This window comes from Alosa sapidissima, chromosome 1, assembly GCF_018492685.1.
Source record: "Alosa sapidissima isolate fAloSap1 chromosome 1, fAloSap1.pri, whole genome shotgun sequence".
Classification (NCBI taxonomy): domain Eukaryota; kingdom Metazoa; phylum Chordata; class Actinopteri; order Clupeiformes; family Clupeidae; genus Alosa; species Alosa sapidissima.
Window position 1 is genome coordinate 7,993,604 of NC_055957.1, and position 64,864 is coordinate 8,058,467.

At 43.1% G+C, this 64,864-nt stretch overlaps 2 protein-coding genes across 8 annotated transcripts in view; both read left to right on the plus strand.

The window, feature by feature from the left end:
- Positions 1-3,732: 3,732 nt before the first annotated feature.
- On the plus strand, positions 3,733-40,335 carry si:dkey-27h10.2. 6 transcript variants are annotated; one of them, XM_042082667.1, is made up of 14 exons: positions 5,492-5,538; positions 5,644-5,675; positions 12,081-12,164; positions 12,690-12,991; positions 27,795-27,909; positions 28,853-29,128; positions 30,135-30,170; positions 30,313-30,354; positions 30,625-30,704; positions 30,918-31,014; positions 31,316-31,411; positions 32,965-33,171; positions 33,633-33,714; positions 39,941-40,335. In XM_042082667.1, exons 5-13 carry the CDS (start codon positions 27,858-27,860, stop codon positions 33,683-33,685), a joined length of 939 nt encoding a protein of 312 aa, XP_041938601.1. In that variant the 5' UTR covers positions 5,492-5,538; positions 5,644-5,675; positions 12,081-12,164; positions 12,690-12,991; positions 27,795-27,857; the 3' UTR covers positions 33,686-33,714; positions 39,941-40,335. The 6 variants fall into 6 exon arrangements, with proteins under 6 accessions (XP_041938376.1, XP_041938513.1, XP_041938289.1 ...); XM_042082755.1 differs by having other exon boundaries at positions 27,858-27,909; XM_042082442.1 differs by lacking the exons at positions 12,081-12,164; positions 12,690-12,991 and adding an exon at positions 3,733-3,938 and having other exon boundaries at positions 5,425-5,538.
- Positions 40,336-46,354: 6,019 nt separating this feature from the next.
- The window catches only part of frem3 (Fras1 related extracellular matrix 3), a 33,680-nt gene continuing 15,170 nt past the window's right edge, over positions 46,355-64,864 (plus strand). The window contains exons 1-4 of one of the 2 annotated variants that reach the window (XM_042079971.1): positions 47,067-47,204; positions 47,572-51,598; positions 51,812-51,901; positions 64,606-64,752. In XM_042079971.1, the coding sequence (XP_041935905.1) occupies positions 47,163-47,204; positions 47,572-51,598; positions 51,812-51,901; positions 64,606-64,752 (4,306 nt within the window). In that variant the 5' untranslated portion in view covers positions 47,067-47,162. Of the gene's footprint in view, positions 51,599-51,811; positions 51,902-64,605; positions 64,753-64,864 lie in introns of both variants that reach the window. The other variant, XM_042079880.1, reaches the window with a different exon arrangement.

Genomic DNA, 64,864 nt, shown 5'->3' on the forward strand with positions numbered 1-64,864 from the left:
ACCTTTTTTTTTTATCATAGTTTCCCTGAGGTAAGCTAACGTTAACTTGCAAATATGGAAGGCTCTACGTTTACACCAAAACATAATAATGCTTGGCTACACAGATGATTTATCTGACAACTCAAAGGAGAAATGAACAGCAGTCTTCAAGTGCGCAAATTAGCGACATAACCACCACCACGTCGATTTTCATCCGTCAGAACTTCGTCAACACAATCACTCTATGACGCAGGAGACCGGGGTTCAATTCCTGCTCGCTGCAGCAACTTTAAAGATGCATTCCTCACAGCTAAATCAAGCTAGATAGATAGATAAAGTAGATATATAGAGATAGAAGATCGGGCTTGTGGAGCTATAGGCTACATGGTCCTCACTTTAGATTGGGGGGCTGCAAAATGTACTACAAATAGGTAAGAAAGGTCTTATAAGTGTATTCGTTATCGGAGTGTCTATTTACACCCCTGGTACGAATAGCCTTGGCCACACAGCTGAGCTATTCACACCCTGTGACATAACAACAAAAAGACGTTGCTCACGTACACAAAAAACATGGCGGACATTCGTTTTTCGGAGTGTCTATTTACACCCCTGGTACGAATAGCCTTGGCCACACAGCTGAGCTATTCACACCCTGTGACATAACAACAAAAACACGTTGCTCACGTACACAAAAAACATGATGGACATTCGTTTTTTCGTCAGCAGAAAGTGAAGAATTCTGAAAGGTTTCGGCACTAATATCTGTTCAGATTAAGTTTTAGATTGAAAAATTGTGTTTTATTTTCATAATCTTGCTTCAGTGAACACATACAACTGTCAGTTTGTTAGTTAACAGAAATTTTGTGAATATGACGTTCAGGCCTATAAACTATAAGTTTACTTGCAAACGCCATGTACTTGTGTAAGAAGATAGTGCAGTGGTCACAGGCATGGGTTAACATGTGGGAGACTGGGGTTTGATTCCTGTGTGATGCATTTTGGCAGAGTGAGTGTGCATGTGTACCAACGTCTCTGGTGAGAAGGCGCGCAATTTGAACAAGAAATCGGTTCTCAAACGGAAGTTTTGATTGCAACAATTAGCTAGTTCATGCACCAGGGTGTAAATAGCATACAGTACTATATACACCAGGGTACGAATAGCATCCACTTCTAACTATACATTGATGCAAACAGCATACCTTATTCAGAGTGTCTATTACACTGCTGAGCTATTCACACCCTGTTACGTAACAACAAAAAAACATGTTGCTTGTTTTTTTATTATTATTATTATATTGTGTGATCAATAAGCCAGAATAAATGCACAGGGGTGCAAATAGCATACACTGATATTTGTACCAGACGGGGTATTAATAGAACACATTGCTGTGTCCACCAGGGTACGAATAGAAGTCACTTCTAATTGCACCAGGGTACGAATAGCATACACTGCTAATTGTACCGGGGCATACGTGGAGTTAGTGGGGGGGGCAGGGGGAGCACTGCCCCCCCCCTCTGGTGGAAATGGGTAATTGCATTGTTTCAAAAATGTGTGAAATACGTCTGGCATGACCAGATATTTTAAAAATAATAAGTAACACAAAACAACAATATAAGGAACGGGCTGCGGTTGATGATGGGAGCAGCCAGGTTTTCTTCTTTTGTGATCCTTCACACCGAAAGCGACATTACGGCCAACCTGACGAGGCATGCAGGTCGCAAAAAAATGAAAATTACTGTTGCACTAGTATGGACATCTTGCCGTGCCAACATTGCAATAAAGGTTGCCTAAATGCCATGTATATAAATGTCCTGTCAGCTTTACTAATTGATTTTGCGTTGTGTGTAGATTTGGACTTTTTATTCCACTTTGTTTAAACAGCAAAGTGGCGAAGCCTTGTTCACCTGTTTGGAACTGGCTGGTGAATGTGACGCGCGTAGGCCTGGCTAGATACACCATGACCCTTTTTGTGCATCTAGGCCTCCTGATCGCTGTGGATTACTTTTTTTCGTGTCATTGGATTACAGCAAAATATGAATATTTTTTTCTGAACATGTCTTAACGTAATGGCGTGATTGCGCTTCGTTTCTGTGTTTGGAGAGGCATCAGACTGTAGGTGAACACTTCCTTTGATTCTTGGAGTTATGATTTAGGTCTGCCCTGCACTCATTAGCCTACAGTTTGGAGTTTACTTACTTTGCCTTTGTAGAATCGAATTTGAGTTTTCATTGACTCGTTCTCCTTAAGCTAAGCATACATGAACCAATGCATCTTGTTATTTAAAACTCCACTCTGCTAGGTGGCTCGCATGCCAGCAGCACTCTTGAGGCGTCAGAGGTTTACCAACTTTCCACAAGCACAGCTAAGCTAGCTGGCATCCAGACATTCTTTAATTGACAAAATATAATTGTACAAAATATTCAATCAATGTGGCACAAATGAGGCTAGAGGCGGTGGATTAATTTATCAAAAGTGAGCAGCAACCAGACTCTATGGGCTAAGCCCCGAATGTTTTCAACTGCTAGGCGACACCCCTGTCTACTGTATTTCAAGACAACCGTGCTGCATTGGATTTCATAAGGACGAATTGTTAAATTGTTACAATGTAATTATATATATATATATCTTTATTTAGAATGTTTGTTTTCTCCATATGTGCTCATGCTGTGTTCCCCAAGTGGTAGGCCAGGTCTCATTTTGCGTTGTGTGTAGATTTGGACTTGTTGGACTTTTGATAAATGTATCAAAAGGTATTTTACATAAAATGGTACTTTGCCTAGTGCTGATTAATAAAGTGCTGTTGTGCTAATAAATAAATTGCTGTGGCATGCTATCGGTGGAGTGGGTGCTCACGGCTACGGTAAGAACCTTGTGACCTGTACAATTATTATTATTTTTTTGTCTGCCCCCCCTGGCTCAAATGTCAAACTCCGTCTATGTACCAGGGGTAAAAATACCCTTACCCAATAATATTACTACTACTACTACTACTACTACTACTACTTCTACTGATGCACGCTATGGCTAGTCCTGGACCTACGCCCTTTGAGAGTTCCCCTTCAAATCCTCATTTTAAAAGTACACATATCACCAGAACGTCAGTGTCAGTTCAGCAGCAGTTTAGTCATAGCTATTTGGACGGTGAGATGCACTTTCAACCAGTCTGTACCTCTGATACACTGCTGTTTGTCTCTTGTCAATGCCATTTCTGGTTGGCCAGTGGTAAACCAGTTTCCTGTTAGGTGTTCTCACAGCTTATTAAAGTCTCCACCCCGGTTCAGTAAGATAAATATGTCTCTGTACTTTACATGGCTTCTGTTATATGTCCTTCAAACAGGTAACTTTTCATATCATATGTTTAGAACTGTTATATTTAGATTTATTTAGATATATTGGCTTAATGCACATATCGAATCACCCCAAAGCAAATTTAGTGCATTGCACATTAATGTTATGCTTACTTTTATAAGCAGCCACGGCCTACTGGTTAGTGCTTCGTACTTGTAACCGGAGAGTTGCAGGTTCGAACCCCGACCAGTAGGCACGGCTGAAGTGCCCTTGAGCAAGGCACCTAACCCCTCACTGCTCCTGGGTGAGTGTGACTGATGCTGTGTTAAATTTTTTAAAAATACATTTGATCACTCTCCAGCTCTATCTATGAGGTGCAATATGTGTGTGTGTGTGTGTGTTTCAGATCCAGTGGAGGTTACTGTCCTGTCTGTTGTCTCTAACTGGCCCAGCAGTGACTCCTGTAATGTGAAGGTGATCTGTAGAGGTTGTGACCTCTCTCTGACCTCCACCTGTAGCAGCAGCACCTGCTCTCCAGAGGAAGAAGTGTCCAATGACTCCACCTTCACCCTCTCTGTCAGAGGAGGTGTTATCATCTGTAACTATAGCAACCCAGTCAGCTGGGAACATGCTATCTTGGAAATGGAATCTATGTGTTCAAGAGATGCAGGTAAGAAAGAGATGGAGAGGTTCAGACACAGGGTTCATCTGTGTAACCATGGCAATCACATCATCTGGGACAGTGAGCTGAAGATAGCGCAGAGTTGTTCAGTTTAAAATACATTTTAGTTTTTTCATAAAGTTGATTGTTCAAAACAATGTGAAAGTCTTGGGACAACAAAATGATTGGAAATAAGTGTTCTTCCCACTGCATATTTGTAAGAATGATTATGTGGTTATAACAAAGATCATAATGATGATGGGGAAGAAGAAAAGGATGTTGTGTATCAGGGCTGGAGATAACACACATGATAATAATTATAGTATAATAACTAAAATAAATGTAAAAATGAATTATTCTAATTAAATCACGATGAGAATATGTAAGGGATAATGTATAGAACGCCGGTCATTATTGGGAAAATAAGTCCCGACAGGGCGAACCGGACCCCGATGCGCAGCAGAGGTATCTTTTTCCGCCCTGAAGGGACTTATTTTCCCAATAATGACCGGCGTTCTAACATTATCCCGCTTATTACACGGCTACCTGCCAAAACTAAATAATAAACTCCCCACGATATGACTTTAGCCTACATATACTAGCCTATTTGTTACCGTTCATCGTGGCATTTGATGAAACAAATAGTTCGCAACAACACACACTGAACTTGACAAACATTCTTTAGAACACAGCTGATCAACCGTCTGCTTTCACTTTTGAATGAAGTTCCAGTCCTTGTGTAGTGATATGAAATACTAGCCTGACGAGCCAGACCCACATTAAAATGTAGGGTCTGGGCACTCACCGTTCGCAGTGCTCAGTCTGAGGGGCGGGATAATCAGTTGTCTTTCAAATTCCCTCTGCACGCAATAGGACAGCGGCAGCGCTATGAGTCCCATGCGTTTCCCACCAGGGGAGCTAGTTGGCTAGTTCAAACGTTTGCCAACTTAATAAAAACTTAACTCGTGTCACACTGTTTGCCAGCAGCAACATCCATCTTATTTCAAAGTCAAAGTCAGCTTTATTTGTTTTCAAGTAGCAGGGAATTCAAGCCAAACCGTTGCAACTCCGTTGCCATCAATCATTATGTTAAGCCCACCTAACGACTCTATACACGATTTCATTGGCCTGGTTTCGATTTCTGGAGCTCACAAGCCAACAAAGAGTCGCTAGACTAGCCCTGGCAGCAAATGTAATTTGCTGCCGCTAGGGGCGCGTCTAGATTCCTAGGCTGATGAAATACCTGAATTAGAAGCACAAACTCTGTTACCATTGACAGCGGTTATTTTTTTCGGAGGTCCTTTCCTCTGAAATAATGACCGCTAGAACTTTGGTAAATCCCATTCAAGTCAATGGAGCGTTCTACTTGCCTTGTGAAGAGCCGTGTAATAAAAATACGTAAAGTATTGTGTATATTTGTACAGTGTGCATACAGCCATGGTGCAGAATAATGAAGGCAATGACATTTCTATTCCCTTCCCTTCTACACCCTCAGTAACTCCCTCTATGAGATTGATTGTGATCACTGTGATCATAGTTATTGCAATATTCCTCGTTGCTGGTGTTGCTATATATGTGTATCGAGATGGTGCAACAGGAACAGCAACAGGTAAAGAGACATTTCTACATTTCTACAGGCATAGAGGCATTCGTAGCATCATATAACCTTCATTGGGGTTTTGAAAGAGAAGTGATATTCATCATGTACTTACAGGTCCAACTCAAGCAGAATACGCTGAGGTCACAGTAAGCAGAACTTTTCCTCCCTCATCTTCTCACGGCCACAAATGATATTTCTACGATAAAGACCTGCTCCCGGCACCTCTCACAAAAAAGCAACCTAGGGTGTTTCTGTGAATTTACTTGAGTCAAACTTTCATTCAAGGACATAATTAGGTCGGAAGCGCCACTTTTAAGCTTGACTGTATTTGAGTCAAATGGCCTTTTGAATTGGAGTCGTAGGGGCACTACTATTTTGAATAATGATCGCATCAAAATTAAACTTTGATTGAAGTATCACCAGTGTCTCTACACATGAACTTGAGCATTCAGAACATTGTTTGTGTACACGGAGTTTACTAAAAAGAGAGCTTTTGGACAACTCACTTCTTTACTGGCAAGATGGTAGTGAGCAGACCTAAAGACATGACCTAAAGTGTGTTGAAACATGATACTGAGTGTGAACTTTTGTCTCATAGCTCATCTCGGCTTTTCCCCTGCACTTCGAAATCTGGCGCTAGTTTGCCGATGCTACCAACAGGTTTTCGATGGGGGTGCCTCGGGCATTGGCCTAGCCCTGCAAATAAATGACTGTATTACACCATTTACGAGGCTCAAAGTAGCTCCACACTTCATTGGTAGACTTCTGAGGGCCCTGATATTTAAAACGAGACATTGAAAACTTTGACAAAGCACTGGTAGTTTATTTACAAGACGATTTATACAGACAGTACCTTCAGGAAGTTTACCGTTCGCCGCCATCCTGAATTTAGTCATGGTAAGTTGAGCAACGAGTACGAATGAACAGGTATGATAAGGGATCAGATTCCAAAAATAATTCTGTGGAAATGCATGAATTCCAGTTGCTGCTACTGGAAGCAACTGGAATCCATGCATTTCGACGGATTTTTTTTAAAATCTGATCCCTTATCATACCTGTTCATTCTTACTTCGTATTCGTACCGAGGCACCATTGAGAGCATCCTCTCCAGCTGTATCGCTGTGTGGGGCGGAAGCTGCACTGAATACAACAGGAAAGCCCTGCAGCGCATAGTGAACACAGCTGGAAGGATTATTGGTGCTTCACTCCCCTCCCTGAAGGACATTTACACCACCCACCTCACCCGCAAGGCGACCAAAATTGTGAGTGATGCAAGTCACCCCGCTCACAATCTGTTTGATCTACTGCCCTCTGGGAAGAGGTACAGAAGCCTGCGCTCCCGCACTACCAGACTCACCAACAGCTTCATACACCAAGCTGTAAGGATGCTGAACTCTCTCCCTCCTCTCCCCCCTCCACCCTCAGCTACATAACATCCTGGACATTGGACCCAAAATGGCCGCCTGCACTACTCCACTTGCAGACTTGCACACTTGTACACTTGTACACTTTACAACTTGGTGTTGTTGTCCTGAAAACACAACACTTCTGCTGCTCTTACATAACTTGCACCACTATGCCACTTTCTTTCTTACTTAGGTCAAACAGAACTACCCAAGCCTTTTATTGGCCTGACTTTGCACTAGTATTTTATTGAATGTCTATGCACAATTTCAACCAAATTTTGCTGCTCTTATTTTTTCATTATTATATGTGCCCTCTTATTTACTTATTTACTTACTTTTTTTGTTTACTTGAATGTTATGTTTGTCTGTGGACCTAAATTGGCAAAATATGTCTTGTCTTCACCGTGGGATAGTGAGAAACGTAATTTCGATCTCTTTGTATGTCTGGAACATGTGAAGAAATTGACAATAAAGCTGACTTTGTACTTGTCGCTCGACTTATCGTGACTAAACTCAAGGCATATTCAACATACAGTATGATGCCTTGAGTTATCAACATGATCCATTAAATTGGTGCAGACCGGGGCAGCCGTGGCCACACACACACACACACACACACACACACACACACACACACACACACACACACACACACACACACACACACACACACACACACACACACACACACACACACACACACACACACACACACACACACACACACACACACACACACACACACACACACACACACACACACACACACACACACACACACACACACACACACACACACACACACACACACACACACACACACACACACACACACACACACACACACACACACACACACACACACACACACACACACACACACACACACACACACACACACACACACACACACACACACACACACACACACACACACACACACACACACACACACACACACACACACACACACACACACACACACACACACACACACACACACACACAGCTGTGGGGCAGCCGTGGCCTACTGGTTAGCGCTTCGGACTTGTTACCAGAGGGTTGGCGGTTCGAACCCCGACCAGCAGACACGGCTGAAGTGCCCTTGAGCAAGGCACCTAACCCCTCACCGCTCCCCGAGCGTCGCTGTTGTTGCAGGCAGCTCACTGTGCCGGGATTAGTGTGTGCTTCACCTCACTGTGTGTTCACTCTGTGCTGAGTGTGTTTCACTAATTCACAGATTGGGATAAATGCAGAGACCAAATTTCCCTCACGGGATCAAAAAAGTATTTATACTTATACTATGTAGGGTGTCTTCTTAATCACTATATGGATAAGTGTCTGTGGGGGTTCACCTCATCATAAGGACTCATCAGCTGCAGCTAGCTGTGTATCCTGCACAGTGCTGTATGTGGAGGCTACTGGCTGTAGGACATCCTGCACAGTGCTGTATATGGTGGGCATCGTTACATGTAAATATATTCATGTAATGCATTTATATGTAATATATTCATGTAATGAATTTATATAAAATTCTTCAACAGAAGGCCTGCCTCGAATGCAGGCTTGCCCAAAAAAAAAGGCCTGTGGTTTGCGCAGCCTACAGTAAGTAGGTCTTAGTGAGTTAGGAGTCCTCTCAACTTCTTTTAAGCTGTCTCAGAGGTGGAAAGTTGCGTTTGTTGGGGGCAGGGCCGGATTAACAATTCATAGACCCTTGGGAACAAATGTCTGATGGCCCCCCCTGCCCCCCAGCCAACATGAATCGGGCGGTCAGTTAATAGGCCTATATCGTGAAGATTTGCCATTTAAGGCACGAGCGCATCTGTGAGGCCAAGCCTCACCAAGTAGCCCATTTGTTTACAACTAACATTACATTTAATTAAACTGCTTATAGGCTATGCCGAAATAGTTTCAACATTTTGAATATCAGTGTCGGGTGAATTAGGAAATGTTCTCAAAGTAGCCTTATGGCTGAAAGCTGCTTGGGATGCTGTCAAAATTGCTCAAAAATGACGTTCGAATATCCCCTCTAAAATAAACACATGTATTTGAATATTTTGGAATATATAGGCTATATTATTTGCGCATTATGTCAGTGACGCGCATCATGCCATCTGTTTTTAACTTGTTGTATGGTTATTGCTTGACAGGGGGCTCTAGTCCACTGTAGGCTACGCCAATCGTCTATTAATACCTTCCACCTAACCCCGGTGAGTGGGGGTTGCTATAATGCGTGTGAAATAGCACCATTGAGTAGCCTAGATGCGAAATAGCCTTAAAATCGTTCCGGTGTTGTGTGCCTTCTGGTTTCTCGACCTACTGGTTTCCTTGCGCGTGCATGCGCTGCAGCAGTTGTCAGACATTCACAAACAAGTTGTTTTAGGCGGTTTGAAGTGGCTTTTCATATGCCATGAGCGCTCGGCTACATTACAGCCACTCGGACAAAAGACATGTAAAAAAATATATGTTTTGAAAACTAGCATTAAACTGGATTCGATCCCGCAAAAGCAACACACGCATGACTCTCTCCAGCCTGATTCCCTACTCCTTGAGCCAACTAATATGTTACGCGATACAATTAACTATTGTAGGCTACCATCAATTAATAACGTAGGCAACACCCAGGGAACATGTTGTCCAGGCTATCTGAAACAAGTGGTTGCCCTTCATCTACAACAACTGGTTACCTTGGGCTGCTACAGTCGTCAGTGCACTGTGCACAGTAGGCCTATGCTACTCTTTGTGGTTGATCAACTAAAAATAAAAGATGTATTTGTTGATGACGTTATTGTAGGCCTAGTAGACCTAAATTCTGAGAAATTAAATGGTACGAGAAACGATCTACATAGCGCACCAGACCGCGATGTCTTCAAGGGTTGAATGAAGGTTGTTTGCAAAAATTAGCGTATTTTTCAAGTCAATAAACATTCTTAATTTTCGAATGTCTTTGTCAGGGAACATCTGACTTTTCAAAACCATAGGCCTGGTAGTTGCTCAGACAAGGAGTTATAAGATAAAGGCAATACCAAGCCAACAATCATAAAGCACCTGTGCACGCGCTCTCTCTCCCCTGCGCATGAAGCTGTCTGCGTGTTGTAGGCTAGATTTGCGTGAGTTCTTTCTATCTGCTTTACTTTTGTGAGTTGCGACCACCTAGGCTATGTTATAGACGTTCTATGAGATACCAGTGTTTAGCTGTGTCACAAAACAATACGCTTTGTCAGACTACTTTTAAAATGATATTCAGGGCTTTATACATTTTAAACATTCAGGGCTGAAGACCAGACAAAGCCTTGCGTTAATTCTTCAGGTGGGAGTGTCAGGAATCTTCATACGAGAGACGCTGTTATTGGTGGTTAGTATATGGAGTAGGGGATTGACAGCAACATAGCCAATCACATTATGAGAGATGCTGAATTTAACATTAACTGTGATGTTTGATTTTAATAAATGTAAATTTAGCCGAGACTGTAAGCTGGCACACTTGATGTTTTCTGTAAGCTGGGTGCTCTATGTTTTCCGTGGGTGCTCGAGCGACGGAGCACCCACGGTATCGGCGCCTATGACAAGCGTATCTCGCGGTTGCATCCATTACAAACAAGCATGCAATGTGAACGTCTGGGATTGGGGAGAGCACTAAATGCTCTACTGAATAAGCACAAAGTCAAGCCTTTAAACCTTTAAATGAAAAACACTCTTTAACAATCAAAAAAATAAACGCTAATGAAGTAAACTTGTGACCATCAAAAATCCTTTATCGCCTGTAACTCCGTGATAACAGGACGTAACAGGAAGGCATTTGGCTGAGCAACGAAGGTTAATATGCTCTATATTTTGTCCAAATGATGTCTGTCTATCATCGTTGCACTCGGAGAAAACCAGAATGTTTAATTTGTCCTGCGTTTATTCTACGGCTGCAAAAGTCTGTAGTAAAGTCTGTGTAGGGTTTTCCAGGCTCCATTTCTTTTTACGAGACACCCTGCTCACTTGAGACATCTGCCGGTTGTTTGGGTTGTTGCAGCGTCGTTGCAGCGTCACTGTAAAAATACAAATTAAAGTCGCGTGATACCGTGTGATCCCACGCGCGGACCGCGAGGGAAGCTGACCAAGTCGAAGCACTGCCCACTGTATGTGGAGGCTACTGGTTGTAGGACAAACTGCGCAGGATTTCAGTGTGCAGGGGACAAGCCAAGATGAGCTACGAGACAAAAGTTCACACTCTGTATCATGTTTCAGCACAGTCAATATAATAGTCACACCGAACTTCTCTTTTAAACGAAAGTTTGACTAAGGTACATTCACAAAAAGACCCTAGACTGCATTTTGTCGAGAGTTTAAGACTGATTTATCAATGAAACCCATTGTCCATTGTTGTAACTCTCTTTCTGTCAATAACAATACTCACAGTGCTGGTGTGTCTCTGTGTCTGTCTATAGCCGCTTTCATCTCCAGGATTCTCTGATCTATACAGCACTGTGCAGGAAGTACTACAGCCAGTAGCCTCCATATACAGCACTGTGCAGGATACACAGCCAGCAGCCTCCACATACAGCACTGTTCAGGATGTCCTACAGCCAGTAGCCTCCACATACAGCACTGTTCAGGATGTCCTACACCCAGTAGCCTCCACATACAGCACTGTGCAGGATGTCCTACAGCCAGTAGCCTCCACATACAGCACTGTGCAGGATGTCCTACAGCCAGTAGCCTCCACATACAGCACTGTTCAGGATGTCCTACAGCCAGTAGCCTCCACATACAGCACTGTTCAGGATGTCCTACAGCCAGTAGCCTCCACATACAGCACTGTTCAGGATGTCCTACACCCAGTAGCCTCCACATACAGCACTGTTCAGGATGTCCTACAGCCAGTAGCCTCAACATACAGCACTGTTCAGGATGTCCTACAGCCAGTAGCCTCCACATACAGCACTGTGCAGGATGTCCTACAGCCAGTAGCCTCCACATACAGCACTGTGCAGGATACACAGCTAGCTGCAGCTAGCCCCCTGATGCCCTATGATGAGGTGAACCCCCAGATATACTGACAGTATGTAGTAATCAGGAAGACACTCTTATTACTCCTTTAATGGGTATCTCTGCCTCCAAATAACCCAACACAACCCTGTCATCATGTGCCTGTAGATCTGTCTGCAAACCCTTGATGTAGACACATCCTCTCTGGATCCACTCAAAAACCCTAGCAGCAATGGAGGAGTCATTCCTCAGGTAAACATTTACAAATAAAAGTAAAGTGACTGGCATTTAGGTGACACTTTTATCCAAAGAAACAAAATTAGCAAAGGCAGGTTGGGGTTCAGCATGGTGTAATAGTAGTACCCAGCACAGGTTAGAGAATAGGTCTAATTTTCGTATTCTCATTTGGATGAGTCTCGTGAGGGAACTTGAACTGCAATGTTGATGAGGTGCTGTGGCCAGACCCAACTAGGGGACAGGATACACTCATTTACTAACAACTCACTTTTTACGAACAACTTGTTATCACATCATCTTTTATGCAGTATGTGCAGCATATTTTTCATGCCTATAAAACACCCATTCCCCTTACATTTGTGTTTAATGTAGTGCAGGTGTACTGAATGCATGGCCTATATGTTTATGATCGCTGCTGCAACACAGCACAGTCATATAGGATCCATGACACCCAAACTATTTTTGGGGTGGGGGGCAGGATTTGCTTGTAGCTTGCTTGATGGAATACCCTCCAGATGTATTCTGTATGTTTGTGTGCAGACAGCTTCAAATGTGTCCAGCCAAACTGGAGGATCTGTCACTCTGGAGTTCCAGCAACACCAGCAGATGGAGAGGGAGAGTATAGATTTCATCCAGTAGTACTTTAGCCAAGATAAAATAATAAAATATGTACCTCACAAAGACACTGTTACAGTATTCACCCATAAATGCAGAGTGGAGTTTAATAAGGAGACCTTCTCTCTGGAGCTGAAGAACCTACAGAAGAGTGACAGTGGACTCTACAGAGGAGAGATCAGTGCTGGAGGGAGAAGTTACGGTTGAGTTCAGACTCTCTGTTCACAGTGAGTGTGACTGATGCTGTAATATTGTTTAATATGAAACGTTTTCATTTGGTTATAATAATAAATATTTATTTGGTTACTCTTACAATCTTTATACTCCACCATTTGGGGAATTACACTCCTTTCACACCTCCCATTGTTAAACAATTGATTTTTACCTTTCTCAAGTTCATTCACCCATTCTCTGGGCCAGATGTACTAACGATTTTGTGCCCACTTCAGGCATATTTGATTCACAATGTGCGCGTAAAAACACTGCGAGGTATGTACAAACAGGCCGCACTGAGGAAAAAACGCAGACTGCCTGTCGCAGGAGCTGCGAATGGTTATGTGTGCTTTTCTGTGTCGTGCATATTCATTCATAGGAGGGTCAGGGGAAAGTGGTAGTATCGCATAAACACAGGGGTAGAAGTGCTAACAGCGAACAGGTATTCCGCCATATGTATGAAAACAGCGCACATATGTTTTGCGGTGAAAAACTTGCCCCTGTTAAAAGCAGGTGTAATCCAAATCGCGGTTAAATGTGTCAATTAAAGAAACTTTTAGAGAGAGCTAAATCAGTATTCAGAGCATTGGTTTTCTTCATTGTACTATGTTAAAAGCAACCTTAAAGGAGCCATATGTAAGAAATGTATTTCAATTAATCATAAAATGGCCCTGATGTCACTAGACATCAAGAAATCATGTTCATTTCAAATATTTATATCACTGACAACAGTAGTCAGGCCAGGATTTTGTCATTTAGTTGTCATTTAGTTGCAGCCCTCAACTGATGTTCATGTTGTGTTTTGTCATGTCATGTTGTGTTTTGGCCTGATGTGCCACCCTCCACCTATCTACTAATCACAAAGTCAGTAGTGTTTTGGCATGTGGGTGAGGGGGAGGGGATACACCGCTCTACAGTAATTTGAAAGAGATTGCAGTACCATTTTTGGCCACAATCTTACGTAAGGTTCCTTTTGTTTGCCTTTCTAATATCGTAGTTTCACTTTCACGACATACACTTCCAATCTGCTAGACTGTATTAAAGGTGCTCTAAGCGATGACACACATTTTTTAGGCTAAAACATTTTATGTCACTTACTGCAAACATCACCTAACCAACCGCAAGCTGTGTCCTGAATACACTGTAAAAAAAACATGATCTCTGTGGACAGCCCAGGTTCCAAAAACGGCAACAAAAACAACCTGGGCAAACCTAGCCCATAAAAACATAACAAACTGTTCCAGCAAATCACAGACAAGGCACGTTTAGGAGAGTTTCAATTGCACGGGGGCAGCACGGGAGGGAGGGGGAGGAAGTAGCGAGCTAGCTCTCACTTTTGTTTGAAAGTCAACAGAAGTGACGTTACCCAGCATCGCTTAGAGCAGGGGTCCCCAACCTTTTATGTACCATGGACCGGTTTGATTCCTATTTTTTTTTCACGGACCGGCGTGGGGGGGGGGGCTCCAGTTATGTATGAACAGTGAAGGTAACAATCTCTTGTGAAAAACGTGAACTTGAAGAAGTGAAAATTGAACAATATGAACTATGAATATTGAACAACTTGAAGCTACTGTACATCTATAAGTGTGAACAGTGCAGTGAGCGGGGAGCAGTGAGGGGTTAGGTGCCTTGCTCAAGGGCACTTCAGCCGTGCCTACTGGTCGGGGTTCGAACCGGCAACCCTCCGGTAACAAGTCCGAAGCGCTAACCAGTAGACCACGGCTGCACCTGTAATTAGCATCATCATTAGCATCTCGTCTGCTAGCATCACATTTAAAAGTGACTTATTTTTTCGGTAATTTTCCTATTTAAAACTTGTCTCTTCCCAAGTTAGAAAGTGTAATAAGACTAATGGAAAATGAAACGTGGTGATCTTCTAGGATTTGACATGGAACTATACTACTATTATTCAAGCGTAATAATCCCGTCACTAATCAGTTCCTCTGCTGCAGCTGGCCTATGGGGACTATTTTCAGGTGCTGCATGATATCATTGTGCTGCTGCCCAGATGGTCTTCCTTGATTATTACACTGGAATGAGAGTAATAAGAAGAGAGTTTGGGTACGCTCCATTGGGAAATGTTTCCAACCCTAGCATCATAATGGGTGTAGACTTTACATCAACTTTGAGATCATTGGATCAAAAGAAAACACAGTTCCTTATCAAAGTAAAAATAAATCATTGGTAAACCAATGATCCCCAGTTTTTTTAGTATGAACACATGTAAATCCAACAGTAAGCTGTAAAAGCTAAAAACAATACAAAACATTTTACGTCATTACAACTTTGTTTCCTTTTTTTACACTGAAATATTATCTTGACTCTTGAACTGTCTATAAGTCTAATGAACTTAGCGAGACACCCACTCTCCAAACCTGGCTGGGGGCCGTTGTTGACGGCTTGGCCTTTGAGAGTGGTGACCCTGTTGAGGTGGTTCTATTGCACCACCCCCACTTTCCTGAGAGTCCTCAGCGGAACGATGGGTGGAGGACATTGAGATCACAGTGGCCGGTGTGTCCCCTTCTTGATCCAGGATGCCACAAGAAGTCTCCTCCACGTTCGTTCTGGAGAACAGTCTGGCGAGGTCTGGGTCTGCAGTATCTGTGTCCAAAGCTGGGGGTGACACCTCCACAGGTGTCCACTTGGGAGAAGGCCGAAGGCGCAAGATAACAGTGCTGTGGCACCCACTTTCCGACGTCGCTCGACCTCTTTTTCGGCAGACCAGACAACGGCCAGCAAGAGTCGCCGTGGAGAATCCAACTAAGTATGATAAGACTGAATTACACATTTAAAGCTGTGTTTATAGTTCAGAAAAAAGGCCTTCGGTCCCATCCTTAGAGGGGTAGGCCTAAATGCAATTCCTACATAGTCAGTAAATGCCTGTGTAGAGTGGAGTGGCGTGGGGAATAGATGGGAAACGTGTCCAAAGCACTTTTCCACCGTCACACGCACACTATTTGTTTATCCAGCACCAGCTTTGCAAATAACGATGTCCACAGACAAGGTAGAATATGTTGCATGATTTTATGAGAGTATGATGTATTGCAACATCAGAAGCATGTGAAATTTGTAGTTTCTTATGTTTCATTCCATCGAACTACAAATCCGCTACCCGATCTGGCAAACTTACATAGTGCGGTTATAGCCGGTAGAGGGCCGTGAAGTGAATGCAGAAGTGCCATTCACCCTGTTACAAGTTGATGAACCACTGAAACGATTTTGGAAACATTATTTTAAGGTACAAAAAACTCTTTGGTGTTGCTTTAAGGGCAATGTGTAAAAAGTATGGTCATGAATGTGTGGATGAAAGACTTTTATGTAAATGAAATAGATGGACTGAGGGAAAGTTTCCGCTAACAGGCACGTTAAACATACAGACTAAGTAAATGTAGAGATATGATGGAATCGAAAGCTAAACCTTAAACCTAAATTGTTTGATAAATGGGAACAAGAAGCATTGAACCGACAATTTAAAGAGAGCGAGGGAAAGAAAAAGCAGAACTATGGACTGAGAGAGAAACCAGACATCCCAAATCTCCCGGAATCTACAGTGAGCGATCAAGAGCGTGCATGCGAGACCAAGTGTGCATCTGTGTGTAGCGCGCACATGACGGGAGAGAGAGAGGGTTGGTGCGTGTGTGTCTGAGCGCATCAAAGACAGAGAGCATCCTAATTGGCCTGTTTCGCTAAATCAACCAATCAGTTTTCAGTGTGGGCGGGCTTTTATCTCTTTTCTCCCGAACTTAATTAATCAGTTCAGTGTATAGGAACAGGAAAAAAATGAAAATGTTAGACCCATTTCAAAGTGTAGGCTACCCTTGTCTCATAAGAATGATAGCCCTAATCTTGCATGCTGCACTGTTTGCAACAGTGACTTTAGCATTGCCCATGCTGGTTAAATGATTGCAAAAGACATGTTGAGGTGAGTTTAACAAGTGTAAATTCATGTGCATATTATTCAGGCCTAAACCCTGCCTACTAGATTGCTAGTACATAAAAAGAACTACCAAAATCTGCATATTTTATTTTCACAATTTCTATATATAGGCCTTACTTATTTGGTGTACTGACTAGACATTATTGAACATATTAATCTGTATTGAAGTAGGCTAAAGTTTTTTTTTGGGGGGGGGGGGGGCTTCGTGATACCTCCCTGAAATGACTTTTTCCAGGTTGGGATGTCTGGAGAAGCAGAGTAGAGAGGGACATTTCCATGCAGATGAGAGAGAGTGAGTGGCTGCACCGAGGGCATCTGAGCATGAAGCCGAAATGTACGTGCAGCAACACAACCGACAGCTCCTCCCCTAATTATGATGATTCCTGGTTACCTCTCTATTCCCCTTCGCCTGCCGCCCAGCGGCCTGTGATCGCAAGCCAACCACAACCACCACCACCCACTCACCGTCAGCCCCTCTTCCCCACGCTCGCGTCCAGCAGCACTCACAAGAACTTTTATCAGAGCATTGCACAGAATAATGGGCGGAGAGGTGGTAGAATGGAGAACAGAAGACACAACAAAAGCAGAACTTGATTCAGGAGTCGCCGGGTCCTGAGAATGACACTTCAGATTTACTTTTTGAACTGTACCCTCAACTCACATCAAATCCAATGTCACAGCCCAAACTCTCTCTTTCTGTAAACTGTACATTTATTTTTTGGTTGATACTGCAGCAGACATTAGCACAATGGGAAAAAGGGATAGCAGCAAGTTTGCAATGTATGAAAGTGACAAAAGTGTGCATGTGGCAGGAGCATATCCGAGACTTTGTCGATAGATAGATAGATAGATACTTTATTGATCCCCATGCAGGAAATTCATGTCTAAGCCGCTAACGGTGAGATATGAACATACTGTAGTACATTACAACATTCATTTCTCCTCTCCAAAGTTTCCCCCGAAAATTTGTTGGGTCGGGACTTATTATGTATGTTAAATCTCACCATCACATTGACAGCGGGAGGGGTGGGATTAGAGGGCCCCATTATGTTATTTTGTCAGAAATTATGCCCCACATGGATAGGTTATGAGTGTAAATTCCCCAATAGCATATTTGAATCACCAGTGCCGACCCAAGGAGAAACAGAGACACCTGAGTATTTGCGTTGTATAATGGCAAACTTTACTGAAACTCCACCTCCGGAGTATTTAGAAAGTTGGTACCAAGTAGGAGAAAAAGTCGACTCTATTGTCATTGTTACCACCAGAATTGAAAGATTCGTTTGCCCATGCCGACTCTTATCCGCATGTGGCTTTGGCTATGACAAAGGGTGAATGGAGTGATATTGGCCTGTGGGTGAAAGAGTGTGTGAATGAGAATGATTGGGCACCGGTGCATCACATCCCACACTTATTTCACTCAGCTACATAAAACATATACTTCTTACAAAAGCATGGCTCCCTAACAGTGAAGCCAGCATACAGACCTATTTTTGTACAACCTGAGCCAATACAACAAAGGAAGACGGTAGCTCTGTCTCTTCAGGAAAGCGAAAGTATTTACTCAGCTGTTCCAGTAGGCATGGTCGGCTACTGCAGAGCCTGGATCCTAAATTACGCAGAGAGAGCCAAGCTGTTACAGGCTTGCGCAAATGCATGCAAAAATCTGACTAACTGTCATGACTTCCTGGCTCAAGGCCGCCACAACAAAAAAGGGGGAGACCACAACGGAGTATATTAAACGCAAAATAGGTTTATTAAAGAAACTATGTACAGAAGTCAGTAAATGTAAGCCAAAGTAAAACTGTAGTGTATGTCAGCTTAATGAAATGTAATGCAAAAAGGTATGTCAGTGGGGAGTGTGCTGTCCAGCGGGCAAGCAAGAGGTCTCTCGTGGACTGGGAGGTCCAGGTTTTATGCGGCTCCTAATTACGCCACCAATTAGCCAAGTCATCAGACTCCTAGAGCTCCCCCTGCAGGCCGAGAGACAAACACAAAACAGCAGCCAAAAACTAACTCATCAAGAGGGCTAGTGATGAACCCAGCATGGTAAAGCTGGAGCGTCACACTGACAAACTGACATTGACTGATGAATGCAAGATTGCTTTTGTGGATTTGAAAAACACATTGGCATCAGCCCCTGCGATGGGACTGCGGTGCTGGCATACGGTGTCTTATTTCACCCTCTGTCACACTCTCACAGTCCGCATGAAGTGCAGGCCATGCTGCTACAGGCCCAAACCTCACATCTCAGGCCTGTTTTCCGGGTCACGAATTGGTTTTTGGTAAAAATTAACTTCTGATTATAATTTCTGCAAGTTTCAAATGAAATAGTTATTCAGTTTTGTTCTTGGTTGTGTTTATCGTACATCAAATCCTGTGTAGCCTATGTACACAGACATAAAAGGCATGCTTTTTGTTGATTGGCAGCAAAAATAGAGTTTACATTATTACCTAGCAACTGCCGCACAACCACAGACCCAGACCCCACTTTGCACACGCGCCTGTCTAGCCTAGTTGCTCTGTAGGAGCAGAAAGGGACAGCAGCAGGGAAAGGAGTCCAAGGTGAGTGTGTGTGTGTCTGCGTCAATGAGTGCATCAGGGCAAATGTAGGTAAGAAACTATATGAAATGTTTCAACATTGTACACCACACACATCATGCACAAGGGCACCAAGGGACAGAGGGGGTACTAAAATTAGCCAATACATAGCTTTACTGCTAACTGTTATTCCCTCTTTGAGAATGTTTATGATGTCAAAATGCACCAACTCTGTGTTACATGTGTAGCAGGCAGACCTTGTTAAAGAGTGGGTGGGCCCAATCATTCAATTAGGCAAACCATGCACTACTTAAGGAGCTGTACAGCAAGACGCTCGGTAGGAAGGTGTCTTGTTTTAAATTCCTGGGTGTGTTTTTTGACACTAAACTTACGTGGAGAATTCATATCTCCAGGGTAGTAGATAAGTGTAAGACTGTTCTGAATTTAATGAGGTGTCTTGTTGGGAAAGAGTGGGGTGCTGATTTGGCCTCTTTGAAATTGATCTATATATACTTGATCAGGGCGAGGATCGACTATGGATGTTTGGTGTATGCCTCTGCGGCAGCATCTGTGCTGGCCAAGCTGGATGTAGTTCAGGCTACTGCATTGAGAACATGTACTGGAGCTGTGCGGTCCTCTCCTGTGTGCGCCTTGCAAGTGATTACTGGGGAAATGCCTCTGGGGGTGAGGAGAAGACAGCTGCAGGCCAACTATTGGGTGAATCTGATGGGTCAGCGACCCGATCATCCTGTGAGAAATGTTATTGAGCCAAGCTGGGAGAGTGTGGTGGCAGATTTGCCGAGTTTTGGGTGGACTGGAGAATCTGTGGCGCGAGAAATGAATGTTCTACATTGTTCCTTTTGCTCAACAGTAATATGGCTTGTGATTCCTGTGTGGCAGCTACCTGTTCCAGAAATTGACCTGACACTACTTGAATTTAAGGAAAATGATCCTGAAGTGGAGTTAGTGTATAGTTTTCACTGTCATATAGAAGAAAGATACCATGACTGTGTTTTAATATTCACTGATGGGTCGAAGGATCAGGAGTCAGGGGTTACTGGAGCAGCCTTTTTTGTTCCGAAAATGAAGGTTCATGGCTCAAAGAGAACGTCTGATTCATTACATGTGTTCACAGTTGAGCTATATGCCATCTTGATGGCTGTGCAGTGGGCGGATCAACTAGGAGATAGGAAGGTGTTAATATGCAGTGACTCTGTGTCTGCAGTCAAAAGCCTTGGGAAGGGAATGTCAATGGGGCGGCAGGATATTGTTTATGAGATGCTATTGGCACTCAACGTAGGCAAAAAGGGAGTGAAGGTGTCATTTTTATGCGTACCTGCACATGTGCGAATCAGATGGAATGAGAAGGTGGATGTGTTGGCCAAGGAGGCGACTCGAAAAGAAGCCATAGATGTTCCTCTGACACTGTGTAAGTCTGAAGGAAAGAGTATTGTGTGGCAGAATTCTCTTATTAAATGGCAACAGCTTTGGGATCAAGACACAAAGGGCAGACATCTCTATTCCATTATTGGTAGTGTTTCTGACTCCGTTACGGCCTGCGCTAGTGGTAAGCGTAAGGAGGATGTTATCATTGCAAGACTGAGAATAGGCCATACATGTCCGAATAGCACACTGTATTTTAGGAAAACATCAGGACGGACTGTGTTCTTGCCAGCAGAGGGAGACTATTTTGCAGGAAGTATGAATCACATAGGCAAGACTTGTTCAGGTGCCGTGTGCGGTGTGGGCTGAAGGAAGTGTCCCTAAAAAGTGTGCTTGATGTGGGCACAAGTGTAAAGGGAAAGCGCCACTTCTTTAAGTTTTTATCTGATACTGGGTTGTACGGGAGAATTTAATTTTGTAGAGCATTAGTCCAGCAGGAGGCAGCAATGCAACATTGTGGATGCCAGCTGCCGTAAAACCTAATAGAAGAAGACGCTCTGTAGGTTCCACTGGTTGTCCCTCGTCTGAGCACTGGGGTCTACCGACCGTCAGCCCTGTAGAGGGATGGATAGGCTGTCCTCATCTGTTGTCATTGGGAAAATTGGTATAGAGAAGAGTATGGGTAGCACAGCCTTTCCATCCACGTTATTCTCAGCGTAGGTTGTGCTGCTGCCTTGTCTTGTCTTAGTTTTGTTGTGTTTCTGTTTAGCTTTGCTCGCACTTAGCAACTGCCTGCATTGTACTTGTACCCTTTTGTTTTACCTTACCTTATTATCTTAGTTATCCAGTGTTTGTCTATTCCGTAGAGTCTGGGGGCAACAACTTTTAACTGTTTGTTAATTAGGCAGGCAGGGTTCTCGCTGGCGGGAGGTAGTCAGTCACCTAGTGGTGGTGCAGTAAAGATGCACATTTTGGTGTGAATTATCAGAATGTTTGCTGTGGTCTGCGGTGTTACTACAGTATCTTTCTTGATAGTAATCTTTCTTGCTGTGTGTGTGCATGTGTGTGGGCTCTAGGGCACATTATCAGTAGTCTGCCTCCCCCAGGTAAGCCCCTGCCTTGCTCATCCTGCTCCCCCAGGTGAGCCCCTGCCTTGCTCATCCTGCTCCCCCAGGTAAGCCCCAGGTAAGCCCCTGCCTTGCTCATCCTGCTCCATTGTGCCTCCCCTATGGAACCTCTGTCTGTTAGTTGTGATCATTTAAAAAAAAAAAAAAAAGTACAACAAGAAAACATAATAAATATTTTTATACTTTCCGAACCCCGACTAGTCTTTTCATGCCTTTTTGCAGCTATTCCTCTTTCCTTTTCCCTGGCTTCAGTTGAATAAACTTGGTCATGCTTTCACTGGAATTAACGTCTCTGCCTCATGTATACGAACCTGTGTGCAATGGTGCAATTATGTGTTCTCTTAACTTATTCCCTGGGTGCAAGGCCCAGGGTGGCGTAGTCTGGCTACAGTGATTGGCTCTTAGTGCTGTCCTCCGAAACCTCGCCCTGCTACACATGCAAGGATGATCATGCAGCAGCACCTAACTTGAACGTTACTTACTCTAATTAAATGGGAACGCATCTTGAGTGCGCACCAGAGAGAGAGAGATAGACTGGCACGTTCCAGGTGTCATTGTTGATATCCCCTTTTAATGAAACTTATAACTGCTTGTAACAATTAATATTATGCATAGTATTGTATAATATATGTATCAATGTGGCACAAACAAACAAGGCTACACTTTAAGGATTAGCCTTATATCTTACAAGAGCTGGTGAAAGGGTTTTATGAGAAAGCTTAGACTGAGCGACCTTAAAGTGACAATGCACCATATACTGGAAGTTCAACAGCATACAATTAGCAGCATTTCTTAATATGTAATATATATATATTTTAATATTTATAATATATATATATATATATATATATATATATGATTTTCACAAATCAAATGTGGCAACCCTAATGCCAGCCTACGAATGTAATAAAAAAATAAATCATGCATAATTTAAAAAACACAACTCAGTTTAGGCTACTTGGCTACACAATAAGGTTTCCATTATAGCACAGCGCACGTTCAATGAATAGGCCTAAATGAAAGCGGCTGCCTTGTCTCGCAATAAACATCCCAACACTCTTTCAACCACATTAAATGTAATAGTGAACCAGTACCAGTAGGCTATCAAATGCAGAAGATTTTCGGTTTGGTTTGGGATTTAATTTACTTTTGGACTGTTTGATTTTATGGCTAAATGTTGGGACTGATGGGCACTGAAATCTGGGGGGTATTTGATGGTTGACTATTATGTTTCATGCAATTGAAAAAGTGTTTATTCCGAGACAAGGCAGCCGTTCATTGAACAGGGGCTGTGTTGTAATGGAAACCTTTTTGCATAGCCAAGTAGCCTACGTTGAGTTATTGTTTAATTATGCATGATTTACTTTTTATTAAATTCGTAGGCTGGAATGCCTTGAGTCGCGGCAACAACTGTGTTTAAATAGTATAGGGCTTATGCTTCAGCATATCTCGAAGGGGGCGGCAAGTGAATGAACTTGAGAGCGAGTGTTGGAAACCCATGGTGTAGGAAAACGACTTTTCTTTCTTTACCAACAGTATTAATCCAACCAACAATATGATAAAATATTAAGAAGAAGTCTTATTTCATTGAATTAAATCGAAACAATGTCTTGCTGGTGGACTGATAGCCCACAGCAATTATTAAGCTACCCCGTCTTGTATTTGGGGACCGGCCTTTATTTGTCCAGCTATAAATAGAATCAATCCCGGGCATAATTTGACGATTTATGGTAGCCTAGTCTCCTGCTCATCCCGACATTAGCTGTTATGTTTATTAATAACAAACTCAACAAAGCCTACTAATCAACTCGTTTTCGCTAACTTATAAAATACAAGTCTTACCCAGCGTTTTTGTTGTAAGACATTTATTTCAAACATAATTTCAAAACTTCAGAGAGGCACACTCCTAAAAGGGTGAGTTTCCACCAGGACACGGGCGACTAGCACTTTTTTTCTCTCCAATTGAATAAATTCTGCATAGGCCTCATTTGAGGCCGCTTTGTCTTCCGTCTCCACACCCTCGGGCTTGTTACGGTTCCCCACAGGAAAACCGCAACATAAATTGGAGATAAACTGGGTTAAGGCTCAAAAAGGGGTATTTATTCACGTTCCCTAAAAAGGGCAAAAAGCAGGCTCGAAAACCGGCAACAATGCTCAAAAGCGTTGAAAAACTGGAGACGACGAGGTTGTAGCAACCAGCAGGAAAACCCAGAAAATGCTCTGCAGACCAGGTCCAGAATGTGCGCATCCTGGCTAATTGGATCACCTGATTAGGGATCAAACATAGAAAATGGCAGGTAACAGCCTACCACTCACAGCCAGTAGGGTGTGCCTAAAATCATGACGATAAATCACAAGGAACTTCAGGGGCAGGGGGGAGGTGCCCCAAAAACGTAATATCCCAGAGTTCATAATTCTTTTCATCCCCGTCAAACAAAAGCCGCGACCGCTATGTTCGGATGATCTTCTAGCGTTACTCATGGTGCTACTTCAGCACACTATTAAACAAATAACGCGGTGTTATCTTGACTTAGGCTCACTCTGGGCCCATAACCTGTTAACAGAGTAGACGCAACGACATGACTGACTTCCAACACACAGCAACAGCTGCGCTCACTCAAGGTGATTTATTCAACACACCAATCACAGTACAGGTACACACCCACATTAACAATCACAGGTGTCAGTATTCAATCAATGCAATCAACTCAGGATAAAGTCAAATAAAACTCAATAAACAAAACAAAACATACAAGTTGAGAGCACATAGTTAACAGAGGCGCTGCTTAACAGCACGCTCTGCATACATTAGAGTCTTTGTATAGCGCTGGTTATTGTGTGCAGGTCTGAGACGAGGTCCGCCGTTCTCCTCTTCATAAAATGGACTTTATTTCTCTGATCATCGTCATTTATATCAATGATTAATGTGAATGATGTCAGTAAAAAGCACAAAAAACAGAAAACAAACAGTTACAAAGAATAGCACACGTGGCGGGCTGGCTCACGGTACCGATCCACTTGCACGACACGACATACGCATGGGGTCGCGCTGCCTCCCCTCGTTCAGTCGTGTATGGGCGTTTAGTTTAAAATGTCAGTTAGCAGCTCATATTCAGTTCGTTTTAACGTATCTTATGTGTTTTTCCACAAATTGACCACAATTTTAGGCATGTACTTAACAATATACAACACAGTAATAGCCTAAACAAACTATGCAAGCCATTTCGAAATCTTGTTTTATTTAAACTACTCAATGCAATCTCAAATCCTCACCAGAAACACCAACAGTCAATATATTCATCCAAATCCTAGTTTTGTTTGTTTTATGGACTACTAGGTGGTCGTGGAAGAGATCGTTAAAACGTTATTTGTCTTGTAAGCGGAACCAAAGTTTCACAGGCACTGTTGTGGTAGAACAAAGGACCTACAACCTCGTGCTTTCATTGGATAGCCGCCTCGCGTTCAACGGATTCATTTACATAAAGATGGGCATCGGCCAGCTTTTTGACGTGCGACATTATTTCAAACAGCGCTGCCTTCCCAGAATGCTTTGCAGGCGCGTTAAAGTCACTTGACGTCACCCATAGGACTAGAGTGGAATGCGACACGACAAATTGAAGTGAAGTGCTATAGTGGATCTGTACCGTCAGAGTTCGCGGGTCGCGGTAACTCGGGAATGTGCGCTGAGCGAGCGTCAGCCTAATAAAGGGAGATGACGAGTGACACAGGCAGCCGAAGCTTCGAGCTGGATTCGAACCGGGGATGCCACTGGCATAATTCCTCATGTGCTCGGCAGAGCAACGACATCTCAATAGTGCTACGGAGGCGCTGCTTAACATTGTGCTCTGTAGTATACATTATAGAGTCTCGTCATGGCACTGGCTATACGGTCCGCGGCGGCTTCCTCGTAAAATTTTTATTTCTCTGACTATTGCAATTTATATCAATGATTAATATGAATGATATCAGCAAAATCCAAAAAAAACATAAAGCAAACAGTTACAAACAGTCACGCACTTGGCAGCATGACGGCTTCTACATACAGTTGCGTGCGTTGCAGTGCTGGAGACGCATTCCATTCACTTTACATGTGACTTTTCACGTCATCCGTTGCCGAACTGAATTGTGGGTCCGTTGCATCACGTTTCTCCCGTCGCTCACGTTGAGAAGTTCAGCTGTTGCTGCACCGACAGACGGCACCGGCCAATCAAGCCAATCGACGGACGGCACCAACCAATCAAATTACGGTTATACTTCAAGTCATTTGCATAGCTACCGTCGGGAACACCCACTGGCATGCGTTGACGGAACGCAACTGTGTGTAGAAGCCGTAAGAGTTTGCGTGCTCTCCTGCACTCGCGAATGCGCTGACCACCGGCAACTACAGACTGTGGCAACTGGTGACAAGGCTTTCAAATGCGGATTTTACTAAGAAAAATAGCATTACCTGTTAGGATATTACCCAGGATATTGTTACAGTTAACCTAGCTTCTGTAATCTTTCAACCAAGGTTAGGAGTCATGTTGACTAAGGGTGTGCCGCACAGACAGTCGCTTATACAGTAACACAGAATAGAAGTCACCATCACTGACTGTTAATTGGGCTACCAATCTTGCAGTCGCAATAAACAATGGATCCGAGACATTTTCCTGTTCCTATATTCTGTTTATGTAGGCTAATGTATTTGTGAATGTAGCCTGTACAGTGCAAAGAAATAAGATAAACTATGGTGCATTTCCATACTCGTAGAAATGAACATTGCGAAACACTAACTTCTCTCCTTTTATGATCTCATTCAAGAAAGATTTTCTTTGACTGATCCTTGCACTATGTGAAAATATTTTCCACTAGCCTAAAACCGTGAGTCTGAAAGCTAATTGCGTTTACGTTCTCCTTAAAGTAACAGGCACACAATTAGACTTGCACACCACAAATGTGATGATATTGAAGACAAGTGTAGACTAATAATTAAAAATCAATATGATGTATTCAAATTACCAAATATATGTTTAGCTATTAGTCATTATGCAGATCATATAATGCTAAATAATTAACAATATACAGTATATAAAGTTCATATGAATTCCAAAATATGAAATAGAAACCTATGACAACCATCACTTTCTGTGTGTGTGTGTGTGTGTGTGTGTGTGTTTGTGTGTGTGTGGAGGGTCAATCAAATTCTATGATTGCCACTGATGTGAATGATCACACAATATTTAATATTACTGATGGCGTCAAGGTGGTGGGGGCCCCCAAACCAAATCAAATTTTAAAAAAATCGCAAAGATATCGAAATCGAGATTCTTCACTTGGTATTGAAACAATAATGTTGGTAGTGATGGCAGTTTTTTGTAGGCGAACTTCAGAGGTTTATTGTATTTTTGTGATTAGATTATTCCTGTGGATTCATAACTTTGCAGACCACTTCCACAAAAAAACTATATAGCAAGCACACTACAGGAGAAGGAAAAAGCATAATAAGGCCCCTTTAAATTATTCCTTTTCAAGAAACTTGTGCAAGAAACTTAACCCATAAAGAATACAGAACATTTTTACCAAATGTAATGCCCACCAAATATGCACTTCTATGTGAATACTGAATGACAGATACCCTAATCCAATATCATTGACAATCAATTATTTAACCTAAATACATTATACAACATACTGTTTGTCTGACTTAAAACAGCTGACCATTTTGTAGAGCACATTGTGCCCATTTTAGCCTAGTAAAATTGCTTTGCAATGAGGCAATGTGTGTAATTTCCTGTCTTGAACAACGTGTCTCTTAACATCCTCTTTTTTTGCGGTTTTGTCGTCCTTCAGAAGATAAAAGGCAGTTCGGTTCTCAGTTTGTCCCTGAGCTATAACATTCTCTTTACACCCCAGATGAAAAGCATGGAGAGACTATGGGCCCAATGCTTGTGGCTGCTTCTGCTGGGTATGTGACTGCACTATTGACACTCCTGAAGCACACTCTGACGCCTGATGTGTGAGGGTGTGCATGCATACATGTGTTCATGTGGTGTGCTTAAAGTGTTGACATGAGAAAGCTTTCAACTCTATGAATTTAAATTGTAAACTGACTGACTAATTAAATTTCAAAATAAGAATATTTATTATAAGATTTAGGATTAGTTGTAGAATGTGCTACTACAGTTGTAGTATCTAAATTTGCATCAGTGTGAATCTAAACTGCATAATGTGAACTGTACTGCAACTTAGCCTGGATTCACAGATCATTGTGGTTTTTTTTCACTTGTCACCATCATGTTACATTTCCTGTTGCAGGTCTAATCCCCTGTGTCTAATGAATTATCTTTTTTTATATATTTTCTTTTCTAATAGTGCTTATCATCCTAACTATATTAGAGAATAACTACCATATAATTTGTCAATTGGTTACATACTGCACTATGTAGCGATTGAGGGGATGTTCTGTATGCAGCTCTAGTGTGTGCATTGGTTATGATAGCAGATCATTCATAGACATTGTTATTGGTATAGGTAAACAATATTCACAGTTTGCCCTTAAGGTGCAGTCTTTGATGATATTCATTGCATTATTAAATTGGAAAAGAACTAAGAAACATCAGTTACTAACAACCTACTGTATATACAGCAGCATACATTATTTTGTATTAATGGCCATTAATTACCAGTACTGGTGACAGGGGTGCTGCTAGAGGTGGGGTGGGGTGGGGTGGGGGTGGGGGTGGGTGGGGGGGTAAGGATCATTCTAAGAGCCCAGTACTGACAAGGGGGGTCCAGATTTATTGTCCGTCATAGGGCCCAAATTATCTAGCAGTGCCCCTGACGGGTGACTTGCAGTATAATATACTAAAAGCAATGTTTCCTGCTTATGCCACTCCTATGCATGACAGGTGTGCTGGTCAACATAGAATGTGAAACCCTTTCACTGGGCAATTCGACTGCAGACAGTGTTAACAACACCTTCAACAGCACCACCAGTGCGTCTGGTGCAGTGCCTGGGATCACCACAACCCCACTGCCGTCAGGAAACCATACAGAAAACAGCAGCACTCTCACTAGCTCTGTGACTAGCGTGCCAGCCACCACACCTCCGAGCAACACCACCACTGACACTGATCGGGGCAATACCACCAGAGAGGTTGACAAGACAGCTACACCCACAAGAGGTCAGTCCCTAGAGACAGATCTGAAGCACTGATACTGTACAATATCACATAACATGCAGTACAATGTAAAGTGTGTACGGGTCATTGACAAATAACGTGTTTTCAAAATAATCTTTAAAGAATGAACAGAATGCATGTTTTTGAAGTTGGAAGACTGGAAGACAAGTCTTAATGGCTGTGCAACATTTACAGGGGATTTAATTAATTTCTAGACTGTATTTGCAATTTCACCACCCAGAAAATGTCAGGTGGCGCAACCAAAAGTTTCTAAAAAAAACACACTTGTTTATTTTTTATTTTTTTGGTAAGTACGAGTGCTTAACACATTATTTTGTAGTTGACCTTGGTATTAAAAGTAACTTATGAATACTTTATTGTAAAGGGTAGGTATTTTGGTTTTCCCACTTTACATTTAAAATGTGAATAAATACTTTACAAATTTAAAAAGTATATTGTTTAATAGAAAAATTAGGTACAACACATTTTTCAACCATTTCTTCACTTTAATCCACTATTTCTTTGTGTAAATTAATATTTTACCAGGTTGCACCACCTGACGATCCGGTTGCGCCACCTGACTTTTACTACTAATTTCAAATTATACAGGCATCTTCTTGGTCACCTATATAACCTTTTGGGTTTGCTAGCAAGTGCATCCATTAAATGTTCCAATACAATAAAAGTTTTCTATTAAAGTTTAACGTCATCAGGGTGATGAAACAGAGTGTGCATTAACTGGGACAAGGTGACCGCTCAGGCCTTCTGTTCCTCTCAGTTTATATGAATAAAGGAAGATTTTTCCATCATAATTTGTCAGCTTGTTCTGTCAAAAAAATTGTGAGAAAATCAGATCATGAATTTAAAATTGTGAATCGTATACCGAATCATGAGTTCAGTGTATCGGTACATCCCTACAAATTTCATACTAATAGTTTCTATTAATATGTGATTTAAAATAATGTATGTAGTTGGTTTAATTTGTGTTTTTCTTGTATCCCAATTTAAGTGACCAAGGACACTCACTCAGCGACCACAAGAGCAGGTACAGCACTTTGTAGTCATAGTTGTACTGTATGCACCACAGACACTTTGAAGTAGAGGAATCTATCACTGTAACAACATGCCTGGTAGCCAGTACTCAACACCAGAGTAATATGATATCATACAACTTATTTACTTTGCAGTGGCAACTGCGAGCCAGCCATATCAAGAAGGTAACAAAGCAGGTAAATGATTCAAAGCAGTAAATCATGTGACACCCAAACACTGATACCACCAGTAGGCTGCTTTTCCTAAGCATTAGCTAAACATGTTCATTTATGTATGCTAATGCCAGTAGCCATGAAGTATGTACACATCAAATGCATCATGACGTGCAACTCTAACCCTGACACTACCCTAAAGTAAAGGGTTAACACAACAAGTGAGAGATGTGTCAATTGTTTTATTGCATAGTACAATTTAAAACTGATTAACTAAGAGGATTTCCCCCATAGGATATATAATTTTGATAATCATCATTATAGCTGCAATCCTCCTTGTGGTATATTGTTGCTTCAAACAGAACAAAAAAAGGGTAAGGTCCAATACTTTTTGTTTAGAATATACAGAATGAATACAAATGAATAACTCCTTAACCTCCAGAAAATCTCAGAGAGCATTTAACAGAATGTTACCGGTGCATACCTGACTGTAGCTCAATGGTATTATTCTTTCTGGAACTTTTAACTGTATGATTGTCCAGCCGCAGTGACTGTTATTGTGCTGATGTTGTGTCTTTGACCATCAGAGATACTCTATTGACCTGCGCAATAAGCATGAGGACGCTGTGATCCCGCTCAGCACAGTGGAGGCTGATGCAGTGTTTGATACTACGCCTGAGAAAGGTGCTCGTTGTGTCAGTCTATATGAAATGGTTAACTTCAGTCATTTGTGTGATGTATATTTTTTTGCATGACATCTCTTATGTATGGCCTGTGTCACTCCTGTTTAACTATTTAACACTGCATTTGTGGTACCTGTAAATTCTTCAGCCATCATTATGCCATTAAGATAGATCACTTCAGCTAGTACATCTACATTCTACATTTCATTTCTAAGCATAATTGAAGAGGCTTTTGTTTTTGGCTTCATGGGACTTTTGCCATCCTGTAATGAATTGATGTGTTTCTCTGCATTTACCTGTAGAGATGGGGACCTTCACTGCCCAAGAAGCAGGTGCGGCCTCTCCAGAAGCTGCGGGCTTGGCTCCTGAGCCTACAGGGGAACCAGAACCTGCGAAGGGTAGGACTCTCTCCAGCACTCTCCAGCACCTTTTTAAGGAACAACTCCAAATGACTAAAAAAAAGCATTTATGTGTTTTCCACCATGTCCATTTCAGTATCCTAAGAAGTTCTCCGATTTGTTGTGTACGTGTACAGTGTTGCATCACTACGTGTCATCCTATCATAAATGCAATAAATGGATTTAAAAAATAGGGAAGAAATACATGAATACATGAACATTGTCATGTATTCTTATCAAAAATATTCCATATTTTTCATATTTCATCTCATAAACTCTTGCAGGAAGTTGTGATATTATGTAGATTTGGACAGATACTTGGTCCTCTACCATACATGGTGCACACAGCTCAACAGCCAAGATGGAAGCAGATTAAAAAAAAAATGTATCTTCTAATTTCCTTCCATTTTTCATGGGAATAGTTGATGCGTACTTCCTGTCAATACTGTCATACTTTATCTGTCAATCGCAATGCATGTTTCATCAGTTGCGGTGTAAAAGGAAACTATCACTCTCAAAATAGACTGGATGTATGAGGCTTTAAAAAAAAACACCAGCTTCACACTAGTACACTCAGCAGCACAACACAGCTCAAGAGCTGAACACGGGCCCCTGTGCATGCAGTACAGTTGATGACCACTGGATGGCCTCAGCGTCAGGGAGGAGGCAGGACAGGCGCTATGAGTCCCAATATAATATTAAGCTTGTTAAGTCAAATTCGTGAAGAAAGTGTTGCCAAAGCATACAGTATCTAGAACTCAAACTTAACATCATAGACTAAGTCTATTATACAGTGTGAAGACATTTGTGTCATTTGAAGACATTGTGTCCATACCATTTGTATATGCCCATCACAACACTTCCTGAGGCTGAGGCAGGGTCACCAGGAGAGCCTTTCCTCTTCCCTGCTATTACATACATGCATCAGCCATGTCTAAACACCAGTGCCTGCTAGCTAACTATACATTAGCACTAATTAGAGATCCCAGGCATCTGTGGCGTTCCCATCTATGTAATGAGTGTGGAGTGGGGTGTAGACTCATGTGCACGCTGCACAGACTCATGTGCACGCTGCTGTGCTGGTGTGTTCAAACACATAGCTCAGACACAGCAGAGGCCGAGGGGGTCAGTGCGTCTGGAGGGGCCCCCTTGCTCTCCTCACCTCCTCTGCTCGTAACATGTCTGTGGCCACCCTAAGGCCATGGGGAAAGCACAGGTTTCCCACAAGCTCCAGGTGTGTCAGGCCCATAACCACTAATCTCACTTGTCTGCCTCTGGGAGTGTGTGAATGTGAGAAAGGGGCCATGAAAGAGAAAGCAGTTAACTTTTACTCGGCCAAAACTAGATTGTGGGAGGAATGCAGCTGTCGGAAATCTTCTGGGGTTTAATCATGCGACTAATGACAACACCTACCAGTAAAAGCAGAACAAGACTGACACAACTAGAAGACAGTGGTACCACACTATGCTTCTAAACAATATGTTTAAATTTTTGGGTCGGTAGTTAGTTAAATGTGTAGTTAAATGGCCATCATGGTTTTTTTTTCTCTCCAGGGGAGCCTGTGGCAGGAGAGGAGAAGGTCACTGAGGCCAAAGTCTCCGGCTCCCAGGAGCCACTGACCGTTGATCAGAAGCCTGAGAAGATGGAGGTGGTGGATCTTACTGACGGAGAGCCCACCGTCTCCACCAAAACCTCTGTAGAGTCTCTGGAGGACCAGCTCAATGACAACAACAGCAACAACTACTGCACTAGAGCTAATGGTCAGTGCCGTTTACCCCCTAATGTCTTCAGATTATTCTTAAAGTAATAGTAAAGTAGTATGGTGGATTTTTTAGTAGCCTAAATCCTCAGCAAATACTTTCTGTCCTCTGCGTGCGCATACTGTATTCATTAGAAACATGGTCATGGACCAGGGGAACATGGACTACAGCCACTTATGTATCTGTGTTGTAAAACAGTTAGAGTCCAGCTCCCGTGGCTCTGTTGCGTGGCGTTAACTCTGTACCGGTCATGGGTTGATGCCAAAGGAAAACTCTCATACTTGTATAATTCATGCCTTTCTGGTGTTTTAGTCTGAGCTAAATGAATACCTCGTGTGTAACTGAAATCTGCTACAGAACTAGTCCACACTTGTATTCAGTACAATATAAATGTGGTATACTCTGTCTACTTCTCTTTGCCAATCTCCTTTTCTCTTTCCAACCCTCTTGCTGTGCTGTAGGGAGAGGTTTTAAGGGCAGTGTTTATGAGATCCTTCAGAGCGACCCATTTTAGGAAACGCTGGCCTCCCGATCCTGACCACAGTAAGTCTAAACGTCCCCTTCCCCAACCACTTCACCATCCTCACAGCCCAGCAGATCTCCTGAGGTCATCAAGGTGCCAAGTTACGTCTCCTCACTTATGTTTGTATAAATAGGTGGCCATAACAGCACATCCTCTGATATTACTGCATATTAACATGTGGTCAGACAGTATACATGGCACTTGGCCACATCAGTCTCCCTGCAGGAGATTCAACATTATCTCCTATCCCACACAGTAGCTATGGATTTTCACTGAAGCATAGTTTTGTGGTGTGAAAATAGAACTGCAAGGTCAGACTACTAAACTCATCTTTTATTTACCACCAGAAAAGAAAGAGGGATGGGGAAATGAGTTATTTTATGGTAAAGGAGTGGAAAATAAGCTAGTGCACATCGAGGAAAAAGAGGGAAAATAAAATAGAATCATTTCCTCTTGTCACCACTCATAGAGCTTTCAAGACTGGGGCCTCTCCTCCTGTCATCAGGCACTTGAGGGAGGTACCTCGTCTTGGGGTCCTCTCATTCACTGTTGCCTGCCCAGTACCTTCGGCTCACACCTGGGAGCCTTTGAGCAGTGCGGATGGGCCCCTGACCCCCCGCATGAGGAATTCTGGATGCCCCTAGGGGCCGCTGAAAAGCTCTGATCCACAGCTATGCGTTAGCTGACAAATGTCTGTGTGTACAAATAGAGCGCAATTAAAAAGATGCTAGCAGGACAGTAGAAGTGGACACAGCGATGAGACATGTCCCCCATGAGAGACTGCTTGGCTCTTCTCTCATCTAAGCATGCGCATGTGTCAGATCTCAGCTCTCTCTGAGCTGTGTGAGAAAAGGTGTTCCATCTTTAGCACCAGACACCCTAACACCCCAGGCACAGGTGCACATTTCACTCAGAAAGATCCTCAAAAAGACAAATCTGTCATTTAAATAGTTCTGTCTGTGGTACCACCCCTCTGTACCCCCCCGCAGGGATGACCTATGGCTTCTGCTTGCATACTTTCCTTTCACAGTGCTGGCAGAATGTGGAGCAGACAGAAAGCAGCATAAAACGTCTCATAGTAGAGGCTTCGGTGTTCCTCCTCTGTATAACTTTTCTCAGAGTGCTTCGGTAGTTATACTATAGTTATTGATGCCCTTATATACATTAACCTGAGTAGCAGGGAAGCTCTGATTATGTTTGTGTTCACATCGCAATGATCTACACTTTGGCTCATTTTAGGGTTGACTTACTCCATATACCACAGACCTTAGTGTTTGGTTTAAAGTAAATCAGAAATGCTATAGTGTAGGGTGGTTAAAAGTAAATCAGAAATGCTATAGTGTAGGGTGGGCTGCATGAAATGCTGTACACAAAGTAATTGTCCCTACAATCGATTGATGTAAGTCACTTTGGACAAAAGTGCTAGCTAAACACATAAATAAATAAACAGACCTTAGATTCATTTTCAGTAATGTGGTTGAATTCATAACTTGATATCAGAAAATATTACAGTACACTTTGTATGTAAATACATGCTTTCTAATGTCATATTTACTTATGAAATACTGTGTACCATTCTCTTACATTACATTACATTTTTTAAATGGCTTATATGACCTAGACTCTGTTGTTAAAATGTGGATATATTATTTACAGAGAAGAGCATGGTGTCATTTTTATACCCTGAAGTGAAACTGGATAGTCATTACTGAGCACTATTAATACTACTTTAAAAAAAAAAAAATGCAACAGTGTTTTCAGATATGGATGTGGTTTTCTGTTAAACAATGCGGTCTTTATGTAATTCACTCGCATGCAAGTGTTTTGTCTTGCAATGTCCAGAAATGAACAATGGACCTGAGAAAGAGTAAAGGCTGAGGGAATGAACCAGAGATGAGTAGAGAGATACGATGTCAGGAGGGCAGGTTGGGGAAGGAACAGAGAGTGCATCTGGTTGTGCAGTTGCTTTAGTGCTGAGCTGGAGGAATGAACTTGAGAGTGCCACCCCTCCCCTTCCTCTTTGTCAGTGCACAGGCTAGGGAGACAGTAGTGCGGCCCATCAAACAAACCCCAATCAGCCCAGGGCTGTACCGCCATTACATACCGTGTCATTTTTCTAATGAGCACTGTCCACTTGTCATGTCCACCAGTAAGTGGAAAACCATTTCCACCTCTGTCCCCCAGCCCTTTGAGTTAGTGGGAAGAGGAAGGTATGACCATGGATGACAGTGTCATAAATACATAGGGAGTAATAACAGACATCCACGCTCAGTCCAGCATACCTGCCACTGAGAGCCCTCCCGGGGGGGAGCAGAGCTAATAATTAAACAGACCTATATCAACGGTCTAACCCAGAGCAGGAGACCTCAGGGTTGCTGATGGAACAACATGTCTGCCCTTACACATAGAGATGCTTTGTGCACATGAAAGGCTTTATCTTTTTAACAGCATAGCCAGCCATACTCTTACACCTAAAAATTGGACTAGAGTGTCCATGGCTATTTGACATGTTTGGTAGGTCCTGGAAAATGTAAAACAACACTTATGCAACATCCTCTTTTGACATCTGCCACATCACTTCAGATGAAACCATAAGAGAAGTAATTTTAATCTATGACATCCCCCTCCCCCCACACACACACCAAAAAAAAGCACAGAAAAAAGTATTGAGACATGAAAGCAGTAGGCGTGTTGTTAATGACAGTGAGTTTGAATGAGCTTCCTGAGTGCTGAGTTTGATGTGGTGACATGTGTGGTGGTCATTTCACCTGGGCCCTGGAGGGAGGGTCTGCTCAGAAGCCTGGCTGACACATGCACAGCTGAACCAGCTGCTAGCAGCCTTGCAGAGGCCTGTCTACCTGCCACACATGACCACAGAGAGAAGTGGCCAGCTGCATTCACAGTGCTTAGCTGGGTTAACAAAACTGGGACTCTTTTGATGTCATGATGTGGTGGTGTTTGCCATTTTAATACAGTAATTGCTGGTTAAGTGAATTTAGTTCATCTGATTTCTCAGGAACTTAGTTGCATCATGAACAGGAAATGTGTTATGAAATCTCTTTCTTAACTTACATATTTTAGCTTAGAGCTATAGTACAATTCCATTTACAACATCATGATTTTCACACCCTGTGTTACAGTAAAGAGTCCAGTAGTCTCCTGATGTAAAACAAAACCACACAATGAGTGTAAAGCGATTTTGTCATGTGAGGTAGGAGCGTGAGTGTATCTGTTTTTGGCCATCTTAATATAATAACTAAGATGATGAGTACTCCTAATCAGAAGACATGCCATTTGTTGGGAAGTTACAAGTATGTTCACACAACCTGTCAACAGCTTTTCAGAAAGGTGACATTTTATATGCAGAGGAACATCCATCACTGGCTACATTCATTTGCCTCATAAACCTTCTGTGCGTTTTGGTTTGGTTCTCTGTTTTAGAGGCTGTGTATGTATAGCATGAGGATGATACTTGATAGGTGCCCTGCAGAGAGCCATTGGTTTATAGTCAACCTGTGAGTTGGAAGGCAGAAAGAATGCCCTTTTCCTCTAAAGATCTCCATCCATGCACTTCTCTACCTCTCTCTCTCTCTCTCTCTCTCTCTCTCTCTCTCTCTCACTCTCTCTCCTAGCTGTCCATCCATTTAGCTTTCCTTTTATACCTCAGCCTTTCCTGGGCATCCTTTGCTCCAAGTGCACATTTAGAGCAGCTAAATCTGTATGAACAAGTGGCAAGTTTACGCACAGGTCATGTACAGTGGCAGTTATTCCTGCACTGTAGATAAACATTGTGCTGACCTTCCTGTATTTTAGTGTGTGTGTGTGTGTTGTCAATTGTGTGTGTGTGTGCCACCTCACGTCCTCTGTGACCTGCTCACAACCTATGGCTTTTGTGTGCTGCTTTTCACTTTGTTTTCCGAAGAATGATTCAGTATTCTCTGTATGGCTGGCCACAGTAAGGGCGGTGGTGTGGTTTATTTAGTTTACAGCTTCTTGGCACATAACCAATAGGTTCAACTGTTTAAAAAGACTTCCTGTTACAGAAACAGTAACTAGCCATTCCATTCATGCCTCTTGTAATGAATAAAACATTTGATCGACATCTTTCACTAATACAGATAAGATCTTAATGATAGTCCAAGTCCAAGGATGGTATGCTTCCTTGTTTGTACAATATGAAAGAAAATGTTGACATGAAACAGACACGTTTCTTGGGTGTTATTATGGGAAGAGCCTAATTGGTCTGAGAACTGATGGCGTGGTCTTAATTTTTACACCTTAAAAGCGCTCTAAGTGATGTTGGATACTGTCACTTCTGTTGACGTTCAAACAAACAAATCAGAGAGCTAGCTCGCTACTCCCTCCCCCTCCCTCCCATGCAATTCAAACTCTCCTAAACAGGCATTTTGTCTGTGATTGGCTGGGACAGTTTGTTATGTTTTTATGGGTCCAGGCTGGACCAGGATGTTTTTGTTGCCATTGTTGGACCCTGGGCTGTCCACAGAGACCGAGTTTTTTTTTAATTGATTCAGGGTACAGGTAGCTAGCGGATGGTGAGGTTATGATTGCTGTATGTGACAATAAATGTTTAGCTTAGAAACCACGTGACATCACTTAGAGCGCCACCATTTGGGGAAACACGCTCATTTTCCACCTCCCCACATCATTCAGCTTACAACATGTAAAAATTAAGCAAACTGATAGATCATCTGGGGGATATTTATATGTACAACACAATAACATGTCATTGCTACTAAGGTTTTACATGCCTGTGATGTCCAGAAACTAACTAACAGGGTGAATTCTGCCCGTGAACAAGCACACTATTCTAATCTAATACTGAGAGCCATTAAGCAGCAGTACTCTTTCACTCTTGCTGCTCCAATTGTGAATTCTTGTGGTGGTCTTGGGTCCGGTGAGTTGCTCTGATCTGGCGCCCGCTGACAGACGGACACGTTCACCTGCTGCTATCAGTCCACAGCATCAGTGCTGCATTCCTGAGACCCACACAGTGGCGGGCGACTCCCCTCATCCTCATCCAGGCCACCTCACCTCCCCATCTGCACGGGAGGAAGAACACTCACAAACTCAGAGTGTGTGTGTGTGTGTGTGTGTGTGTGTGTGTGTGTGCGTGTGTGTGTCTGTGTGTGTGTGTGTGTGTGTGTGTGTGTGTGTGTGTGTGTGTGTGTGTGTATTTATGGTTGGACATTTCTATCATATCAGCCCAGCTGAGATAAAGCCCATGACAGCTCTAGGATACAGAGTTAAGTGTCTGTTCTAAAGGAGAAAATGGCTACAGAGTGAAGTGTCTGTTCTAAAGGAGGAAATAGATACAGGTCCTGAGGTGCTCCACCAGTAAGTTTACTGCAGAGAAATGTGGTGGAAACACATAGTTCTGTTTTAAACTTGGTCCTGTTGAGCCGGCATAAGTACAAATGTCTAGTCTAAATGAGCTTTGCGTCTCAAACACAAAGTAGATGGGTTTAATATGTGTGAGTGTTGGAGGTCCATCACCTTCTGATCTAGGGGTCGTCATATGTTGAATTCCAATTAAGCACAAGCGTTTAATATTTGCTCCACAGAAGGTCATCCACTGAAACATTTTGAAGCGTTTATCTATAAAATATATATAGATACTGTAGATTCTCATTACAATATTAAATATTCCTGTGTAGGCCTACTTATATTTTTTTCAGAGATTAAGTCTTAGTTGGCATTTGGTTGCTCATATCTTAAAGAGAGACTGAGACTCTTAGTAAAGCATCTTCTGTGTCAACTTTAGCTGTTTAAACCATCATGGTTTAGCATAAATCAGGCATTTCTAGGGGTAATACAGGTTTTCTTTTGCTCGAACAGATGTCATTTGCCCTAGGGTGAAAAGTCATGTCAAAGGGCATGTGCACAGCAAGCAGAGGACAGAGAGAGAGAGAGATAGAGAGAGAGTGGTGAGGGAGAGAGTGGTGAGGGAGAGAGAGAGAGAGAGAGAGAGAGGGAGAGAGAGAGAGAGAGAGCGAGAGTGGTGAGGGAGAGAGAGAGAGAGAGAGAGAGAGAGAGAGAGAGAGAGAGAGAGAGAGAGAGTGGTGAGGGGAACTATGGTAGAGGAGTTGTGCACCGGAACTGCTCTGAATCCTGTGATGTAAAGTCTTAACTGTCATGTGATAAATCCACTTGTGTACAGTGTTGTCTCTGTTTCCAAGGGAACATTATATTCTATTGCATTTTCATATCAAATGTCTTGTTTTACAGATAGCTGAACTGTTCACCCTGATGAAAAGGATGTTGGAAATGGACCTCCACCAATTCAGTTCAAATGTAGCCTACTACACTCTCTCCAACTCTTTATTGTTGTTTTACTAGTTTCATATGCAAATGCAATTCATTATGATTTAATGTTATTGAATTTACATTATAGTATTGGTCTATGCTTCAGTATAATGTGGTAATATGTTTCCAGGTATGCTTGTTTTAACTTCTAGTGTCATTAGTAATCCATGGCAGGTGAGGTGTCTGGCTATCATCCATCACTGTCATATTCCAGATGAATTTCTTTTGATGTTGATAAGGTTTTAGATTCTTGCCATTCCTATGTAACTTTGCACATTCCTCTGTCATTTAGAAAAAATAAATAAATGTTTCCCATATTTTGTCCCTTAATTATTGCTGTAACTATTCCAACAATTTACAACCCCCATCATTGACCCCAGCATTGATAAATGGATACGAATGGTTAAAATGGTCCAGGGATCCTACTGCTTTGGATGTCACAGATGAAAAGGAGCTACTGAATTCTATAGGCAACTTGCTGTTCACCTCTGGGCTAGACTACTGCACATTTCAGTGAAGCTCTTCGGGCTATCATCACAGTGTGGATTGTCTTTTGGTAAACATATAATCCCTGCTCTTGGCTCAGGGCCTCTGCTATCCACACGGCCCCTGCAGCTCCAGGTGCACATGAATACAATACATTCCGAACTCCGTGGCATTAGACAGCATCATGGCGGCTAGTTCAACAGAAATGTTGTAGTAATGACATTTTGTAATGAAATTCATGCTGGAGCATGCATTCATTTTATTATACATATAATAATAAAAATATGTGTACTATATAATCAGTTTTGCATGTTAAAAGGTTGCTACATTGAGTTGCTAAATTAAGCTTGTTTCTATGGAAATTCAGCTAGTTAGGGACAGATAGGAGAGCGACCAAACCCCTGAGCTTAGAGCAGTAAGCAGGTCTTATCTGCTAATAAACTGTCCAAATGCCACACCGTTGCAGCTCGGGCGGGATGTGGAATGAGGGCGCAACCACAGTCATGGGGGCTCCATGCCAGCGGGGAAAACCAGCCTGCATACCCGCTGTGCTCCTGTGTCAGAGGGGAGGGGATCTGGACTCTGGCTATTTATACAGGGCGAGTATTTAGGGGAGCGCGTGCTTGAGATGCTGCGATGTGCGAAAGCAAAGAGAAAGGGGCACTCTCCTTCTGGGGGAGCTATTTCTGAAGCAGAGCTAGCAGCCCCACGCAGCGCAGTGCAACACAGTCCTGTTTTCTTTTTTAGATGAAGGGATGATGCCAGAATGGCTACTATGGCCTTTAAGGACTTCTCTAAACATGGGAAGAATGATCTCATGTGACATGGCCTGGACAATGACAGCATGGTTATTGAAAATGTGTGTATTAATATAAAGACAGGCATAAACTATTAGGCCACGGAACACTACCGGACACACGTAGGGATGTTCCGTCATGCCACTAGAGATTTGGTGGGGCCAACGTTGCTACTCGTCTGTTCCGTCATGCCACTAGAGATTTGGTGGGGCCAACGTTGCTACTCATCTGATTTCCTCTTTGAACAGCTGCAAATTATTTAAGGACTCCTTTCTCATGCTACACAGTCACACAAAGGCTCATGCACACACACACACACACACACACACACACACACACACACACACACACAATAACACAAAGGTAAAAAAGCCCTTGGCTCTCCATAGTTAGCCAAATGGGCTTGATGTCCATTATTCAAGCTTTCAGTTGTCATGCTTGATCAGTCCTAAGCTTCCCACAGAAACCCAGTCATAATCTCAGAATATCCATGGTGATTACTCTCTCCTCTCCTTACGTATTATCCTCATGTATCAAAGGCTACTAATCCCATCCATCGCTCATTTTTTTCCAACAGTAGGCTACCCATATAATGTCGCAGGGACTTCACACAACTTCTTGCCAGACATTGTCATTTTGCAGATGACCTGACAAATGTTATTATGTTGACTTTCTCACTTCCAGCAGCACTTGTGATGCGTCTGACATGCAGTACATCAGAAAGGCAGTGGCAGGGGAAAGCACATCTGTTAGCCCCAGATGAGAGCTGCTGTCACACTCCTGTAAAGTCCAGGAGGATGATGATCTGAGAAGATGATGCATAGTTGTGCACAGCTGCACCTCGGCAGTACATCAATGCATTGGTGTGTTCACCCGTGTGTGTGTTTGCTCAGAGGTTAGGAGATGTGCGGTGATGATAAGGCCTAGTGACACTCCTGAGCTGTAGGCATGACAGGCATTCATGTGCAACTTCTGTTTCATTCAGAGAAGAGAAACAGCAAGACAACCAATGCTGAATGACCCTCAGTAGAATTCAGCATAGCAGAGTTTATTAGCATGTACAAAGGTGAATATGCTTTCATAAGCAAAACACAGCAAACATGCCACAGTAACATTTTTACATTTCATTGTAAAAATTCCAGTGCTAAAAAGTTTGCTGCATACTTGTCTTTGTGAAGTGCTGCAAAGCCAATCACCTGTCAGCCGCTGCTGCCATGTCTCTTCACCACCTTATCGGGCAGCAGGCTCAGTCCTCCATTCATCACTGCTGATTAAAGGTCTCTGTCATCGTGTCTGCTCCAGCACAGGGCACGAGCGAGAGAAACACCGGACTCTTCCCAGGACGATCCCCCCCCCCCCCCCCGTCTCTCCCTTCACACCTGAAATTGCACTATGAATTACTCACTGACCATTTTAATGGGAATGCAGTGATAACACTTAAAAATGATGCCCTCACAATATTTCATAAATGAAAAGAAAAAAAGTTTACATGCTAATAGTGGAATGTTGCATCATTAAAGGAATTATCCGGAGTAAAATGCACTTTAGATCATTTTACGGATGATTGGGAGTACACACGTTGAGTTGACATCAAAATCATGTCATTCGGATGTGTTTTGAGAAAGTTTGATTTTACCGTTTTTAGTCAAAACTCGTTAGCGTGGAAGTGAGAAGGGCATATTATTTCGTAGGAGTCGATTGCCAAGTATGGGAGTAACACGCTCTGGAAATTCACAATTTCGTCGCCGTTTAAAAAAAAAAAAAAACATAGTCCAGTATTTCTTTTGAAATTGAAATGAAGTTGTATGGACTGGACTATTTTTTATTTTTTTTTTAAACAGCGACGAAATTGTGAATTTCGGCAATCGACTCCTAGGGACGGCTGGCAGCAAAGATGGCAACATTTCTGGAAAGGTACTGGCTTGATGAAATTCATTCTGGACTCTCTATCCGACCACATAAAGACCTCGGGATACTTCGGTTTGGCTTTAGGGACCCTCTACTCACTACCACGTAAGTGTAATGTTGTTTGGAACTGTAGAAGAGGTATAAAAATAGCGTTTTGTAGCGGCGAAATAATATGCCCTTCTCACTTCCACGCTAACGAGTTTTGACTAAAAACGGTAAAATCGAACTTTCTCAAAACACATCCGAATGACATGATTTTGATGTCAACTCAACATATGAACTCCCAATCATCCATAAATTGATCTAAAGTGCATTTTACTCCGGATAATTCCTTTAATATGCTTTTGTTTTGTCAGCAGGGTTGTGCAAAATTTCCAGAACTGAATTGAAACTGGCTCTTAAATTGCAATTTAATTCTTGAATTTCACTTGCATTTCAATTGAGGTAACAAACAGGAAGCAGAATTGCAATTCGAATTTTGCACAACCCTCTTTGTCAGGTCTAAGCTAAATCTCAGGAGAACAAATGAGGCTAATGTGAAATGTCGAAGGGGAATGGTGGTTGCATATGGATTACAGATATATTAAAAGAACAGGTTTGTTTGTTCCTATAGTTACAAATTCTACTATCAGTTTGTGTCCAAAACTGGGTGCCTGTTTGTGCCAGTACTTGGTTCTGTTATTGCAATGTAATGAAATGACCTGTTTGAAATGGATGCACTGACTGCCCATGTAATCTTAGGTATGCTGTGTGTGTGGACAGGGCTTTGCCACAGGGAAATAACCATGGGGGTAGGCAGTCCTGAGGCAAACCATTCAATAGATTCAAGAGGTCCTTTTATTTTGGTCCATACCACTGAAGGTGTCAGATTTGAGTGCAGTTCGCGCCATGCGTTTTTCAGTCATGTCCTTGTTAACTTCCTCTATGTGACAAATATATCCAGCAATGTTCCCTGCATAAGCATGCATTTAGATTTAGATAACAGATAAATGAGTTACAGCAAGTGATTCTGGATCGTAGCCATGAATAGTCTGAATGCTGTTTGCATGAAACTATGCGGAGTTGTGGGAGATGGAGAATCATTTTCAACTTACACCAAAGGAAAAATCACACTGCATGATAATCAAATAATTGTCAGAAATCAATATTCGTTGTTGTAAAACAGGATGCAAACAATCATCAAATACAGAAAATGGAAGCACGGTCTTAGTATTTCCCATGAACATGCGCAGGTGGGCTGCAGATCTGAATGTCAGTGTAAAACATTGCTCCATAAATGGAAACAGAGTATTTATATCTTGACGTGACCGCACACCAAACTCATGACGTAGAGTGGTGTATCTAGCCTAATTCTTTGGTCCCAGTGTAACTACAGCATGTCCCCTTTACAGACAACACACAAGAAAACAATGCACTCAAGATCACACACTATCTGCTCAGCAGAGATGTTTTATATGCCAGGTATCTGCATTCTGAAGACTCAGTGGGAGCCTTTGGATGCCTTTTCTGAAGCTAAGATCATGTGTCGCATCATGAGATTAAAGCCATCATCTTCATGGTAGGTGGGGGGTTTCCATCACTGTATTTAAACACAACACCCGGCGACAGTAACCGCAAAGGATATATTTGGACTTTCTAGGAATAATTTATATCGGGTGTTGTCAGCTTCCAGTGTCCTTTCACTAGGTCACTTTGAAACATGATCTTTATGTTCTTTCACCAAATAAGTGCACCTTTGTTGTTGAATTGCAATGACCACCTAATTGTGGTGTGATTTCTTACATATGTCTCCTCTTTGGTTTTGATTAATAATAAAAAAATAAATAAATAAAAATAACTTGTGCGTCATGTTAGTGTGTCCCTAAGTATTTGTATTCTTCTTGGTTTTGGATACAGTAAATGTTTTTACTGTCAGGAGAGGCTTTTGCCTCCTGTCTGTCCAGGAAGTGTAGGGCCTGTGTCTGAGTGCACACCTGTCTGGACAGCTGCTCAGCGGTCTGGTGTGGGTGTCGGGGCACCTCCGGTGCCGCCCTGTCTTGTTGGGGTCACCCTCACTGGGGTGCAGGCACGTGAAAGCCAGTCCGCTCTCCCATAAACACTGCACTCCACTGCAACCACCCAGCAACTCCTTCAACCAATGACACTTAAATGATTCATTTTCACTCATTTGCAGTATAAGAAATGTTAGGTTCATTCAGGTTAATGTAACGGGGCTTTGCAGTTATATATTACCATGAAAGAAGCAAAATCTGCAATTTGTATTTTCGTCTTAGCAAAACAGTGAGTTGCGGGGATTTGGACATACAGTCAATATTAAGTCATGCAAACTAAATGTTGCAAATGAATGATCTTGTGTTTAAAACAATTCGTGGTCTTTCAAAGACCTAATCACCCTGCTATTGAATTGAAATAATTCCAGGACTATATCAGCTACAGTAATATGGTTTGTCTTTGTCATCAGTGGTAAGTGTCATGATAAATCACAATCAGTCAAGTCGCAAAGCTTTGGTTCATCATTACCTTTTAGGACAGATCGACTTAATGAATGCATTTGAATAGTTTTCTCTCAAACCCGTTTAGCATCATAGAATGCTATAGCCTACCTTTGACCAACCAATAGAGAGCGCTGTCGCTGCCATTTAGCCTAATGAATGTGTGCGGGATGCCTGAGGGGAACAAATCGTTTCTGTAATGGTAGATTTAAAATGACCATGCTCAGTCGTAATTGTCGCAGACTCATTTCACATCTACAGAGAAACTACATGCGAAATCATCATGACGAACTCATGATCTTACCATTTGTTCCTTAGGTTCTTGAAAATGGGCTACTTTCGCAGATAAGGCAATTCCAACTAGGCTACGTTTATTTTGATACGCAGAGCAATTGTTTACTTCGAAAATGTGATAATAGATTAATAATTTTTGGCTGAGAACAGAACAGGATGCATGTTTTTTGGCTCTTAGAATTTACCACTGGTGAACAACATTCTTTGTCAATCTGAAAAAGGCTGTGGGTGAGTGGAGAATGGGCTAAGGGGAGGGCGAAGTTAGGGGGCTCTTGGCTTGACTTTCTTAATTTAGTCGTGGGAGAGGGCAGTCCTGGGGTGGAGCTTACCGCTGTCAGTGTAAGTGTATTACCTGCAGACCTTTAGTGGGTGAGGGACACTTACCCTGCGTGTATGTGAGTGTGTCACTACCACAAATTGAGAAAGCAAGAGGGAGAAGGGGAATAAGAGGGGTAACTGAAAAGGAGACAGCATCATCTGCATTTCAAAAACTGCCTGCTGCCTTTTTGAAGTTGTCCTTTGGCAACATATTTAATTCTTTGTAAACTGCACATTTTCTGCAGTGCAACTGGCTGTGGATATGGCTGGTTGTCTGCAAAGGACAAGACTTTCTAAAGCATGGGCTTTTGCTCTGCTTGTGCTATTTAGTGTCAGCTGCTGCCTTTCAACTGTGCAAGCAGAGCCATCCATACCAGCATACCTGTTCCGACACAGATCTGGACCTAATGCTGATTCGATTCTGATCGCAAACAATGGAATAAGAGTTCCCTTTGGACGCTCTGTCTATCTGGACCCTGTTAATGACCTGGTGACTGAAGTGCAGCCTGGAGATCGTTGTCACATCACTGTCCTGGACAATGACCCATTGGCACAGAAACCTGGAATTTTAACCCCCAAGAAATTCCCCTGCTCCTTTGGCCCTGAGGAGGTCAAGTACACACATTTTGGATCCAGGAGCCCCAGCAAAGATCGGGTGAAACTCCAGCTGAGGTATGACTCACACACGGACACAGTGGTCGTGCCTTTCATGCTGGAGGTGGAGGTGGTGTTTCAGCAGCTGGAGGTTCTGACCCGAAACATGCCCCTGGTTGTGGACAGACTGAATGGTCAGAGCAACCCAATTGATAAAAAAGGCCTGGAGTTTGCATATGAAGATGAAGTCACAAAATGCAAGGTGACAACACTGATTGGCGCAGGTGGACTTCCCAGGTATGGCAAACTTTCAGATAATTCTATTAATGGCCAAATGGTTAACTGTGATGAGTTTGTTAAGAAGGGCATTCGATACGAGCACACAGCTACAACCAACTCACCAAACAGAGACTACATCCCTATGTTAGTAGAGGTACAAGACAATGACGGCAACACCATTCAGCAGGAACACTTTCATATCATGGTTAGAATTAAAGAAGGATCTGAAAATACCCCACCAAAGCCCAGCTTTGTTGCAATGATGATGATGGAAATAGATCAGTTTGTGATGACTGCCATTACAAGTGACATGCTGGCTGCTGAGGATGTTGAAACAAGTGCAGATGATTTAATCTTTAACATCACTTCTCTCCTGGGCCCACAGCAGGGATTTATCATTAGTACAGATGACCAAAACCTGCCTATCACTACTTTCTATCAGAGAGACATTAAGGACCTGAAAATAGCCTACAAGCCTCCGTCTGAAGATTCAGATGTGGAAAGAATTTTTCAGATTGAATTTGAAATAGTGGACACTGAAGGCGCCGTGTCTGACCCATTCGCTTTCATGATTGTCGTTAAGCCCATGAACACAATGGCCCCCGTAGCAACTAAAAACACTGGCCAACTGCTGTTTGAGGGCCAATCCAGACCCCTGTCCAGCGACCAGAATTTAGAGATTAGTGATGAAGACAATTTAGAGAATGTGAGGATCACTGTTGTTGACGGTCTGAAACATGGAGAGCTGACTGTGCTGGGCTCCCAGCGCAAGTTCTTCACACCGGCTGATCTGGACGCAGGCATTGTTGTCTACCAGCACGATGGCAGCGACACATACAGTGACAACATTATTTTCAGAATGACTGATGGCAGCAACGAGGTCGAGTTTCTCTTCCCCATCACTATCGCCCCCACTGACGATGAGCCGCCAATTATTAATGCCAACACTGGCATCGTGCTGCATAAGAATGAGATGATGCAGATTTCACCCTTCATACTGAGCGCAACAGACATAGACTCTGAGGACTCCACCATTAAGTTCATACTGGAGGCTCCATACTCAACCGTTGGAGAGCTTGTCCTGAGACAGGTGGAGCCTCCTGCTGACCCATCCACCTGGAAGTTCAGTGAGACAGACGAGATGTTTGAACAGGTTGTGACAGAGTGGTTTCAGCAGGACATTCTTGACGGAAAACTGTTCTACCGCCACACTGGACCTCATAGTACCACCACTGTGATAGATCAGTTAGTCTTCTATGTCCAGGATGACAACGACCCACCAAACAGATCAGGCAAACACACTTTCATTGTAAAAATTCAACCAGTTGATGACCTACCCCCAGAGCTTTACCCTGGAACCAGCCTTCATATGACTGTACAAGAATACGAGCTAACTCCTTTCAAAAAGAAGTTCCTGCGCTACACTGACCTTGACTGTGATGACAGAGATCTAAAATACACAATCAAAAAGGTCCCTATGGACACAGATGAAAATAACCCAGTGCCCTTGGGTAACATAGTCCTTACTGACAGTCCTGACACAGCTATCACAGTATTCACTCAAGCCCAGATCAATCACCACAAGGTGGCCTACAAGCCTCCAGACCAGGAGTTAGGCATCACCCCTAAAGTGCTTCAGTTCACATTCATCGTTGAGGACACAGCTAGTAATTCAGTTGATGGCCTTTTCACCATTTTCTTGCAGCCTGTGGACAACAAGCCTCCAATGATCACCAACACTGGCTTCACTGTGGCAGAGAGAGGCACCTACATCATCACCAAGAATGAGCTTAATGCTTCAGATCAGGACACAGAACTGGAGAATATAATTTTCACTGTGACCCAGATTCCTCGCTATGGGCATTTGCAGTACCTAGGAATAGATATGTCAAAAGATGAGACCTTTATGCTTGAGGACATTGAGAGCGGACGTCTGGCTTATATTCATAATGGTGAGGAATCACTCAGTGATGTCGTCAAAGTAGATGTGAGTGATGGCTTCCATGAAGTACCCATTATCATCAAAATCACCATCAAACCCGTTGATGATGAGACGCCCACCATCATGTTACCAGCTGGGCTCCTCGGAGCCTCCATTAACGTGTTGGAGAACGGGGCAACAGAGATCACCAGCAATGTCATCCAGGGCCATGATGAGGACACAGATGACCTGATGTTGACATTTATTGTGGAAGAACCACCCAGGCTGGGTGAGATCTTGGTGAATGGGGCGCTAGCAGAGCGTTTTACACAGCAAGACATCATCAATGGAGTTGTTGTGTATGCACACACCAGTGGTGAAATTGGGCCTTATAAGGTGCATGACTCTTTCAATCTCACTATATCCGATATGTCTGATGAGTGGGTGGTTGGAGGAAACCAGGTCCAAGGGGTCACAGTGCAGGTCACCATCCTACCTTTGGACAGCATCCCACCTATTGTGATTGTTGGGGAGCAGTTTTTTGTGGTGGAAGGGGAGAAGAACACCATCACTGTTGACCACATTCAGGCTGAGGATGTTGACACCAACAACGATGACATCTTATGCACTATAATTGTCCAGCCAACGTCAGGCTACATAGAGAACATCTCTCCAGCACCGGGCTCAGAGAAGTCAAGAGCAGGCATTGCAATCACTGCCTTCACTATGAAGGATCTCAGCCTAGGCCATATCCATTATGTCCAAAGCATCCACAAAGGCGTAGAGCCTGTGGAGGACAGATTCACATTTCGCTGTTCAGATGGTATCAATTTTTCCGAACGACACTTTTTCCCCATTGTAATTGTGCCCGCCAATGACGAAAAGCCTGAGATTTTTGTACGTGAGTTTGTGGTGATGGAGGGCATGAGCCTTGTGATTGACACACCCATCCTGAATGCAGCCGATAGCGATATCCCTGGGGATGAGCTTGAATTTGAGATCATCAAAAACCCCAAGCATGGTACCATTGTTCAGCAGATGAGCTCTGGAACAGTCCCAGTTGTCAAGTTTTCTCTCGAACAAATAAAGGAGGCCTCCAACATCGTCTATGAGCATGATGACTCTGAAACTAAAGAGGACAGCTTTGAAATCAGGCTCTCTGATGGAAAGCATACGGTTGAGAAGAAGGTGCCCATTATAGTCATCCCTGTTGATGATGAGACACCCAGAATGGCCATTAACGATGGTCTGGAAGTTGAAATTGGAGAGATCAAAGTAATCAGCAACAGGGTCCTGAAGGCTACCGACCTTGACTCTGAAGATAAGGAACTCACCTATGTAATTCGCTATGGGCCTGGACAGGGCTATCTCCAGCGCATTACCAAACATGGAGATGTGATTGGCAACATAACAATAGGGAAGAACTTCACACAAGATGAGGTTGACAAACGACTGATCCAATATGTTCACACAGGCCAGGAAGGAGTCCGTGATCTCATGAAATTTGATGTGACAGATGGCATCAACCCCCTCATCGACCGATACTTCTACATAAACATCGGCAGCATCGACATGGTCTTCCCTGATGTCATCAACAAAGGTGTCACCCTCAAGGAGGGAGGCAAAGTGACCCTGACCACTGATCTTCTGAGCACCACTGACATTAACAGCCCAGATGAATACCTGGCCTTTAGTATTACTCGTGCCCCCAGCAGGGGCCACCTGGAGTGCACTGACCTCCCAGGTGTGCCCATCTCCACTTTCACACAGCTGCAGCTGGCAGGGAACAAAATCTACTACATCCACTCTTCTGATGACGAGATGAAGATGGACAGCTTTGAGTTTGAGGTGACAGACGGCTACAATCCTGTCTTCCGAACATTCAGAGTGTCCATCACTGATGTGGACAACAAGAAGCCAGTCCTGACTGTGAACAAGCTGGCGGTGGAGGAGGGCGAGTCCAAGTTGATCACACCTTTTGAGCTGACGGTGGAAGACCGTGACACACCTGACAATCTGCTCCGCTTTGTGGTCACTCAAGTCCCCGTTCACGGTCAGCTTCTGTATAACGGTAGCCAGCCTGTCAACACATTCACCAAACAGGACCTGAATGAAAACCTCATCACGTACAAACATGATGGAACGGAGACAAACGAGGACAGTTTCTCATTCACTGTTACAGATGGAACACACACAGAGTTCTATCTGTTTCCTGACACAGTCTACGAGACTCGCAAGCCCCAGACTATGACCATTGAGATCAACACTGTTGATAACGGCGTGCCACAGATTGTGGTGAACAAGGCAGCGCCGACTCTTAGGGCACTGCACACAGGGAACCTGGGCTTCCTAATCACCAGCAAAGCCCTGAAGGCTGAGGACAGAGACAGCCCAAGGAAACTGCTCCGGTTCTCAGTGGCTGAACCTCCCCAGCATGGGTTCATCATCAACACCGCCCTGGGCAATGACAGCATCAAGACCTTTTCACAGGGTGAGCGCCCTTCTGTTTCTTTTTTGCATCACTATTATCTAACATTGTAGCTCAAGTATCTAAAAATCATGAACAAATTAATATTAAGCTCTCGAGATTGCTGTTAGCTTGAGCTAATGCATTTTTGTAGAATTATTCAAGCTGATTTTTGTTTTGTAAAATGGATCATTTGTAAGGATGATATAATGATTGTCCACTAATATTGCTCTCCAGCTGACATTGATGACATGAAGATCTGTTATGTGCTGCTGGATGGTAGCAATGCCACAAGTGACATCTTCTACTTCACCGTCGAGGACAACGGTAAGAACATTTGTACATTGCAATTTTGTGTGTTGCCAAGTCTAACTCTTTAGACTTTTCCCCAAGAGTTGTAATGTTACACAGCAGGTGACATGGCCTCCATTCATGTCAGATTTGGCTCTTGTTTGAGGGGCTTCTCAAGCAGAGGGCGGTGTGCTGTGTCTGTCATGCTATAATGTTTGCATCACAAAGGCTTAGAGCAGTTGGCCATGACTGGCAGGCCCTGGCTATCCCAAACACACACACACACACACACACACACACACACACACACACACACACACACACACACTGTCACTGCCAAGGGGTGGCGGGGGGCAAGGGGGCTTCAGGGTAAGAAAAGGGGCCAAAGGGAAATGAGCCCAACTGTGTAGGTGGGTGTTTCTCTAGCCTAAAGGAGAGGAACAGACAATGAAATCCTCTCAGAATTGTATTGTCACCTTAACAATTGATTTTCAGCCAGGATTTTTCTATAGTACTCAGCTCTCTTTATGGTCGGCAGCGACACCATGAAATGTAAGTTGCCAGCTTCTGTGACAAAAGTATCCCGAGTATTTCCTGCTCATTTGAATGGAACTCAATCCCATGTACCCAAGAATAGTGTTAGCATGTGAGTCAGTGCAACCTTTTTAAGTGTATGTCAGTATCCCACTCACCCAGATTCTAGCTTTAAGCGTGAAATTAACTCATGCAAGTCATTGCAGAATGATGAGGATGTTAGAAACGAAGCCACTTTTTTCTGGAAGCTGTTAGAACTATTTTTTATTTTTGCTTGTCATCACCAGTCTGTGAGGTGCTTAGTAGCAGATCATGTCCCTCCTCTTTGGAGAGGCAATATGTTGGATGGATTTAGCTTTCAGAGCCACAGTGTATTTATATTCCTGAGGAATTTGGTTTTGGTCAGGTGGCACATAGCAGTGCTGTCTTCAGTTCCATAACTAACTGCTAGCTCTTTTTGCCAGTTATCTTTCAGAGATTTTAGTAGATGAGAAGTACATATTTATGTCAGGCACGTGTACTGTATGTCACAGACTCCTCTGATGGCCATAGAGGAGAGCTCCGCTCCCTTAAGAGCATATCTGCTTATATGTTGTAGTTTTATGGTGAAGTTAGTCCTATGTATTCATTTGTGTTAGTGTGACTTGATTCTTGAATTGCTTACCCGTTTTGATTGATTGATTTAGTAAAATTGGAATCCAGTGAATGAAAAGTCTTCATATACCTTAATTTTACAAGTATAGACCACAGACAGATGTACTACACAGGACAGGGCAGGTGGACAGCAGTTGTTATGACAGAAGTTTTATAGGACAGTGTTTCTCAAACTTTTTCAAACCAAGGACCACTTAACCAATTAAGCAAAAACTCACAGACCACTTAGTTAAAAAAGTAGACCTTCTTCAACAGTATACACAATAGGCCTACTTAACCACCTGCATATTGCCTTTGCACCTTGCTTATTGTGTCAGAGGATTCATATGCTTTAAACTGGCATAGCTTACTTCAACTGTTTGGATTAACCAACAAGTTGGTTCAACATTGCAAACAACTCATCTATATAATATTTTACCACGTCTGTTCGCGGACCACTTGGGATAGCTTGCGGACCACCAGTGCTCCCCAGACCACACTTTGAGAAACACTGGTATAGGAGACACACGCTGTGGGGTTTAGTAATCCAATCCACACTGTAAAGTTCGGCTTGTAACCCCTCTAGGTAGAGCAAACGATCATAATTGTAGGCCAGTGACAGAGGAGAGTGTAGATCAGTGACAGAGGAGAGTGGTATTCTTAAAGGCTGTTTAAGCCAGAGCTTAAAGCAACACCAAAGAGTTTTTTGTACCTTAAAATAATGTTTCCAAAATTGTTTCAGTGGTTCATCAACTCGTAACAGGGGGAACGGCACTTCTGCATTTGCTTCGCGGCCCTCTATCGGCTATTACCGCACTATGTAAGTTTGCCAGATCGGGTAGCGGATCTGTAGTTCGATGGAATGAGACATAAGAAACTACAAATTTGACTTGCATGATATCGCAATACATCGTACTTTCATAAAATCATGCAACATATTCTACCTTGTCTATGGACATCGTTATTTGCAAAGCCGTTGCTGGATAAACAAATAGCGTGCGTGTGACAGAGGAAAAGTTCTTTGGTGTTGCTTTAATATATCACCACAGCTCTATGAACATGCAGGTCCCTGCTTTCAAAGACTCAAGTCTCAAAAATAGTGAGAGGGCTTACTTTACTCATTGCCTTTTTTTCTGCTTTGACTTTTTCGATTCTCTTAAAAGATTGCAACATTTTGGTGGCAGTGGTGGCCTACTGGGTAGGGCTTTGGGCCCATGAGCAAGGCACCTAACCCCTTACTTCTCCACTGCTCTGGGTTAGTGTGTGCTTCACCTCACTGTGTGTTCACTGTGTGCACCATGTCTCCGTCTTCACTAATTCACAGATGGGATAAATTCCTTGTATACGGAAATATACTTGGCCGAGAAACCTGATTTACATTTGGTTTTTTTTATCTACAATGGCCACCTAGTAACTCTTTGGATCTTGCTGTTTAGTAAAACTCCTGGCTTTTCAGCCATAAATCACCGGGATTCCTCCAGTGTTATCTTGGCATCTTTGAGTCTTTAGTCTTTAGGTTAGCTATAGGGGATACCTTTTGTTACAGTGTAGTTTTGGTTTGCACAGGATAGAGGAACAAAGCTCCCCAATCAAACCTCAAACAACTGCTGCCATTTGGCAGGTCAGTCTGAGTAATGGCTGTTCAGTGCCCAGTGTGTGCGCTGTGTGCAGGAGGCACATCTGGATTTTGACAGGGCCTGATGGTTTTCTCTGTCCTGTCCGACCACAAAGAGAGCTATAAAGTGGCCAGTGGCCTGAGGGATTGACCCATTTAGCCCCCCCCCCCCCCCCCCTTTTAGCGATTAAGTAAGAGGCTTGTGGTTCTCTGGACAAGTCCAAGCAGGTTGACCTGGGCTTTGTTGGAAGATGAAAAGTGTTTGGCCAAACTACTTTTGGGTGGGGGTGAGGAGAGTGATCAGTCAACCTATAAGAGCAAGAAGAATGCCAGAGGCTGAATGACAGGCACATGATCTGATGAAAAGACACAAGTAGGTAGAATTCATGCAGCAGTAGTCTGTAAAATTATATTTGTTGTTACCACTGTTCAGTGTTTAAATAAAAGATTAAGGCTGCTTACATTATCATAAGATTAGATTTAGAGCACAATTTATAGAAGTGGTGATTGAGCTTAAGCGAATTCTGACTCACTGGTTTCCAGCATTTGTCATAATTTGGTAGAACCAACCGATTTAGTCCTGAGCCATGTCTGGTTGTACTGCAGTGGCCTCCATGCGTATGCTGAGATCGTCAGACTCTTGCTGAGGATAAAAGAGTTTCCTCTGGCATTCGCAGCATTTTAAATAGCAATCAGATGTTATGAATTCTCTTGCAGTCCATCTGGCATCTTCTCCACCTTGAAGGGTGTTGGTGTGGGCAGCACATGCCTGGACACGGGCATGCAGTCTCCATGGCAGCAAATCAGCTGGATGGTGCTGCCTATCTTGGTTCCTGAGGTAGTTTCCCAAAAAGCACTTCATGGCAACTCTAACAGGCTGGAATACCAGATATTACATCTCCTACTCGTCTTAAATGAATAAAGAGCAAAAGAGGGGGGGGGGGCAGATAGGGAGAGAGAGATCAACATTCTGCTGAGAATTATTCTTCTCAATTTCTCGGTATCTTTTCCTCCTCATGGCTAATAACGGAGACTTCAGGCCAAAGCAGATAAGAGTTAGGGACTGATGACTGTAATGGCTCTTGCTGGCATCTGATTGGCCGGCGGCAGCTACTCTAGCACACAAGAGGAAACGGAGGAGAGATTAACTGATGGAGGCAGCTGCCTGGGGGCATTAGCACGTCTTAAATGCAGTGTGTCCGGCATACCTGCCACTTTGCCTTTGCGTGTGTGTGTGTGTGTGTGTGTGTGTGTGTGTGTGTGCGTGTGTGAGTACATGTGTGTGTGTGTGTGTGTGTGTGTGTGTGTGTGAGTACATGTGTGTGTGTGTGTGTGTGTGTGTTGTGTGTGTGTGTGTGTGTGTGCGTGTGTGTGAGTACATGTGTGTGTGTGTGTGTGTGTGTGTGTGTGTGTGTGTGTGTGTGAGTACATGTGTGTGTGTGTGTGTGTGTGTGTGTGTGTGTGTGTGTGTGTGTGTTGGGGGATGAAATATGCTGGGCTACGCATGCACTTCTGCTCACATCCAAGGAGAAGAAGCTGGCTCAGCACCAATTGGTCCTGTACTGAGGGGTTTGAGGCCCATTCTGCCTCTCCAGTATATCTCCAGTATATCGTGCCAAGTGTGTGTTTGTGTGTGTGTGTGTGTGTGTGTGTGTGTGTGTGTGTGTTTATGTGTGTGTGTGTGTTTGTTTGTATGTCAACATGTACTGTAACTGTGTGTGTGTGTGTGTTTGAATTATTGCGCAGATGGTGAGATCTTAATCAGTGGCTGTCAGAGGGAGGTAGGAGTTCTATGTGGGGAAAGGGGTGTGTGTGGGAGTGCGCTACTGGAATTTTAAGCCAAAGAGCTGTGAGCTGGCTTAGTGTTGGCTAATGGTCTATATCACACTGTCGTGGGTCACCTACTACAGCTTGGGGGATTACTAGTTGTCTAGTATCGTAACACCCCCAATTATCACCACTTTTGTTCGGAAATTCTAAAATAACGATGTTTTTAACACTTCAAAATAACATTTGCTAAATGAACCTTATATTTTTCAGTAGCCATATGTGTTTAGATTTGAACAAAATCTGGTTTGGTTCTTAACGGGAGCATTTACTGCCTGAAATATCTGATTTTGTTTACAACGCTCGGAGTTACAACACACGCAGCCTTACAACACTGTTTACAGCTCTTCGAGTCACGGTAAAATGTAATTTTTGGTACATAGCTACAGTAATTTAGATACACCTATGGTGTGGGTGGTTGCGTTTCTTTAGGAGTCCACTGTCTTGGTTTGTATAGAAATGGATATTAAGTGACACATACACGCAAGACGGTGGAAATATGGGACCGACGGTAATAGGGGGAGTTCCGATAAATGTATTGTCCCTTGTATGAAGATAAAAAGATGAAATCATAATGTTGATGTACTGGGCCTCTGACACAGTGGGAAATATGAAATATGAATTATTAGTACTGGCCCATCAAGCCTACACTCATGGAGCTTTATGGTTCCCTTACAAAAATTACGAAAACGTATGAAAGTTTCCTATTTTTCTGTTTTTTATACAGTAAGCATGGCTTTACTAGATAGATAGATAGATAGATAGATAGATAGATAGATAGATATATACTTTATTGATCCCCAAAGGGAAATTCAAGTAAATGGTAAATCATGGTGGTACTGATACTATGCTCCTAACCACGGTATACCATGGTATCCATAGCACTTCAAAGTAGCTAGTGGTTTTCACATGGCACTTTACTGTAACCATGTTACTACAGCATGGTTTTGTACAACACAATATTGATGATGCTAGTTGGGTATGAGGAACCATGTTTTTTTGCATAGGCCCATGTACCACCGTATTATCTTGGTTTACTATGATCCAAACAGAAAGCTCTTTGGTCATCCATTTACCTACATTAGTGGACAACTAATTTCACTAAAACGAGGTCCCAAACAAATCCACTTCCATAAGAAACCATTTAATCCTTAACTATGGTAAATAACCATGGTTCTTTGAATAACCATATTTTTTTTGTTTTTTTATGGTTAACCATGTTTATTTTGGTTTTACCTACAGTTAAACCTTAGTATGACCTTGGACATAGACCTGAGAAGTAGTAGTACTTGCTTTTTTTTTTTCAGCGACAAAAAAAAACATATTTTTTCTCAGGTTTATGACCAAGGTAGGCTTTAACCACAGTGAAACCATGATAAAACCATGGTGAACCAAGATAGTCATGAACCATAGTTGGTTAACCATGAAAACCGAAAAGCCATGGTTATTTACCATAGTAAAGCCATGGTTCATTTTCATAAGAGGTTTTTAGCCCAAAACATGTCCAATCTTGGTGTCTGTCAGCATGTGAAATAGTGTATGTTAGTCTTTACTCCCTGAATTGGACAAAATACAGCTTCAGCATATAGTGACAAGAATCCGGTATGGTTCCCCTGACATGAAACAAACCCCTGGTGTCAGGATGTTAGTGGATACTGTGCATTACAGACTCCTCTTACGCGGACGGTATGCCCCAGCTGGGGTGGGTGCCACATGATCATGGGTATCATCATGGTCGAGACTGAGGAATGCACTTCCTATGGGACTGCAGTCTGCAGCACACGACTGGGTCTGGGAGTGGGAATGCTAGCAGGTGTGCGTGGAGAACAACCATGTGCAGATCTGCTTTCCAGACCTGCTGTAATTCTAAACCAATTGGAGATGGACTGATAACCCTCTGGCTTCCACCTTTACTACCGGTAAGCTTCCCTTGGAACAGGGTGGCAAGCTTTTGCCGTGAAGAAAGGAAAAGCACAGGGTTTATTGAAACAGAAAAGCAAAGAAGAGGATGCTATTTCTTGCCCACTTGAGGAAAGAGCTAGCAAAGTGACTCTGCTTTAAATGGAATCTTTCTCAGTTATGCCTCCAGCTCAGACACATGCCATAACTTTACTTTTGCCGTGTTACAAATCCTCATGTCATATGAGGGCCAAACAGAGAACCAAAATGAACAGTTAACCATGTTCGTACTTTACAAATGAACAGTTAACCATGTTCGTACTTTACAAATGAACAGTTAGTTAACCATGTTCGTACTTTACAAATGAACAGTTAACCATGTTTGTACTTTACAAATGAACAGTTAACCATGTTCGTACTTTACAAATTAACAGTTAACCATGTACACATAGTTTACAAATGAACAGTTAACCATGTACATAGTTTACAAATGAACAGTTAACCATGTTCATACTTTACAAATGACTGAATTTGTTGTATTTTGTCTCTGATCTGTTATATCTCTATGCAGCGGCCTATCAAGTGCCCTGTTGTGTGACCCTAATGTGAAGCAAGCATGCACATCTGCAGGGGGGCATACTGACTGTTAGACGAGTGGAACCTGCCATGGCTGCTTCCTGGTGTACACTTCCTAATGGTGTTTTCAGATATGACCTGTCACTGGTGTCGACAGTCCCGGCTGAATTTACAGTGAGCTGGTGCCACTGCGGGTGTGTGTGAGGAGAGTGAGCGCTGGGAGGCCGCCACTGCCCCTCGGCCCCTTGGCCCCTGCGCTCCGCCGGCGCTGATTTATGGCCACGCGGGAGCCTGGCTGAGATGATGTGTGGCCCCGGGGTTATTCTCGTCTCGTTCACATGGCAAATCTGTCTTGGCCCCGCTGGGATCCATCACCCCGTCTTCTGACCAAAGCCATCGGTCCCTCTGCCCTCCCCACCCTTCCCTATGACCGTTATAGTGATAATGTCCTGCCATTATCAATGTCTGCAGTACCTTTTGACACACAGACACCCTGTGCTTGTTTCGGTGAACTATACTTCCCATTCCTACTTCCTCCAGGTCAGTCGTAAAAACCCCTCAAAACTCACGACTGTGTGTGATTACAGGTTGTTGGGTGTCCCAGCAGACTTGTTGGCTGGCACATTGACTCTGAGCCCTCTGTGGTGCCGGAGTTGCACTGAAAGAACACAGGGATGTCCTCTGCAGGGATCTCCAATAATATCCTGCCATTCTCAAAATTCCTAGTTTTGGAATGTCAGACATTTCGAGTAGAGTCCGTAAGGCACACTCTAGTCTCACTGTACAGCACGGCCTCCTTGGTGGACAGGTCACAGAGGGGACCGCGGTGCCAAGCGCCTGTTAATATTTAATGTGCAGAACGAAAAGATATGGCACGTATGTCTGACATGAAACCAATGCGGGTGACCCTGTTTGGGATGTTTGAACTGACACAAGGCAAGATGATGGGTAAAAATGGAAAAGTTTTAATTAGGAAATGCAATAATCATCATGCTGCCCCCTGTCACTCAGTGGGGGATATACTTAGCTCAGGAGGGGGGGGGGGGGGGGCTGGAGCTGAGTTGCCCGGCCTTGCATCATGCAGCGCAGTATGACTGACCTCTCAGCGCGCGCGGCCTGTCCCCTGGCTCACACCTGATCCGCAGGTTATAAAAGGCTCTCAGCATAGGTGTCGGATGAATCAGATCAGATCAGAGAGGAGCATTTTGACTGTGGCAGATTTAAAGAGAACTCAATGTGCTATAATGATTAAACCTGGTTTAATGCCTGCATGCAAATTAATTTAAGTCAAGCAATACTGCAATCCTATTATAAGAAAATATACATAGTATGGTCTTTGATTTCATAGTATGGAAATAGTTTCGCCACAATCAAGTGAACAACTATTGAATGGAACTATTGAATACACACATGCTTGATTTATGTGAAAATGCTGTTACTAAGCGTGATTATGTAGTTTGGAACATTTTGGAAGGTTTCAGCATATATTAAACATAGGCTTTTGGATGTATGTTGGATGTATAGATACCTTGTTTAGTCTTTGCTCATGTTAGAACTAGAATGATGGTATAAGAGTTAATGTAAAACTAGAATGGCACATTCAGCAGAAGGATCCTGTACATTGTCTGTCTGGGTAGGCTACAGCTCTTCTGGAGGATTATGATGTGGTGCAACTGTCAAATAAATGTTGACCCCGGCCTGTCTGATTATCATTAAGAGACAGAAGCATGTGGGCCTCTCCAATCAGCTTCTGCCTTGGGTGCCCTGAGAAGAATCTTGGCATTCATCTGCGGGCTGGCCTCAAGGTGTTAGTAAATTAGCCTGACTCACAGGCGTTAACATTTCACACGTGAGAGAGTGCCCAGGGCACTGCAGGATGACTGCACCTTGGGAAGGTCTGGATGAGGTCCAGTAGCCCTTCTACAGTACGTCGCCTAAAGCAATGGCCGCCACACTCCTGTTGATATACTGGTGTGCTAATGCCTGCAATTAACATAAATCACCCCTAATTTATTAAGGGTCCCTACCAACCGAATGTTGTGACCACTGAAAATTTGCCAGCAATAAAGCATTTCAGCCTGGGAGAATTGCTGTTTGGAACAGTAATTTGAACTGTGTTGAATGTCCCATGACCGATGGGCAATGTAAATGTTAGTAGTAAATTTTGCCATAAATTTGTACATGAATCAGGTTTCTAGCATGAATCACTTCAACACAGCTATTCCTGTCATTTGATTAAAGTTCAGCGCCCATGCTAGCAAGGCATGTGGTTGTAACTTAGCGTTGCTGTCTTTCTTTACATTATTGCACCCATAAATACCAGGAGAATCCAGGGCAGATCTCCTTGACAGCATATTGAATTTAGAGGTGTAGAGTCTGTTGTGCTTAGACTCAGTGTAGCAGTGTGGCAATTTATGACCTAAGACAAGAGAAGAAGAAGGACACAAGGTCACAGTAGTATTTACCAATAGCGCAAAACAGTCTAAATAGTAATAAACTGTTAGTGGTCTCTGAATAAAGAAATAATACTGGCTTGGTGTTTTAGATAACGTATAATTAAGTTGTATGTAGGAGGCTGAATTCAAAGTAACACAGTCAGCATTGCATATGTATACTAGGGTACATGTTTAAGTGCGAATTTAGAATTTGAGTAATTTAAATCATGTTAGAGCTAAAGCCCATTACATCTGCTGGGTTCTGGGAAAAGCAGGTAGATCCTTGTGAATAGCTGTGCTGTGGGTCTGGGCCACCCAGACTGTCTGCTGTTTGCTCTCCTGATGCCTGCCCTCCTCTGGAGAACAAAAGGTGATGAGGAGGGGGACGCACAGGACCGAGTGTGAGGTGTCAGGCTTCAGCTGTCTGTGGATCTGCAGGGGAACATGGGAAGGGAGTGACAGTGTGTGGCTGTGAGGAGGAGCTGACTTTACTTTTGCAGCTATCCTGTCGAAGGTCCTTTGGTCAAGAGATGGTCTCCATGACCATACATGACAAGAGACAGTGATTTGCACCATGGTCCATCTGAAAGATTCTGTGACTGGCTTTTCCTATATTGCAGTTCACATAATGAACAAAGACATGAAGTAATGTTTGAGTCACTGTGCTGTTTACTGTGTATGGTGGCGACACAAGATGAATGTCAGTAATGTTGTCTTTCAGCCGGGCAGATCAGGTCAACGCTAGGACGGATCAGCTTCTCTTTCAGCATCATCAGTAATCCAAGTCTGTTTATCACACCTCCTCCTTAGCCAGGTCAACAGGTCCAGATTCATAAACATGCCAAGAAGGGACTCAATTTACATTGCAATTTACAAGTTGTTAGCCTATATTATTTCTAAGATAAAGTAGTTCACAGAATAGATTTAAAACATTAGAGCTTTTTTGCAAACAAAATGTCAATTTGTGGCCAGATCCAAGCAAGAAAAACATCACCTCATACTGGTAATTACAACAATTTTGTGTGGATTTGTTTGTGTTGCAGCTAGTATAAAGACAATCCTGAAAGCAAAAAAATCGTACATGTTTGCTGCATGCCCTATTTGGATGTGGCATGGACATGGGAGTCAAAGCTACAGAGCAGATGGCAAACAAGACTTTTTGTCTGAGCTGTGCCCACGTGGTTATGCCATATCAAACGCTAGATATCCCAATCACATTTACTGGGCAGACTGCCTGGAAGTATTTGTATGTTTATCCATACTACAGTGTATATGGTCAATGAAAAACATTTTTGCAACCAAATAAACAAACAGTTCATTTTCTAGGCTTCCGTTTGGCTACTGTACTGCTGTAGCTTCTGTTGAGTTTGACACGTCACTTAGGAATCTAGGACAGTCAAAGGCAAATATGATAAATGCATCCTATATTTTTAGCTGTGTCGTTTGGACACATGAGCTTGTTCAAGGTCAGTGTCTTTGAGCTGAGGCTCCTGTGTCACGGAAGGCTCCGGATTTCCTCTGAAAATCAGGTGATGTGTCTCTGGGAAAGGGGGTTGAGATGTGGTGAGAGGGAGCTAGCCTACTAAAGAAGTTTTATTAGTATGTTAGCATGTCTGTTAGTGATAACACACAGATTTTGCCTTGAATCTTTTAGTGGGAATGTTTAGCCAAAATCAACACATTTTTATGGATTTCTTGTTCTTCTAGATATGAGGAATATTCCTTAGATATGAGGAGATGTTTGAAACATGTTTTGTGATAGTAATAGTAATACTTAAACCAATCCCTCCCAAATCTCCACTATTTACAGCAGGATCTGCAGTCACCCTTATTTGGTCCTGTACACACACATTGTACCACATTGCCCACTGAGGGTGAGTTTAGACTGTTTCCTGGTTTAGGGAGTCACTCTGGAAATTCAGTATTCCTCCAGAAAAAGCCAAGACAACAATGAGCCTCTTCAAAGGAGACAAGCAAGGTATACATGTCTTTGAATGCACTGAAAAAAGTGAGTTTTTTTCAGTGCGACCCAGGCTCTCAAGTCCACTCAAGGGAATGACCAAGAGAGGCTGGACAGCTTTCTGATGAGGGATAAAATTAGCCATGGGACAGGATGGCTTAAGGGCAGGCTGGGATGGGAGCGCAGGGCTCTCACGGCTCACTACAGTGTTGAGAGGCAGCAGCTCAAGCAACAGTCTCCTCAGACTTAACATCATAACATCACCCTCACATATGGACCTTGCAGGACACTCATGCCTTGAAAGTGTTTGTGTGTGTGTGTGTGTGTGTGTGTGTGTGTGTGTGTGTGTGTGTGTGCGCGCGCGCGTGCGTGCGTGTGTGTGTGTAGAAGTGTCTGATGTTTGATTGATAAGGACTCAACTAAAATATACTAAACTATACTGAGATGATGACAGTCTGTGGACACATCTGTTAAGAGGTGAGGTCAGCCTGGTCAGCCAGCATCCGCTCTCACTCTGACACGGCTGCTGATCACAGAGGGAATGGACACTTAATGGTCTCCTATTGTTTTGTGGCTGCCTGTCCGGGTTTGTGACACTAACCTTACAGATTGGCACTCCATCTATCAGAAAGAGAGGGAGAGAGAGAGAGAGAGAGTGAGAGAGAGAGGGAGAGAGAGAGGGAGAGAGAGAGAGAGAGAGAGGGGGGGGGGGAGAGAGAGAGAGAGGGAGAGAGAGAGGGAGAGAGAGGGAGAGAGAGGCGGGGGAGAGAGAGAGAGAGAGAGAGAGAGAGAGAGAGAGAGAGAGAGGCGGGGGGGTAGTGTGGGGGTGGGAGCTAGCTAAGCATGACGGCCTTTTAAAATGCTATGGGAGCCCAGGGGTGGCCCCTGCACTATATCCCCCATTAAGAGGTGACCCCTGAACCGCCCCCCTTCTCTGCAGCACTGCGTGAACTCGCTAGCCCCGCGCAGGGGTCAATGTTTGTCATGACTACATTTTTGTGGAGGAAATCAGATAAAATCCCAGAGGACCGGAGAGGCCACGACTTCCAGCATGCGGTTGGTACTCCGCTGAGACAGATCAAGTTGCTCTCCTGTTTGTTGGCTTTGTGGACTCCCCTTTTCCTTCTGTTTCTCCAGAGCTTAGCGAGCCGGGGGAACGCTCATTTGAACTGAAGTCTGACCCATTGTACAAAGAGCGTTTGCTTGGAAGACCTGCTTTGCCAGTTTAGCTGGAGTCATCGTGTTTCCCTTGTGTCAACAGGGGGCAACAAGTTGAAGCCTCAGCCGTTTAGGCTCAACTGGGCTTGGATCTCCCTGGAGAGAGAGTTCTACCTGGTGGACGAGGATGCCAAGTTTCTGGAAGTGACCCTAAAGCGCAGAGGGTACCTGGGAGAAACCTCATTTGTCAGTGAGTATCACCTATGCTAAGATTCCAACAACCCTGTATCACCTATGCTAACATTCCAACAACCCTGTCAACAAACTGTCACAGTTATGGTCAAGCATGTGTGTCAAACAAT

What these genes read in the sequence shown, in the direction of transcription:
- si:dkey-27h10.2 (XM_042082355.1), top strand. Translation starts at nt 5,367, where the DNA reads ATGGTGCAGAATAATGAAGGCAATGACATTTCTATTCCCTTCCCTTCT. An exon ending in CTTGTGGCTGCTTCTGCTGG is followed by an intron (nt 27,910 to 28,852) that starts GTATGTGACTGC and finishes TATGCATGACAG; the next exon opens with GTGTGCTGGTCAACATAGAA. An exon ending in TCAAGAAGGTAACAAAGCAG is followed by an intron (nt 30,355 to 30,624) that starts GTAAATGATTCA and finishes TTTCCCCCATAG; the next exon opens with GATATATAATTTTGATAATC.